The sequence below is a fragment of the Lepidothrix coronata genome, unplaced genomic scaffold (genome assembly GCF_001604755.1).
Source record: "Lepidothrix coronata isolate B3197 unplaced genomic scaffold, Lepidothrix_coronata-1.0 Scaffold322, whole genome shotgun sequence".
Classification (NCBI taxonomy): Eukaryota; Metazoa; Chordata; class Aves; order Passeriformes; family Pipridae; genus Lepidothrix; species Lepidothrix coronata.
Genome location: NW_016690502.1, coordinates 166,765 through 238,853, shown reverse-complemented (window position 1 = coordinate 238,853; position 72,089 = coordinate 166,765). Strand labels below are relative to the sequence as shown.

Sequence of the window (72,089 nt, the reverse complement as noted above, 5' to 3'; positions counted from 1 at the left end):
TGTTTTTGAAATACTAGGACTGTGGCTGTGTTGCCACATGATCAAGATTTGCAGGCATGATGCTAGCATTAGTTAAGTACTGAAAGAAAAAGATGGTTGTAGAGCAAAAATCACTTGAGAAAGCTCATAAACCCTCTGTCAATAAGGTGAACAAGTGCATTAAAAGCTAGTAGTTCCAAGGGACTTAGGATGAAAGGCAAAATTCTTCTAGCAGAAGCCAGAGACTGCTGTGCAACCTACTGCCTCTGTTGGGTGTGCTCTGTGTCCACAGATAGGTATTTTATTCCACCCTTATGGTGCGTCTTGGTTTCAAAATGTCACAAGGTTCTGAGCACAGATTCTGGCTGTTAATGTTACTGATCATTCTAAGATTTCCCTGCAAACACCCACTGTTGCACAGCAGGAAAAACCTTTCCTCTTACATTTGGTAAATTAAATAATTTGAATAGCTTAGTGGAAATACCTAAACTCTCTTTCAGGTTTGGATGCTATAAGTGCTTTCTTTTTTCACTTCACTAAGGGTAAGTCCTACCTGACCAACTTACTGGCATTCTATGATGAAGTGATGTAGCACTGAATGGGCATGAACCCAGCTTGCACAGTTTGTGCGGTGCTGAATTAAGTTTATTACAAAGAACACCAATTTAAATACAATGTTCAAACTGTAAAACGTGGCCTTTCAGCCAATCACACCAAGGCACTCCACTGAATATGTGTGATAGAGTACTTGGGAGACCACAACTCCCAGAGTGCTATTTGGCACCCTTAACATGAACCCCACAGAGTGACTCTATCAGTGATCGAGGGAAGGCCGCAGATGTCATTTATATGGACTTCTGTAAAAGCCTTTGACGTGGTCTCCCATGAGGACTGTTAGATGGATAAGAAAGTGGTTGGACAGTCACATCCAAAGGGTTGTGGTCATTGGTTCGGAGTCCCGATGGACATCAGTGACAATTGGTGCCCTCAGGCGTCTGTGTTGGGATCAGTATTATTTATTATCTTCATCAATATTCTTATTATCTTCATGATGGGATTGAGTACGCCCTCAGCAAAGTTGCAGGTGACACCAAACTGAGTAGTTCTATTGACAGTCCTGGAGGACAGGATGCCATCCTGTCCTGGACAAGCTTGAGAAGCGAGCCCAGGGGAACCTCATGAGGTTTAATAAGACTAAGTGCAAGGTGCTGCACCTGGGTCAGGGAAACCCCCAGTATCAATACAGGCTGGGGGATGAATATATGGAGAACAACCCTGCGAGGAAGGACTTTGGGATGCTGGTGGATTAGAGGCTGGACATGAGCTGGCAATGTGCACTTGCAGCTCAGAAAGCCAGTTGTGTCCTGGGCTGCATCAGGAGGATGGCCAGCAGGTTGAGGGAGATGATTCTACTCCTCTGCTCTGCTCTGGTGGGACCCCTCCTGGAGTGCTATGTCCAGCTCTGGGGTCCTCACAACAGGAAGGATGTGGACTTGTTGGAGCAAGTCCAGAGGAGGGCCACTAAGACGATTAGAGGAATGGAGCACCTCTCCTAAGAGGAAAGGCTAAGAGAATTGGGTTTGTTCAAGCTGGAAAAGAGATGACTTAGGGGTGACCTAATTGTGGCCTTCCAGTACCTTAAGGGAGCTTACAAGAAAGATGGAGAGGGATTATTTACAAAAACACAAGAACAGGACAAGGGGAAATGGCTTCAAACTGAAAGAGGGTAGATTTAGATTAGACATTAGGAAGAAACTCTTTACTATCAAGGTGGTGAGACATTGGAACAGATTGCCCAGAAAAGTTGTGGATGCTCCATCCCTGAAAGTGTTCAAGGCCAGGTTAGATGGAGCTCTGAACAGCCTGCTCTAGTGTAAGGTCTCCCTGAACTGAGCAAGGAGATTGGAACTAGATGATCTTTAAGGTCCCTTCCAACACATGCCATTCTGTGATTCTCTTCACCTTCCCTTCACTGATCTCTTCTTTCTGGTGACCAGTGACAGAACCCAAGGGAATGGCCTGAAGTCATGTCAGGGGAGGTTTTGGTTGGATATCAGGAAAAGGTTTATCATCCAGAGAGTGGTTGAGCACTGGAACTGGGTCTCCAGGGAAGTTGTCACAGCACCAAGCCTGACAGAGTTCAAAAAATGTTTGGACAATGCTCTCAGGTGACATGGTGTCATTCTTGGGGCTGTTCTGTACAGGGCTGGGAGCTGGATTTTTATGATTCTAATGGGTCCCTTCCAACTCAGGATATTCTATGGTTTCAAAAAATCTTGTATTTTTAGCTCTATAATTTTAACAAATCTAAGAAAAATAATGGTTTATGTTTTCTTCTTTCTACCTCAATGAATACAAATGAAACCTTAACATGAAAATATCTAAGTGGATTTTTTCAGTTATATTAGAGTGAACCCTGTGATTTAATTAACTTTGTTGCATACAATTGAATATGGTATTTGGTCCCAAATGCTCTCTCACAGATGATTTTGTGAACTCAGTGTTAACCTTGCAAGGAAGAGAAGAATTGTACTTTTCTACTGGGAGAATCAGGAGACATTTTGAAACCCTTTTCTAATCAAGTTGACTAATATTATTAGAAAACCTATTTTCATCTGCCAGTCATTCCTTACATTTAAATTTTAAGCTCATTGAAACAACTGTTTTGTTTTCTGTTGTGTGAGATACACAACACAGTGGGTCTTGCTCCATGGTGGGAACTTTTTCAGTATTATGTTACTAATATAAGAGAAATAAGTACAGTGCTTATCTATTAGAATTATAAAATATTAATTATTTATTTTATCATATTAATATATGTGAGATGAGGCATATCAATGCCCTATCACGGTTTTCAGTGCCATGTTTACCTACCTACTGCAGGTACACAGTTTGATATATAAAGAGAACTATTGTTTTTCATATTATAATGGTACAGACATGTTTGTACTTTGATAGTAAAAGGCCACAAATTACTTGGCAGAGGGGGGAAAGCTTTCTTAACTTTTGTGGGAAAGCAAGTTGAAAGGAATTATCTTTAGTCCTGATATATGCCCATTTATCCCCCATGCCCATCTATTCCAGTAAAAGCTTTTCTGGTGTGTTTATTGAGGAAAATGCTGAGCTTTAAAAATGTACATTTAATGATTTCTGTAGCTTAGAGACTGACTTCTTTCTTCAGAGTAGACAAGATTAGATTAATGCAGAGGTTTTTTCTATTATTTTCTATCCATTTTCCCACTATTTCTTCCTTTTTTCCCCCTAAGGTATTTGAAATAAAATGAATAATCAGCTGTTTGTGAAAGTGTTATTTAAAAGCATTTATATTAATCATTGAGAGGCACAATGCACTTTGGGAGAAACATAATACAAACACATAACTATAATCATTAGCTACTGTTTGCTGCTTTTGAATGTTTTTTTTTTCTTGTCGAGAACCAAAGTATATTCTGCAATTCTCATCCTTAAGATTATGAACAAACTGAATTATCCCCTTTTAATCTACAAAATTTGGGACAAGCCTTCTAACAAAAGAGAAGGAAGAGCTGGAGGCTAATGTTTCTTAACTTTAATGGCCTACCTGTACCACGCAATTCTTATGGAGGTCAGAATAATTTGGTAGGACCATTTGTAGGCTTCCTTAAAAGTACAGTCTACATGTAATAGTCAACTAGAGGAGCAAGAGAACAGAAGCAGAATTTACATATATGGGCAGAAGCTGATGATGAAACTGATGGTTCTAACATTATTCAATCTACTGAAGAAAGACAGGAAACTCCAGATATTTCAAGAGACTGAATTTCTTATCCTGCATTAGTGTGATTTTGTGGAGCACGCAGCCAAGGTGTGAAAGAAGAGAGCAAAATACAGTTTTGATTAATCATCTCATGGTAAAGTCTGACCCTATGCATCAGTAACTTGTGATAACGAGTTAATTGCATATGCTAATCTAATTTGTGTTCAGTCCTAGGATTTTAAAAGCATCCAGCTGATGTTCAGCTGTTACAAGTGTCAGCTGCTCTCAGGACAGTTATACTGCTTTTTTGGGGATTGGCTGGCGTATAAAAGCTGATCCCCGCATGGACAACAAAATTCTGTGCCTTTCTCTTCAGTCTAAATACCCCCCAGGAAGAGACAGCAGACGAAGTTTCTTCTTAGTTTGGGGAGAAACTCTGTAACATAAAAAAAAAAATGAAAAAAAGGAAAGAGAGAGAGAGGAAAGGCATTGTACAAACTGGGAGAAGGGCTTGAGAACTGGTAGCACTACTGATCTAGAGTAATGTGCTTGCTGCCTCTCTGCCAGGTAGACACAAGTAGCTCCAGGTGACGTTCGTGGTTGCTTGCCTCATGATTTATTGCTCGCAGCACATCAGTGTGCAGGCTCCTTGTTCTGTCTCCTGAGCTATATGTTAGAATTAGTGCCTCTGGTGTTCCCCAACACCGGTGAACATCTGTAGAGAGGCAACACTTTCCAAAATTTCAAATTCACATCTGGGATGCAAAAGACAGCTTCTTATTCCAATCTATTTGTACTATTTTTCTCTATCCTTAGCTTCAAGCAGAAGCTGTGGGTCTTGCAGAGTTAACAGCCCTGATATGTACTCTACCTCCTTAGAAAAGTTAATTTGGTGTTTGACCCTGATTACTAATAGCTCTCGCAATGATTGGAAAGGTAGAATAATATTAACAGTGCTTTGTCAATTAAAACATGAAGACCTGTTCCAGAAACATTGTGGTGCTCTGTGTAAGAGGAATTTAATTTTTTTTTTCTATTTTCAATTACCCCTAAAGCCAAGGGCTCCTGGGTATTTTGGTACCTGAACTCCAAACTCTTGTATCACCTCCTCAGAGACCTCAAAAAAATTAAGGCCCTTCTGCAATTCTTAGTCCCCAAGATAAATTTATTCAGTAGAATAGGAACATGCATTTTGGGTTGAAGATCATATTACATTGATTAGGCAAATACTGACTCAGATCCCTTCAAAGCTGTATATCAAAATTATATGATTAGCACACTTTCCTCTATCACGTCAACCTCTGACACATCCCCATGCGTTTCTGTGGAAATAACTGCCAGTAGAAGAAAGTGAGGAGATTATTAGCATCCAACTATTTAGTTGTCCCAGTGTCTCATTTCTGAACTTCTGTTGGCTGTTTGTTATATCACTTGAAAATTCTTGCAAGGACCTGAGCTCTGTGAATGGGCCCTGGACCCACTGCTGGGAGTCCAGGGAGCACTGGGAAATGGCATAGTTCTTTTCTGTGGATGAAACTCGTAGATTTTGTTCAGGGTCTTTTTCCTTCTCTGGAACTTGTGTAGCTATGCATTATTTGTTCTAGTTCAAAAAATTTCTGTGTAACACCCACCTTGGTATGTCGCTGTGGCAGGCACGGTGGAATTACCTGGCAAAACCAATTTGAATTAGGACATGTTGCTCCTGCCTCTTTCAGGTCTTTAGGTCTACATTGAGAAGAATTGTAGAACTCTGTGTCAGAGCTTGCAGAGGTGCAACCATGCTTGGAAACCTGTCAGATTGCATCACAGATTGCATCCCTCATGGCCTCAGGGTCAGGCTTCTTTTGGGTTGAAACAAAGAGAGGTTGCTCAAAGATCTTGTTATGGCAGCAAGATAGGAGATGGGTAGGGCGTGTGAAGATTTTTACCATTTCCTTTTTTGAGAGCTTGGCAAATGGTTAGAGTGTTTTTTAATTTTGTATACACTAGGAAGATAATTGCTTTGTAATGTGGAAGGAAGTGTATGTGCTATGAGTGTGGTGTGTGTGATTAGGGATACTAGAAACAGTCCAGCCTTGGCAGCAAAGTAGTTTGGTAGTCTGGTAATTTCAAGGTAAATTTTAGCCTTCACAGAGGTTGACGTCTGTGCTATTTTTTGCACCTAAGCTTATCTGCTGCTAGCTCTGAAGTGTCTATACATTTTAGTTTTAGGGTGATTACATGCCTAACAAGCTATAAAAAGTAGTTTTGGGCCTGGGGGCAAGCTTTGTCTCTTTTCTTTGTTGGTACTGGTTCTGCTGCCTCCTACATATTGGCCTGGTTAGGTGGCAGGAAATGTACTTAGTAGCCTTGAGGGATTCAAGGCTTGGGGTGAGAAGTGGAGACCTCAATGGTTCTGTGATTCTGTGATCACTTCCTTTGTGCGCTGTAGAAGTTGCCAGTCTGCAGAAGAGCTACTCCAGGTGGGTCACCTCACCTGGCCTATCATTTCTTGGCAATACACTTGTCTAAGTGTTTCTAAGGTTGCAAACAAACAAAATGAATGAAGGCTGTGAATATACTAAAACATACTTCTGAATAAAAAGCTTCCTTTGTCTAGTGTAAGGCCCTACTGAGTGGAGCTTCAGGCCAAGACAAAGCTCTACCTTTGATCTTGGAGGTGTTGCTGGCTGCCTTAAGTTTTTCAGTTTGCATACAAGAGGTAGGTATCAGTATTGTAGACAGGAAAGAGCTGCTGGCTGGACTGGTCTGTAAAGTCCTTTGATGCTGGAGGCTTTCCCTGTCCTTGGTCAGACTTCATCTGGCAAAACCTCTGGCAACTGGAGATGCTCTCCAGGAAGTTCTCCCTTGCATTCAGGAAGGAGCTTGCCTGAAGTCATGGTGTATAGTATAGTATAGTATCTACAGACTTGATTTATTGTTACTCTCATTTGCATATGAATTTGTGGACAATGTTGTAGAAAAGCTGATGAGTATTTCAAGTGTTAACAGATTTGTAAGATTTAATAGGTGAATGCCTACTGATCAAATGATTGGGGTGTTTTGTTTTTTTTTTTTTTTTTTAAATCTAAAGCAAGAGAATCCAAGCAAGCTGGGCAACAGCAATTTTCAAAATAAGTGTGCTCCAGGAATACAATTTCTGGTGTTGCTTTTTCTGTTTGCATCACAAATATTGCAGTGAAAAATTCACTACTATGAAACTTGGGAATAGTGATTCCAGAGGCTATGTTACAGAGTATTCATAACAGGCAAAATTGATGTTTGTAAGTGTAACCCTTTGTTTTGGGAAATCTGATTCCAGTTGTAATCCAATATTGCATGTTTCAGTTTTATAGATAGGAGAGAGGCAATTCAATTAGCCAGTAACAGTGTTCCATGTGATATGTGAACTCATCTAAAACAATTTGTATTTAAATACCCACAGCAACTGCTCATGGACTGATAAAGAATTATCTTTGACTGCTCTCAACAGATCATTTTGAATTATGAACATAGAACCACTCAAATTTTCTCATGAACAGGAAGACACAAATTGAACTGAGTGCATTATTGAATACAAAGAACTTGCACAACATTTGTAAACAGTGGTGTATCCTAAGCAGTATCTCCTGCATCTGTTGTAGCAATATGTGGAGGTATTCATTAACGAACAGCCCATAGTAACTGGGACTCTAAATTTTAACTCTTCTTGAATTAGAGGAAGCAGTACAGCAGATTTAGATTTCTTCCTGAAATGGGACACTTCAAAAGCCTTGACATAAATGCAACAGGAACAAGTTTTTCTAAGCTCTGTAGTTCCTAGAGAGGACAGCCTGAAAGGTTTTGAAATTTGTATCAGTGAAATAGGTTCTTCTTCACTGATGCAAAAGAAATTCCACTGTATTAAAGGAGAAACACCCACATCCAAAACACCTGAATTTTTTTATTTAGATAATAAACCACCACCTTCTACAAATCATTTTGCTCTCCTTTTCTGTATTAGTTCTTTTAGTAAGTTATTTTTGAAAATATATATTAATATTGATCAGTGACCTTCCTCAATGAGCACATTTAGTTACCAGATGTAAACATGCAGCTAATAGCTCATGCTGTGCAGGTCTGCCAGTGCCTCCCAACCTTGACAATAAGCCTTAAGTGGACTGGAGGGAAGACTGTCAAGGGTTTTCTGCTGAAAGATACAGGCTGCAATCTACTGAGTGCATCGTGTCTGAGTACCCTGAGCTTGCTTGGATTTATTTTTTCCTCTTAAGATCATGCTTTTATATAGACTGTTGCGAATCCTGATTTAGTATTTTGCTGACTACACCAATTTGTCATGAATGAGTGGTTTGGGCAGCTTAAAGAATCACTGTCAAAGATACTGACAAAAGCAAGTTTTAATATAAATTTGTGCAAGTGTGACAAAGTTCAATGGCAAGGTTTGCTTTAATGCTTACTATATAGATGAAACATAAAAAGGAAAATTGGTTTAAAATCACTTTAAAATGATTTGCATGGAGACCAAGGATGCAAGTGATAAGGGTGCAAAAGGGTAAGGAAGACTCTCCCGTGAGTCACAAAGCTCAGAAAGGACCCCCTTGCTAAACTTAGCCTCAGACATGATCAACATTTATATTTAAAGGGTTTAAGTAGCACTTCTTCAATTGACTAATTCAACATTTATAAAGTGATTCAATAGAATTGACTACAGCTGCAATAGTACCTTAATTATAGCTCCAAGACAACAGTATTTATGCTATACTTGCTATAGAGTACTTAAATCAATTCACACACACACACACACACACACACACACACACACACACGAAGAAGTATATACAAAGATATCTGTGAAATACCCATATTGAGTGCTTTGGCTTTTCTCAATGGATGAGGGTTGAGCCCTGAGGAGTGGGAGAACTTTATCAACCTAGCCCCTGTCATCAGCTTTAGGCAATTGTCCTCTAGCTGTCACAAATGTGAGAGTTTGCAAGCTCCAAGAGGTGTCCCACTCTGACAGAGATGCTGGCACATCCCACTGCAGTCCAGCTCAAAGGGCCTCACTTGGGTTGCCTATTTATAGGGTTGCAAGATGGTTTACTTTAGTCATCTGTAAAAGTTTTCATCCTCAGGTCAGTCATTACTCGAGTTTTCAAAACAATTACAAATTGTTTCCAATACAATTTCAAATTGTTTCCAAAACTCCAGCCACAAAGGCTGGGGACAGAGTGTCTGGAGAGCAGCCAGGCAGAAAGGGACCTGGGAGTTTGGATTGACAGGAAGCTGAACATGAGCCAGCAGTGTGCCCAGGTGGCCAAGAAGGCCAATGGCATCCTGGCCTGTATCAGGACCAGTGTGGCCAACAGATCCAGGGAAGTGATCCTTCCCCTGTACTCAGCGCTGGTGAGGCCACACCTGGAGTACTGTGTCCAGTTCTGGGCCCCTCAGTTCAGGAAGGATATTGAGGTGCTGGAGCAGGTCCAGAGAAGAGCAACAAAGCTGGTGAAGGGACTCGAGCACAAGTCCTATGAGGAGAGGCTGAGGGAGCTGGAGTTATTCAGCCTGGAGAAGAGGAGGCTCACGGGAGACCTCATCACTCTCTACAACTCCCTGACAGGAGGTTGTAGCCAGGTGGGGGTTGGTCTCTTCTCCCAGGCAACCAGCAGTAGGACAAGAGGGCACAGACTTGAGCTGTGCTAGGGGACGTTTAGGTTGGATATTAGGAGGAAATTTTTTACAGAGAGAGTAATCAGACATTGGAATGGGCTGCCCAGGGAGGTGGTGGATTCACTATCTCTGGAGGTTTTTAAGATGAGACCAGATGTGGCACTTAGTGCCATGGTCTAGTAACCATGGNGTGTGGCCAACAGATCCAGGGAAGTGATTCTTCCCCTGTACTCAGCGCTGGTGAGGCCACACCTGGAGTGTTGTGTCCAGTTCTGGGCCCCTCAGTTCAGGAAGGATATTGAGGTGCTGGAGCAGGTCCAGAGAAGAGAAACAAAGCTGGTGAAGGGACTTGAGCACAAGTCCTATGAGGAGAGGCTGAGGGAGCTGGAGTTGTTCAGCCTGGAGAAGAGGAGGCTCAGGGGAGACCTCATCACTCTCTACAACTCCCTGACAGGAGGTTGTAACCAGGTGGGGGTTGGTCTCTTCTCCCAGGCAACCAGCAGTAGGACAAGAGGGCAGAGACTTGAGCTGTGCTAGGGGACGTTTAGGTTGGATATTAGGAGGAAAATTTTTACAGAGAGAGTAATCAGACATTGGAATGGGCTGCCCAGGGAGGTGGTGGATTCACTATCTTTGGAGGTTTTTAAGATGAGACCAGATGTGGCACTTAGTGCCATGGTCTAGTAACCATGGTGGTGTTGGATCAAGGGTTGGACTTGATGATCTCAGAGGTCTTTTCCAACCTGGTTGATTCTAGGATTCTATGGTTCCCCTGGGGCTACAGTTCAGGAAGGAAAAGTCCCAAGATTGTTATGGAGTGACGGATTGTGCTCTTGTCTTTCACCTCAGTGATGTTCCCAGCTTAACCATGCAAATGTTCCTGGTGTGTCAAGGGATGCTTGGCCACCCAACTTGTCACACAAAGGCCAATGCCCAGCAGGGATTCCTGAGGTTGTAGAGTATTCTGAGGAGGGGGTGGGGAGGAGAATGGACCACCATAAAGACTTGTCAAAAGATATTGTAAAACTTCAAGAAATTAGTTTGAAGGTCTGTGTTTAAATATAGACATGTTTAACTCTTTTGGTTCTTTTGTTGTTTAGTGGGGTTTTTTTGTGTTTTGTTTTGATTTTGGTTTTTTTTTTAGATTTGGTTGTTGGTTTGTTTGTGTTTTTTTACTGCTTATTGTTGTTTTGTTTTGTTTTTTACAAGTTTAGCCAATGTCAAGAAAATGGCAGGGAAAAAAGATGCTGAATATTCTGTCTCTGGCAATGTGAAAGTTAAACCTGTCCTCTACTGAGGGAACCTCCCTACAAAGTGGCAGTTTAGGGAGCCATGAAATCTTTTCATCATATAAACATTTTAGAGACAGACACCAACTGGAGCCTGGGCCAAAGTACTAGAAACTCTTATACCTGAGAAGGACTAATATTTCAGAAGATTTTCAAGATCAGAAGACCTTTCCTGATGATGTTGAATTGTAGCTGTTTTGGAGTATTATTATGCCCCTTCAGTAGGAAGCTATCTCTGTATCTGTCTGTTCTCTTTAACTCACGTCTCAGCAAAAGTTAAGAATGTGAAATGAATGTTGCAGTACAGACATGAGACTGCTACAGTGCTGCACAGCAATCCCCCAGAAGCATGTACTCTGTGTGCAGACTACTACTTTGAGCAGTCTTACTGGCACAAAGTGAGGATGTCCTGATGTACTCTATACTCAGTGAGGGGTGTCAGGAGGCCTATAAGGAATTTTATAGTGAGCAGGACTCTTACTGAAAACATTTGTTCAGAAATAGTAATTCAAATGGAATTTGCTGTCAGTCACAGCTTTTGCTGTGCTACTTGTTGAACTCTTGTGTAACCCTGCACATTTTTCTGGGCTGAAAAAGAGAGATGGATTTACACCATGTATCACTGTAATGTTCCGTTAAAGCAATGCTGTGATTACAAGCACGGATTTCTTCATTTGTTGTACAGGAGTATCCTATAACTTCAGAGTAGAATTACAGGAATGATGAGAGTGTTTTTGACACCCCTAACCCACCAAAATATAGTGAGATGATTATAAGTGGATTATTTGTCCAAGAGGTCATATCATAAAACACTTAGGAAAGTGAAATTGTGTGACTGAAGATACAAGTGTCAGGAAGTCATTGCTTTCTTGATATTTGTCAACCAGGGATCACAAAAGTTATATGAAGCTGATTTAGGATGCTGTAGTGTTATATACAGGTTTTTCAAACTTATACTCTACATTTAAAACCAATAAATTCATCTCACTACAAACTTATATTGTTCAAACTTATATTGTGTATTGATGTTTGTCAACACTGAATTTATAATAGCCATAGTTAGAAAAGACAGATTATTTAACAAGTATACATTTTCTCTATGTATGTTCCTCAAAAGTTGTGCATGAGCAGACAGAGGATTTCACAGCATACATTTATAATACATCACCACCAGGTTAATATGCTTAGGGTCATTTTTTTCTGTGTGTGTGCCTATCCTGGATCTTCTCAACAGAGTTGTTAAACACCTTGTGAAGGTTTTTAAGTACTTAAAACAGATTAATTAAGGGGAAAAAAATTAAAAATATTTTATAGGCATTGCATGACACTCACTGGATTACTACACACTTTTAAAAAAATAAGAAAGGAAAAGTGAGAGTACAAAAATGGCATGATGAAAACCAGCTGTTTCTTTTGGGAACACAGACTGTTGAAAAGCATGGACGGACATTTAAAAGGAAAGTCATAAGTGAGCAAAGCTCTTTGCTTCAGTGGATTTAAGATCAGGCCTTGGATAGGAAAAGTGTGAGTCTGGAATTGTGATACATTTTTATCAGAGTACAATACTCTGTGACCAGGTTCTTCAGTTATTCCATGCAGGGAGGGTTTAATGTACCAAGTTGACATATTTGAGGATATTTTACCTTTTGCAGGATTTTGATTTAGTAAATGATACCACAGTGCACTGAAATCACAATACAAATACAAATTACACTTAGCAGAATATAGCAATTGACTATACAGATGAATCACAATACAAACATGATTCTTGTTACTGGTCTCTTATGATATGCTCACTGTCACAATGCTGATCATCCCCAGTCACTGAGAAGGAGTGTGGACTAAAGCCAGCTCCAACCTTTCTCTCTTCAAACTTCTCTTTGTTAGTTGCTGAGCTTTGGTGCTGTGTTGGGTTCAGCCAGATCTTACTGCCCTGTGCTGGTTTGGCTAACGCAGGAAGACATTCACACTCATCTGCTTATGTTTTGATTAACTGCTTGAGAACAAACAATCACGCAACCAGCTGATCCAGGCAACTGACACAGTCATTTAGCTAAAACAGTCTGCTCTCTGGTCCCTTTTTTATTTCATTCAGCTTTCTTTGCACTTTGCAAAATCCACTGATGGTCAGAGGATTTTGGCTGAATTCGATGGGAAAGTGTCTAGGTAATAATGCCTAGCATGTTTTCAGATGCAGGCAGAGGAGTATTTTTACATACATCAACCTATGGAAAATTTGTGAAAATAGCCCAAATATTTTTTTTTCCTGGTGAAGGTTTCTCATACTGAAACATGTTACTTTATCTTCTGCAGAGTCCATTGCCACAGTGGTATTTTTCTTATATATGAATTTCCAGTTTAAAACCTTTTGACCTTTCTCAAGTCAATCAGGAAGGTTCTGTTAAGGTGGCTGGAGGCAGACCTTACACTTAACACTGAGATACAAAGCTAGAGGACATTTATCAAAGCAGTACATCCTACTGGAAGTACACATTCCATTGGAGTATAACGTTCAAAAAATATGGAAACTTTGGTAGAATTTAACTTAGTCTTTTGGTCATGGTCTCATGTTTAATAGGAGCGTTTTTCTTATATATTTGAAAAATTGTACTGTTGCAGACAGAGCTGAACGTCATTTGCTTGCATTTTGTCTATTTGCCTGGGAATGGGGCTAAACTGTAAATCTAATAGACTTGGAGCTCATTAGATCTTCATTATAAAGACATTTTTTATCAAATCTCATATAATTTTGTTACTGTAGAATTAATACACTCATAATAGAAAACATTGTACATTTCAGCTTCAATAAGTAAAGAGGCCAGTTACATTTCAGTGAGACATAAATGCCACAGGTCAGATGCAACTGAAACAATGATTTTATGCTGTTGGCTTATTTTGGATAAGCCCTACAGACGTTGTGTATAAGGTGCAATTGTGCTTTTGGACTGAGGCATATGCATGTCTTCGAGTTCCTCTTTCTCTCCAAAGCAAAAAAGTGAGTGATACATAAAAGTCTCACAACATTTATAGCTGGAATTTGTCAGTGGAATCTGTTTTGCTTTCCCGTGGTATGAATATCTAGTCCCAAAGTAGGAGACGATTGTCCAGTGCTGTCCTTCTAGCAGCTGTCACCATGAAATGTTTAGGAATAAACATCTGCTGAAGTGTGCAGTGAACTGATGAGACTTGAGGCTGTGGAGACGGTCTTGGAATTCCTCTGTGAATAACCATTAAAATTCAAGTCCCTCGGAGGTGCTCTTTTCTTGTGGCTGGCGTGCATGCTGTCTCCATCATTAGTGTCAAACACCACTGTCATGCTGGACTCCATTCTGGACACAGCATATAGGCTGCTTTGCCGGGTGGGATGGAACCGGGCTGCCTTGAGCTCTAGCTCCTCATAGCTGGACACTTCAATGAAGGGGCACCAGCGGAAAGCTCGCTTGAAGCCAGCTCGGAACCTAGGAGGAAAGATGCTTGATGAAAGCCTGTGCTTATGAGACCCAACCACATGCCTCCATCTGAAAACATAACTGTGCTGGCAGGACACTGATTCTGCTAGTTACCCTGTCCCTAGTCCTGGATGTGGTGAAGTCAGTGGGAGTTTCCTAGACTAAAGTCTGAGTAAGGTAAAAAAAGATACTGGTAACAGCTTTCAGTTTCTGATTTTTTATATGCTTTACCTGCATTTCAACATTGGTATTTCCTTGATAATGAATGTCCTGTCTTTTGCCCATGCCTAATTAAACAAACACCAACTTTCATAGAACTGTCTTCATAGAAATTGTTTTGGTTTGACCTCTGATGAAATCTGCACCTACATTTTCATCTTTTTTCATCGAGAAACTTCATAATATTCTTTTCTCTAAAATACCATCCCAGTTTCCAGATTCCAACATCCCTTCTCTGTTTCCCTCTTAGCAGAGATGCTTACACGGGAGTGATGTAATGACTAATAATTGTTCATTTAAAATATTTAGAAAATAATTTTTAATAATTAAAGAGGATCCTAGAAAGTTGAAATTTGACTGTGAACAATGTACAAATGGGAATTTTGAGGCTTTAGTGCATTAGTGCTTGCAATACTCGTACAGTGTTATTTTATTTCAATGCAGAGGCAGAGGTTTACTTAAAGACTATCATTACTTTTTGTTTGTAGAAGTTTAATATATTAGAAAACCAATTTCCTGTATATTTATGTGTAAATGGAAAAAGAACATCTTTTCACCTAGACCTAAAGCTTATCAGACTTTCTCCCTTGTCTTGCTTCTCTTCTCAATAATCAGCTGTGTTGTTTATCCTGTCTGTAAGCTTTCTGGAGCAATGGTTCAAATACCACAGTGATGACTGCAAATAAAAATTCAGATTAAATTTTCAGTGAATACTGACTGATCTTACAGGAGTAACTTTCTTTCCTCCTCGATTTTTTCAGTTTGCCATGGGGTTCTTGCATGATGACAGACAAGCATGTAGCTTGCTCTTCAGCATTGCTCTGTTTACATGCAGTTCACATTATGGAAAGATATTGAAAGAACCTCTGATGGCAATAGATTTAGTGAAGGGAATTGTAAAACCTAAACATGTTCAAACTGTATTACTTTTCTTGGCTACTTCCATCCTCTTTCTAATTCAGGGCATGTTTTTTCCTCATCTTGAAAAAATGTCTCTTTATCTAGATATGTAAGTAATATCCTAATTAGCCCAGAAGATGAGGCTGGTGATAGGTGTTATAACTCTATCTGATACTAGATCCAGCAGAAGTAACAATACTGCATGAATTGATCTGACTCCCAGCAACAAGCTCTATTTTCCTACTAAATGAAAAGGAGGCAGATGTTCCGGCTTCTTGATTTCAATATGGAACTTAATTATAAGAAAACTGTCAACAGTATTTCATTCTTGCATTAAATTCTGAACAGGGCGACCTTTAGTGTTTCTCAAAATTATTAGTTTTTCTTTGGTTGTATTCTTTAATCCAGATATTTAATTTTGCAGTGTATGACTGTCAGTGTAAGCCACATCAGAGATACTAATTTTTTATTAATAGCTTATTTTGTAACAGTGTCATAAAAACTTTTTGAAGAAAATAGAATTGTTTTAGAAGTTTTATGGTAGTAATTGGGAAAATATGAGGTCTCATCCTACTTTGCCTTTGATTTTGCACACACTGGAGACTGAAATTTGCTTTCTGTTGAAATTACTGGGAAATATGCCATTTGAGTAAGGGTTTTTTCTGGCATGCTAAAACTTCACCTCTTCTTTAAACAGTTATAAATTATCAAAAGGGACAGAAGGCTGTATGAAGTCAGGCATTACCTTGCCTTTTTAAAAGATCATGACCGTTAATTATCATAGGTTATCTGGGAGGAAGACTGCAGTGTTTTTACACCAATAACATCTTGTCAGGATTTGTTCGCTTCATTTTAAATTACACTCCTTTTGTGAAGTATTGCATGATCCTTAGGGGTTTTTAGAAATAGTTTGCAAAATTGGTATGAAGCTTGTCAGTAATTAAACTTGACACTGGCTGCTAATTCAAAAGAGATTTAAAATAATATTTAAGATGACTTATTACTTATTAATATGAATAATGATTCATATTAACTGAACTTGTGAAATGACTTGTTGTTCTTGGTGATGTTTGTCAAGTAATACTGAAAGAAATACTGACGAACAGGACAGCCAGGATGATATTTGTTTAGATCCTGGTCCAACAAGCTGAAATGAAAAACATGAGTTCATTCTGCAATGCAGTAGTTTCATACTAGCAAATATCTGTGAAATCTCATCAAACTCAACAGGTGCAGTGCCTTTGAAATTCAGAGCATAATGCATTGCTGTCAAACAGTACTGTAATTTAGGTGTTGAGTAATGAGAATGTAAATATTTGTTTTATTAGCCTGTTGCGCATCTCAGAGCATGGTCGAAATCTAATGGTGAGGTGTACATCACATTCTATATTATATCCTTCCAGCATTGCAAAACAAAATTAGAGCTACAATTAGTTAGTGAACATACAGATTGCACTTTATATCACTACTGACTGTCTTTACCTTGTTATTTTAATGTTTTGCAAGCCAAAATATATTAAAATGCTATAGATTTTTTAATTTTGCATATGGAAATAGGAAGGGGTGGGTTCAGAAAACTGATTTTTGCTCTGAAATTTAAATAGGCCAAAGTATTTACTGGAAGCACACCTTTGGGTTTTTTTGGTATTCATTTCAAGTAGAAACCTAAAGAAAGTTTTTTTGCATTTTGTTTTCTTTCCAACTAACTGAAAACTATTCAAGGGAATATTCTTCGTCTTTTATCCCATTTAAACCATTTATATTCTCATTGAAGTGATGCACATCATTTCATAATTAGCTCTTACCTCTTATTAAGACAGCAGTAGATAATGGGATTGTACATTGTAGAGCTCATGGCAAGCCAAAAGCTGGCTAAATAGATTTGCTGAATGTATTTCCACCGGTTTAATTGTTGATAGATACCAGTGACTATGAAGTAAATGTGGTAGGGCAGCCAGCAGATGGCAAATGTCAGCACAACCACAATCATCATTTTTACTACCTGAAAGAAAGAAGTAATAGTGATATTTAGCCTTTTTTATTTGGATTAGCATTTCAACATCCATTAAAAATGTTCTTGCAATTGATTATTAGAGTTAGTCAAAGAAAAGACGAATATGTTTTTATGTGATTTCCCTTTTAATCTGACTCTCTTAATTATTTTTTTCTTGGCTGGAGATCCTCTTTTTCCTAAGAAAAATAACGTGAACATCTTCTCTAATTTTCTTTGTATTGATTCTTACAAGTAATATATTTGCTACCTATATTTGGCTATCTAAAATATCACTTTCTTTCTGTACATCTCATCATGGAATAAGTTTACAGGGTGTTTTATTTGGACACATTGTTTTGGCCTTTATTGACCCTGATGTCTTTTGCTGTTGTGGTCAGCAAGTATATTTCTTGTCCCCAGTTATTAGATATGATTTGAGTAACACTAGGTTGTAGGAAATGAGCAACTGCAGTATCCTGTCTAATTTCAGAAGCTAACAATTCCCTTGGCTGGTGATCCTAATCTGTTGTTTTCTGCAGTCATCATAACATCTGTTAGCTACCATAGTTTCCATTAAGCACAAATGAAGACAAGCTCTGCTTTGTGCAGGGAATACATGAAGAAAACTTGCAAGTCATGTAAAATTTTCACTCCTGTCTTTCCCTCTTCAGCTGTGTCAAGTACTAGCCCAGCTACCATTTTCAGCACAGTATGTCACACATTTACACCACGGGTTTTCTTTTTGTGGCTAAAATGAAACCAGACATGCTGGATCTGTGCTGGGAGGTCTCTTGTTCATTTTTATTGTGAATACTGAGGAATAACAGGGATCTCTATGAACAGTTCCTTTATTTTCTCTGTAAAAAATGCTGTTTCCTACCGTTTCTAGTTTTACCAGAGGGAAAAAACCAAAGAGCTAAAATTTCCCATACTTTCATATCTTTGGTTAATATTTTTATAACATTTCAACTGACATAATTACATCATTTTACATATAAATGTTATGGTGCCCTCCTTAACTCATATTACACCTTCCTATAAGAAAAATAAAGCAATTTTTCATTTAATATCTGGTCCCAGTTAACATCTTTCCTGCTGGCTGGGACTGTACTGTACAAGATTTTGCTTATAGGTATACTTATTATTGCTAATATATCTATTGATCATTGCTACCATGTACAAAAGGGACATCTGACCCCACATACAACATTGTTAATATTCGGTTCTTCTAAAGCACTTTTCATCAGTTAACTGGAAATCATTGCAGAAGAAAGATTGGTATTATTATAAAAGAAGACAACACACTAAAACATAGTGTCACTTTCACCTTTGGTAAGTGTACATCTGTGTGTCTATATGTAGGCATAAATAGAAGTTTATGGGACTGTATAAGCAATTTTTTGGGGTCAGGGAAGAGGTTGTGACTGTATATGAACAGACATTTCTGGACTAAACCATGTATTAAAATGAAACCATAAAAATATGTTGTCAAATCACAGTCTATCATTAAACGGCATATCTTTTTCACTGGTTTGGACATAACTTCCACTGTTCTTCTGCTGCGGATTTACACTTGTGCCTTGCACACATTTTACAGGTAGAAGACTTAACTCTATAGTTTTAGTACAATACTTAACTTCTGCGTCCATCGATTTATAAATGCACTTTGCTGGTTGCTGTTTTTACAGATATGCCAGGAATGATAAGTATTGCCTCAACGTTGTCCAAGACTTCAATAATTCCAGAACACTTGAGAGCCTAATGACTTACCTTATTATTTAATTAGCAAATCTAGCAGTACCAGCTGTCCATGTAAAATTATTCGTAGAATTATTCATAATTGGAATATCATAGGTACTAAATGAAAGGATTTTTGTCTCCAAATTTTCAAAGTATAGACAGGGAAATCTGTCTGTGCAGTGCTTGAGAACCAAAACAGTAGAGCTTCCCAGCAAATAATGTAGCTTAATCCTGTTGAACACTGTGTCACTCATGCCCCAGAGAGGTTAGAAATCACAGTAAGCGTGTAGGTTGCCAGTTTGGCATACTCAGTTGTGTTAACAACATTTTCCAAAAGAAGGTTGGTTGTCTTTTTTCTAAAATCCAAATTCTTATTGGCTAGTTTTCCATGTTATATTGAAGGGCAAGGCAAGCAGTACTTCAAGAGCAACTTAAAGGTCTCCTAAAGCTATTAACCTTCACAACCTGCACAAAAAATTGCATTTTGATTTCAACTGCTGCAAAAATTAACCCCAAATGAATGAAGTTTTGTGTTAAATTACTACTAAATGTAGTATTTCGGGTTTTCTTCAAGGAACCAGAAATCCCAAAATAACTTTTTACGCTACAAGGAAAATCCATATTTTTTGCTCACAATTTTAGGTAATTTGATTTTAGTTTTAAATATTTTAACTTTTTTTTAAGTTTTGAAATGCAAAATACCAAATCACCCACAGAAGATCACATCTTTTCCTGCAAGATTACAGTATTGTTTAAAACAAAACACTCGTCTTTAAAAACAGTGAGATTAGTGTAAGATTTTCGTGTTGCTATTTCTGTCTGGAAATCCATGATTAAATATTGTCATCATCATCCTGAAAGCAGAAATTTCTGAAGCAAATAGTTACACTAGATGACAAGCAAAAGATGATTTTAGATGGCCATTAGTGTTTGATTTAATTTGTGAAGTAACAAGTCACTTGAATGACAGATGGTGAAGCACATTATTTCTTAATCATTCAGATTTGCAGCTGTTTTTCATAAATATCGAAAAATATCTAAAATTTACTGTATCATTTTTCTCTCAGGTAAGGATGTATAAGTCTGCATTCCACAGTTGTGAATGGTAATGTACTGATAAATGTATGTTTAAGGGAAGATGTAAGATGGGATTTAATGTGAAAAATGCTTTTTCCTGGAACAAAAAAGTGTGATTTTTTCCAGTAAAAAGGGACATTTAAAAAAAGTCAAAGTTAAGTTGTCATTCTTTTGAATATTCATGTAGCACAATGCACTCTGACGTATTTCCTTAGGAGAAGATAAGTGAGATGTTGCAAGTCTGTGTAGCTTAACATTGTTTGAAACACAGGGCAATTAGAGTTAAATTTGAAGTTAAATGCACAAGTTATGAGAGGAATCAAAAAGCCCCAATCTGTTCTCATTTCATCCTGTAAGAATGACTATGTATTGGTGGAAATGAAGGAAAAAAATAATAAGAGAAAGCTGAAAAGGAGGGAGTTTATTCCCAATGTCCTTTTCTCTTTCAGAGATGGGCACAACAGTGTTCAAGGCCATACCTTGCAGTTTATGGCTGCAGTTCTTGTCCATAACCTTGGTCTTTCTAGTATTGTTTCATTTCTTGATTATATCAATAACTATGAACAGAAAGTGATGTCAAGGTCTATAAAGCCAGGGCACCTTGAATTTCTTTGGTATAAATCCTGAATAACAAGTGCCAGTAAACCATTAAACTCAGGGCATAGGGAAAGGAAATGAAACAGGCTAAGTATGAATTTGCCGCAAAAGCCTGCTTGTCTTTTCCCAGTACATTGTGATGTTTCACTAAAAAGCCTTCAGTGACACTTCTCAGGTTCGACTGCAGAGTATAAATGACAGCTTCGATGTTGGGGTTGCTTTTTGACTATTTAAACCTGTGGCTCTGAAAAAAAAAAAAAAAGAAGTCCTTTTTAATAGGCCTGTTCTGCTTTACTTTTTTGAGATATTACTGTTTTTCAATTACTTTCCCTCTGTTCTGTGTCCCATAGAATTCGTTAATAAGGGTTTGCTTCTTGTGCATTAGGAAACATTTGTAAAGCAAACAAAGAAGAAAACTACTGAATTCACTTGATTAGCTTCAAGTATAGCTGTTACTGCCACCATTTCACTACACAGCTTTCCAAAATGTGAATTGCAGTGAAAATCATCAACCTGTGTCCCAGTGGCACCATTTTCTCCCGATGTTCTGTTCAATCTCCCTTTGTGGGCAGCATAGCTGGAGGAAAGAGGGTTTTTTTCTGTTCCAGGCAGTACTTCTGTTAAAATGAATTGTACTGAGTCTCTCAGTTGTGCAATCTTTATGCAAGTCTTGAGGCTAGATTTGTAATAAGATAGAAAATCAGATTATTTATTTTATATATTGTTTTTCATCAATGTGTTCTGCTGCCTATGTCTAAGAAAAACTATTTCTAGGAAAAAACCGTTAATTTATGTGCTTTGTAGTCTTGTCCATTCCTTTAAATCTTTCCTGTCCAAGTAAAGAAGCATTCTTTCGTTAATGAATGGTATGTAATGAAAAAAAACATATTTAAAAGAGCAAAACAGATGTAAGTACATTGGAATTGGAGTTTAGAGGTTTGCCTTTGCTGTGAAACATTAGAAGCAGTAAAAGTGAAAAGGAACTAACAGATTCTGCTACACTCTGAAAAAGCAGCAAATACATTTTTTTTCCGTCCTGTTTTTATTTTGAATGAAGAATAGCTAGAAGAAGAGTCTGATTTAGATTTGGCATTGAGAGCAGCTCTTGAAAGATCAGGAATAAAATATATTTTTCTGAGAGACTCAGTTACTTCTTGAGGAACATAGCAATTCACATTCCGAGGCAGTGATTTATCATCAATAGCTAAGACTTGGGCTACACAATCGTTTCCTTTTCAGTCTTCTCTGCAGCTCCTTATTGCCCTTCTGAGTCATCTTTGGTAGTGCTGCTTCTACAAGGTCAGTAATTTATCTTCTGATTTCACTTGCACCGATATCACACAGTACAGCTTCATTAGTTTCAGAACTTTTACTCCTAGGTGTTATGCATATGTAAATGAGAACTAAATCATTTAAGAACTCATTCACTGTAATAATGTCTTTGTTAACCCACTCATGGATATTATTTGTTCATGAATACGACTTAAACACAGTTCACAGATAACCTCTGGGACTCATAACATGTTCCTCTTTCTGCTCTGTGCTCTTTTGGAAGAAGTAAAATACCAAACTAAAATTACAAAAGGTGTTTCTCCTGACATGTAAATTCACTTCCTAGTCCTGGGCACATACATGGCACTTGTGCACTGAACACCAGAGAGAAGGGAACACTAATATGTCTTTGCTTCTCCACAGTGCTTATTTGGAGTAAATTGTCTATCTTTTGCAAGCAGATTGGGATGCAAATATGACTCTACTGGCATTTTTACAGAGATAGGACTGATTTCTGAGATACTTTGACAAGCTCAGGGATTTTCTGTTCTCTTTTAGCCTATAGAAAGGACATATTCTTAATAGCTGAAGGAGATGCACATTAGGGAGGAGAAAGAATGGGAGAACTTGAAAGTCTTTCAGTCAGGTAAGTTCCTTGTCAATTCCAATTCTCAAAATAGTTTTATTCTTCTGACTTATGCTTTCCATCTGTTTTTCTCAGTTGCTGAAATAAAGAAACTGCTTTTCATTTCAGTTTGCATAATCCCTTGTTGCAGACAGAATTCACAATCACTTGTTATTTAAGCTCTAAAGTTCAAAAAAGATACTACCTTCTAGTATGAAGTAGCTTTGAATCAGATTGCTGTCTTACAAATGCTAAAATGTGGGGTCCCCCCCAAATCAAAGCAATTCTGACATTTTTTATCAATAGCCTTAGCCACTACAGTTTTTAAATTATGTTTTCCCAAAGTTGCATAGAACACAGGTTTGGCAGTGACTTTGAGATTCTCTCAAGATGTCAAGAAATATCTGTCCCATTGCAGAAAATGGGTAATTTTTTTCTCAGAGTTTTATTTTCCTTGAGAATACAAGATTTTTACAAGCATCTGAAAGGGGGTGAGGAGGAAAACTTTCAACAAGTCTTATGTTACTTTTTCTGAAAATAGATGTCTCAGTTCCTCACAAGAGATTGTTGGATATTAGGCAATATGTTGATGTCTGCTGCTCAGACTAAGAGCTTTTTTCTCTAAGTCAGAGAACAAGTAAAGGTAGATGGCCTTGTATCATTGGCTTGGTCTTCAGAATTAAGTAGCATAAACTTCTAATGTTCTTTAGAAAGCAACTCTGAGTGGCTGTTGTAGGATTGGCATTACTGAACATGGTTTTCCACCTGAGATCTGGTTCTGAAAAAAAAATGAAAAAGTTGATCTAGTGCTTTTATATTTAAAATTCACACCATCACTTATTTTACAGTACTTTCCTTCCTGACCTGGAAAGAGTGATGGAGCACACTTCACTTCCATGCTCCAACCAAATATGAGATTTGGCGTGTAGGAAACAAACCAATCATATCTTCTTTTGTTTACCAATAGGGATAGTTGATTCTGAAGTCCACTTTCTGACACAGTTCTGAAAATGCCGTGGGACCTTTAATCCTCATTGAAGGCTCTCCCAGAATCTGGCCAATGTTTTAAGACTCCATCTGAGGGAATGGCACTAGTGAATGCTTTCTTTCGGAACCTAGATCTTATGTATTTGACAGTGCAATAAACAATTAAGGCTATGATGAATTATGCCACTGAATTATGCAAAAGTTCCATACCATCCTACACGTGGTTTACTTTATATGGGCTCCTAATAATGGGAACTGTCCTCCTGAACCTAAAATGAGATAAGTACCTTTGGTTATCTTCCAAATAGATCACAGGCTCTTATTTCTATATAGTCTATATGGAAAGAGTACAGTATTTTTGGATTGTTTTATTTTCAATTTATTCACCTAGGGGAATTAAATCAAGGATTTATATAATTAGAAATCATTTGAATGTTTACTATATCTCTTTATAATTTTGGCACAAGGACATCATAGGAAGGAATGAAGATTATTTAATACAATGATTGAAAAACCTCTTTTTTCTCTTTTCTGTTGATAGGAATAAAACTATGAATTATTCCTAGAATGTACTTGTTTAAAATGCATGGCAAAATTCTGTTGAAAAAAGCACGGTTAAGCTATTTTTTATTGCCTTTGTAATTATGCATTTGCAATGATAGTAGCATCTTCCTTTTCAAAGGTTGAAGAAAAAGTATTTTTTACCACCTAAAAAGGCAAAAAAAAAATTAATATTGTCGCCCAGTCTATTTTCATTTTAATTGAGTTCAAAGAAAACTGTTGACGTCAGTGATGTTGAGGTTTATATTGTGCATTTGATATGCCTAGTTTATTTTTGTTATTCCACAACTGACTGTAAAAGGTTATGAATTTATTAGGAGAAGTAGACTTGTAACTCACAGAACATCTTGGAAATATTTAGTCAATAAAAGGTATATGCGCTGGTCAATTTTAGCTAAAAAGTATCAGGAGTGTCATTATCCTGCGGCTTCTGCTGTTTCTGCTTTTGTGCAGACACTTTAGCATTGGTTCAAGTATTAAAGTATCCACATGACTCTGGTGTAATGGTCAACACACTGGTTGTTACTGCAGTGGTTTGATACTCCTGTGGAATAAGACAGAAGCTGCCCCATGCCAGGGTGGCTGAAACTGTTTCCTAGCAAACCCGCTCTAAAACCTGGAGAAATCAGGAACTCTTTCTATTCAACCCAGAAAATGAGTAATGAAGTAAAGGTGCTTTGAATAGGTTATTTACAGTGTTGCAGTACAGAAACTTCTAAAGTGTTAAGCACTTGAGTTAAAGGAATGAATTTGTTAGGTGAGGGTATTAATAGACATAATACAGACAATCCTCTGTGTGTTGATGGTAATTTTCATCTGCTTCTAAGAAAAGCACGTTTGGAATATTGCAGATTCTCTGTGGTTCAGCTCCTGTCACCATTCGTGATGTCTCTGGGTTGTTTCCCCTGGCTTCTTCTTTGTAAGTTTATGCAGTAGCAGGAGGTAAATGAGGTCTCTCACACTAAATCTGAAGGCAGTAGTCACATGGACTTCTGCTTTAACTCAGGAAAAAAAACTGCGCTGAAGTTATGTTTTGTCTTTACCTGTAATGAATGTAAAAATCTGTAAGTGCAATACTGGAACTGCAGTTCTGTTCTGCTGAATATACAGGTCTTGGCTCTGCAGTCCTCCAAAATGACAGATCTGCATCAGCTTTCCTGGGGTTTTCACCACACAGATGCTGGGCACTATTCCAGAAAGCTCAACAGACTCAAAACTCGTGCTGAAATTAATTTTTTCTTGACTTCCCTACAGGGACTCAATGAGGAAGGGGCTTCTTATGTGCTCTCTCTTATCTGTGTATGTGAGTATATTTATTTATTTATTTATTTATTTATTTATTTATGTACCCATACACATGCAGGACTATTAATTTGGTCACAATTTAGGATACATAACAGGATAACTTTGCCAATAGATGGATGAGACAACATAAGACCTCTTGAAGTTTCCAAAGTTTATTTGTATGCCGATGAAAAAGTTTGCATACAACTTAAAGAACACACTTTGTCCTGAATGTGGGATTTTAAGGTTATCTGTATGGAGGATCAGGTCCCAAACTTGTTCTACACAGAGAAAGTGAAGTCTGTCTTAAAAAACCCCAACTCCATAGTTTTAAACATGGATATCATAATCTCCATGCTGAACATGTACATTTTGAGAAAGAAACGTTTGGTTTCATTTGTCTTTCTGGTAGGTATCTTGGTTTTATTATTTTAACATTTATAGTTCAATTCAGCAATGCATTTGAAAACACACTGAGTTCACTAATATTGGAGTGAAACATTGTTACTTCCATTCTTAAAAATATGAGGCATACTAAGCAGAAATTTTTGCCCTATGACTGTGCCTAGACTTAATATTTCACATCAATTTTCTGCCGCAAGTGGTCAGAAATATAGAATTACCAAGGGGAAACATCACAGAAATTCTAAGTGCACAATTCTGAGCCTAATCACTGACCATGCAGAACCAATTTCTTAAATCTGCCCCTGACCTGGAGTTGCTGCCAGCTGTTCAATAAAAAAAATGTAACCAGAAAACTTGCATCAGTCTGACAGCAAATACTTAAACTGCCAAGTTTTATGCACAGTATAAAGCCATGTTTAGAATTTACTGTATTTTACTCCCCTGTGGTTGCTGCTTGAAGCACGGACGATAAATGTGGAGTGATGTGTTCACAGTTCATAGCTGAGTTTTAGGAAAACTTGGGACAGTGAATGGAAGATGCCACTGTTGCTGAGTATGCTGTAGCTATTTGGTAGATAGAGACAGAGCAGGGCAGCTTCCAGTAATTTTGTTAGATTTCACTGTGTTAATCCTGTTCAAAAATGATCAGGAGGTCTGACACTATTTTTACTTCAATAGGACAACTTGTTCAAAATGTGGGAAATTATTATAAAGAGAAAAAATTCATGAGGGAAGAAATCCTAAAGAGGAGAACAGATGAACCCCCGGTTTTGTGAGTTTTTTCCCCTGAAATTCCAAGCTGACAAAATAGATCTTTAAAAAGTATTTTGGATTTAACATGCAATGATAATAATCCCCCAGTATCTCATGTCCCAGACTTTTGAGGCAACCTCTATGCATGGGAAAAGTAAGACTATGAAATGAAAATTATGATACACAACATTAAAAATTACTTTGATTATTCTCTACCTTGTCAGTAGGTTTTTGATCCATATACTCAGTAATGGAAAGGGTTTAATAGAACTTTTTAAAACTTAAAACAAACTTTTCTTGTTTTTTTTTTTTCTTATGCTTTCTTGTCCATCTGGAAAAAAGCCTCTGTGTGTGTATTTAGGAAGGGGGTCATACATTGTAATTAATGTGTTGTTTGTGCAAGAATTTAATTATTGGTAAATAAAAATGTCGAAATCAGACTTTCCTGTCAATACTTTATATTCTTCCTGAGATTTTTAATAATCGTGGGAATGTATTACTGATCAAAAGGGAAAAGATCTCTTCTTCTGCTAGTATTTTCAGCAGACAGATATTCATATGATATTCTGACCTGCATTACCCTTTTGAAGCTTTAGTTAAGCTTATGAGAAAATAAGGTAAAAAAACCCCAACCTATTCTGCAAACTTTTAGCTGTAATAGCAATTACTCGCAAGTAGTGACTTTGACTGTTGTGTTAATACCAATCTGGTGAGTCTGGCAGGGTATGGGACAAATGCTCAAAATGTTAGTGGAACACTGACATTTGTAGTCTGGTCCAATAACCTATTTCATGACCAGTGCTCACGCACACAGAGCCATAGAGAAGAACAGCAGACAGGATAACCATCAGCGCCTCGTAGAAAGCATGCTAAAAAGTGTGCCACGTCCCCTTGTGTAACTGCATCTACAGTGTTACAAAACCAGCTTTAGGCTTGTGTAACAGTTTGTGAAGTCAGGCTCTAGCTTTACTAGGGTTGGTTTGCATTTGCCACAAAGCTATTTCATACTTCCCATAAATTGTCAGAGTTAAGGCTATCATAGTGAGATGTGCCCTGAAGCAGAATCAGAGGAAACCTATCTTTAGTTATTTATTTTTGTAAGTAATTTTACCTGTGGCATTTCACTGCTGAGCATGATTTGGGAACCACTTTGCACTGGAAAGGTAGTGGAGAGAAAAATTTTTTTTGTTAGAAAGTATTAAATACTAATAATATTAATATTAATATTTAATTAGTATATTATTAGTATACTAATTATATAAATATTAAATCCCTCCAAACCGGGATACATTCTCTAAATGTCAGCCTTGAGATCAGCCTCAATTAATGTGTTTACTAAGGAGTTTAGTACAGCAAAATAAGAGCATGCCAAATAAGTTTGGTGAAGAGACACTTCTGAGCAGCTTTGCTGCTACAGAAGTGAGGCAGAGGAAGAACTTGGATGTTGATGAACTGCAGAAGCAGAAATGTCACTTCACAGTGCTGATCATATACTTCATATGGTACCAGCAGTGGTTGTGTCTCTAAGGGGGTCGTGGCACTGACAGATATCACAGAGCAGATAGAAACTGCTGGATTGGTACTGTGCTGTTTTAAGGATCGTTTTACACTGTTCTTCCATAGGTAGGATCGTATTCGGAAAATTTCTGAGATTTGCTGAATTAAGGACTAATAAAATTTTCTGCTGTGAGTAGTGGAATGAAGTGTTATAAACAAATAAGGGGGAGATATATGTTACTGATTCATTATAGCACAACCATGTCATCAGTTTAATGAAGTGAAAAATGAGATTTTAGGATGTTCCAGATGAGGCATTCTCTGGAGAACAGGGAAGTGTTATTACCCCTGTCCAGGACAACAGTGACAGTACATTGCTGGCATTCCTTGTCTGGTTTTGATCACTTGTTGAATACAGATGTTGGTATATAAAAGAAGACCACAGACACTTGTTTCATTTATATAACAAATGTAAATAAAGGCTGAGAGAGGAAATAGATATAATAACATCTGTAGAGGTGGCACCATTGAGGGATACTAAGTAATTAATTAGGCTTACTGAAAATAATGGCATAAATAGAGCTATCTGTAAAGAAATTTAGCCTGGAAACTGGAACTCTAGGATTGGTGAGATTTTTTAGAACACTTCCCATTAAATATAGCAATCCAGAAGGCAAAATGGTTTAAATATAGAGGTTTAAGATGATATCAGAGGAATTCTGCTAGGGCTGCCTGTAGTGACAGAACCCGAGGCTGGTTCCTGTCCTGTTTTCATTTAACATTTTAATATTGAAAGAGATAAAATGACACTCGAGGACTAAGCAGAGAAAGTACTGGACACAGTTCAACATCTTACAGCGTCTGGCAAACAAGGGATGAGTTTGCTTTCAGAAGAGCCTTTAAAAGCGTCTGAGAATTCCTTCTCCTGGGTTGTTTTTAATTTACTTTAAGCAAGATATATGACACATGTCAAATGCAACCACAGATAAATCTGATATTTAAAACTTGCCATGTCTCATTGCTTTGAAAATCTTCAAAAGGATTCAATTTCTAGGATAGTTTCCTGAAGTCTAAGATACTATGCAAGTATAACCTCAGAGGAGACTGACTAATGAGTATAAAATCATAAAGTCAGACTAATCACTTCAGAAACATTTAGTTCAATTCTTTGTACTTCATGTAGAGGAAAGACATTGTATGAGCATAAAAAGCTGCCACTTTGCATGGTATTTTTGTCACACAGCTGCCTGAGGAATTATCAATGGACATTTCCGTGTAAAGACTGGAATCATTAAAAAGTGTCTCTGTTTCTTTTGGTTGTTGATTTACAACAAAGCAGTGGAGTGTTCAGAACTGGTGCTAGCTGAGGTAAGCTGTCCTTCAATCTGATATTGCTTAGACTTTTCACTTTTTGAATGTGCTGAACAATGCTTGCTACATTTATGAGTGGCTGCACTGAAGTACACCTGTGGTTTTCAATCACAATAAAGCTTTGGCCTACAAGGTGTTCACAATGCATCGTCGTTTTGGATAAATGATAATTAAACTGTATCTGTGTGAAATTTCAGATAGTCAAGAGATACAGCCACCCACACAATATAATATAAGCAATAGGGCTATGTCTGTTAGGACACCAACTGTTCTTAACAGAATGTTTAATTCTCTAGCCTAATCTTCTCTGTTGTTTCTCTCCTAGTATTTATGTATTCTATTCTGCATGTTATTTTCATTGTCAATTGCTGCAAAGTCAAAGAGTAGACCCATTTACAGATGATGATTACTGATGGACCAAAAAATTACCCAGGCAGCTATTTTTGGCAGGAGTTTATAATATTCATAGCAAATTGAGTTTCTTCCCCTCATTACCCCATGATAGAATGAGTAGGTTGTTTCACTTATCAGTCCCAGAAATTTAAAATCAGCCAAAGGGAAGAGGTACCTTCCCTGGGGAAGTGCAGGTGCCTCTTTGTGTATGTTTGCACTGCTCTGGAGTGGGAACCTTCTCAGTAAGTAAGCAAAGTCCTTCTACACCACCATGGCAGTCATTTCTGTCCATGATGCACGAGCACAAATGAATCTACAAGGTGGAAACACTCATGGCCTGTGAGTAAATAAATGGTGGGAAAGGCACAATGGCAATATAATTCTCTTCCACAGTCTGCTGTTGTGTGGCCAGTTTGGATGAGATGTAACCAGATGCCTTCCCCCTGCATATTTTGTGTTCTAGGATTTGGTTCTCTTTGCATACCTAACATGGAGAAGTGAATTTTTTGACATATGGGCAGGCTTGGTAGATCATTACTTGAATAAAGGCAAAAAATTTGTGTGTTTGTTACTGTCTGACTTTTAAAACCCATTGACAGGTGATGATTCAGTATAGACGAGGGCATGAGCTCTGAAGATTTGGCTATCCCTTGAAGTCTGTAGCAGAAATCTGTGTAGAGTAGTTGATTGCAGCTGGTGTTTTTAATGGAATTGAGGATAATCAAGTTCTATTGACTTTCTGCTATACTAAACTTTGACTCCCTTATGCCATTTTGAAAATGGAATATAACATATCAGTTATGGGAGATTGGAATGCTGGTCCTCATGCTAGGAAAAACTAGGATAAGATGGATTGCTGAAATAACCAGAAGGATATTAAACTTTCCATGTCTTTATGCAGTCCCCTGAGATAGCAATTATTTTCCAACCTTGAAGAAGTCTGAACAAATGTCTAGGATAAAATTGCAGTTTTAAGAGGTGTGAGAAGTCATGTGCAAAACAAACACTTGGACTCAGAGTGTCAAAACATTTTGTTTCATAAGGCTGGATGCAAACTTTTGCATAAGGTTTTATGAATGGGGCAATATCAAAGTAGCCTGTTTGTCTAGACTTAGTGGTTCCTTGTTAACAATAAGGATCTTTGATTTCAGAAGTACTTATTGCTTATCATGTGATGTAAGTTCATAGTGTAATATTCTCACCACCAACTTATGATGAGTAAGCTTTATAATTTGAGTATGGTCTCATTTTTCCAGATCTATGTCAGTTCATAATTCAGTATTCCAAGAGTTTTGATGCTGCACTGTAATGTTTTGGGCTTTGTCTCTCTTCATTTTTTTTCTTTTCCCTTTTTTAATTTTTTCTTTTTTTTCTTTATATTTTTCTTTTTTTCATCCTGACCTTGTCAACTAACTTTTAGTGCCAGCAAAAGTATCATTATTTCTAACAAGTGCTTTTCTTAGTTGGTACAATGTAGTACTAAAATACATATTAATATGTTTTCATGTCATTTATTCATATGTGGTAAAAAAATAAAAAAGGAAACAGCAGGAAAAACAGATGATTTCTGAAAAAGGCAAAGCACTAGTTCTGTTATTGGAGAAGAATAAGTTATGTCTTTATTTGGATTCCAGTCTGTTAGTTCCTCTCCATGAATGACCAATTATGATTCATCTTTCCAAATACCAGTTACTTCATAAATCCTGCTGGAGAGCACAGCAGTGTAGCTAAAGTGCCATCATGGAGCTCTACCAATAAAGTCACTGATGCAGTTATTATATACCTGCACATATTTTAAATCCCTTGTTGCATGTGTTGAAGGTATGCATTCCTGTACTCTCACATTTAAAATCCTTTAATTAAGGATGCTACACCTTGTCTCCTGCATATATTTAGAATTCTAAAGAGATGCTGTTTTTAAAGTATTCCAGGGATTTAATTGGACCCTTTATATCATATATTAAGCACTAGATTTCCCTTCAGAGACCTCTAGTTTTTATGTCATGATTATTTTACTTCGTCATTATGGTAACAAGTGCTGAATTCTGGGATGTCCTGTTTCTCCAAGCTAGCTTTTAATAATTTTCTTTTCACACTTGCTTTTGCAAATTGTGTCTTATTACAGAAAGTGATTCCTTGGTTTGTCTTTACAATTAGAACCTGGTCACCACACACTGAGTATTTGCTTCCTTTTTTTTTTCAATGTCTGAAAGGGCAACATTGGTGATAGCACGGTTAATTGACCAGTGAAATATTTTTCTCCTTATGTTCTGTTGTGAAGGTAACTTCATAACTTTGAAAATACATTTTTGGGTAAGTGACAACATGCATGGCAAAGATTGTAATGATAGTATTGAACTTCTTGGGTAATGTCAAAGAGTGAAATGCTGATATTTTGATATTCTTTCAGCATTTGTGGAAATTAGTCCAATAATTTTGCCTTGGGCCAAATATGCAAAGCATACTTCTTAGTTTTTCATGATTATTTTTCATGATTTTCTCTCTGTTTGGATTCCAATAATCTTTGAGCTGTTACAAGTCAATAGTAGTGATAACACTGGTCAAACTGCATTCTGGTTCCTCAAGAGAGGTTAGCATTTTTCCCTCTTAAAAAAGCTATGTTAAAACAAAAATAAATAACACTTCTGGTTCCACAGGAGGCATTGTACATCATGCCATAAAGCTGTCTAGGCATGTCTACTATTCTGGCAACTGAAACTTCTGACAACTTTACACTTTCGTGGGTCTGAAGACGTATGATGGAGAAAATTATCCTAACCTTTCTTTTCATGTATTGTCTGCCATAACAACTTTTACTGTGTTGTATGTTAGGGGAAAAAACCACTTTCATATTCCTGGCAGTGTCCTAAAAGAAATGGAAACATCAGTGTTCTCCACAATTTGCAGAAGATCTCCTGTTGTCTCAGGACTCAATATGCCCCACTCTGCTATTGCTACAGCACAGGAGCATTTACCACAGTTCAGACATACTCACAGCATCAGGAAGCAAACTGAAACAACTGAGCAACCAAAAATGTGCTCATCATTGTGAGTTAGAAGCCCATGTTTGGGTATCCTTTTTTCAAATTCGAAAGGTTAAATACACTTTAGTATAAAAAAAAGAGGTCAGAAATAAAAAGCAGAAGGCTGCCTTATTAAATAAGAAAAGTTAGGTTAAGAAAAAGAATATTATAAGAAAGAAACCTTAATGGCACTGCAACATGATGAAAACTGGAGATAGTCAAATACTCAATTCATAAGCAATCCACAGTCTAGTTAGATTAGGCAATACTTACAGTGAAAGGGGTTAAAGAAAATAACTGGGAAAATTAGCTTGTATTTCCCACAAAAAGTTACTGACTAAAAATTTAATTTATTCGTTATAAACAGGCTGATCAGTGCCTGTCTCAAATATGTATGGGCCTTAATCTACTGATTAACATCAAGATTCACTTTTGTTTCAGCAGGATAAGAATCTGACCTAAGAGGACCTAATGGTTTGCTAGCCCATTGTTCAAAACTCAGAGTATTTTAACTCTGTGAAAGGCTAAGCATTTTGTCCTAGTTTCCACATAGCAGACACAGCATATGCTGCTACATGGAGATTAAGAAGTTAAAACCCAAATGCTACCTTTGTTTAGTGACAAACAGCAAAGTTACAAAAAGAACAGCTAGTGAAGATAGAAGATAACTTGTCAAATTTAATCAGATTTTGTATTGCAGCAGATCCCTCATTAATGCTGTTTCAAGTATTTGGTATTTCTGAAGGAATAAACTGTGATTCTCAGCAACACAATTGCAGATGATTTTATCAGGATTCACTTAGTGGGATTTATCAGAACAGTACCTTTCTTTTAGCTTTGAGCTGCTCATGATATTTGTTGGATGTGTCACCTGGTATTTCTCCTCCCCAGAGGGTAATTCCCACCATGGAATAAGTGACGCCCATGACAAGCAGTGGAAAGCAGTAGACCAGCACAATCACAATGATATGATACCTGCAATGAAAAAGTATTAAGGTGATAAGTGCTTTCGAAGGAGCTATACCAATGGAATGGGCTGCTAGAGGTCAAGAATGCTACTTTTAGCACAAAGCATCTTTTATATTGACTGGCTAGTCCTTGGTGTTTTCACTGTCATTTTGGAAGACTTGAACTGCACTGCAAATTTATTTACATTTGATGCAAGTGCTTTATGGGGTGTCTAATGCTGAACCTGCACTAGCACACATTAAGAATGACTCTATCAGGACTAGTGACTGCTGAGTAAGGTATAGTTGTCCATAACTAGCTGAGTTGATTTAATTGCTGCACAGCCAAGCATCATGAGGGCAAGCTAGGCATTTGGAGCTCTAATCTGGACCATAAATGAAAGAGGAAAATAAGGATTTTAATGGTATATTGATACAAAGGCCCTGATATGTGTCCTGTTTCCTGCCATTCTTCATATGGCACGTCTATTGCACATCGGCAGCGCAGGTCTGTAGCCTACGTGCAATATAGTCATCACTGCTGATGTAAGCACTGGGAAAACAAACATAATTTCTTTTGCCTCCTGTTAGTTCCTGGTTAAATGCCAACTTCAGATAAAATCCCTGTGAATGATCAGTGAAGAATCCCCAGCTGTCACTGAGAGTGACCTTACTACCCTAAAGAGAAATGTCTGTGTATGGCTCCTAAAGTGATGAAAATTACATATGACTGGGGCCTCTTTCACCTGCCTCAAAGAGAGCAAAAGGTCAAATTTGATTCTAGATAGTTACACAGGCTTTCAGCCTTGAACACAATGTTCATTTTAAATGTCAATGAAAACATTAAAGGAGAGATGGCTAGGTAGCCACTTATTCCTAATTCTGCCAGAGGGACAAACAGGATATTTTGAATTTAATTGACTGGTATTCTCACTTTCAGAAGCTGGAACCAATTATAAGTTATCCAGTTTTCTCTTTTGGACTGATATCTGACATAGGTAATAATGTGGAAGGTAAGTGAGAAAATCCAGCCCTCTCATGAAGAGATCTAGAAAAAAAACCTGACTGGGGACCTCTCATTCTTTACTATCATCTGAAAGGAAATTGTAGTGAGATGGGTGTTGGTCTCTTTTCCCTAGTAACAAAAAAGGAAATGGCCTCAAGTTGTGCCAGGGGAGATTTAGATTGGATATTAGGAAAAATTTCTTCATGAAAAGGGTTATCAAGCATTAGAATGGGCTGCCTAGAGAAGCGATTGATTCACTATCCTTAGATGTATTTAAAAAATATGTAGATGTGGCACTTAGGGACATGGTCTAGTGGTAGACTTGGTAGTCTAAGGTTAATGGTTGGACTTGATGGTCTTAGAGGTTTTTTCCAACCTAAATGATTCTAAGGAGATAATAGAAATATTTTTTTTCCGGTTAGGATAAAAAGGAAGCTTGCTTGGAATTATGTTCCCATTTCTGACCATCTCTATCTGTATAGAAGTAGCCATCTTAAGTGGAACAATGATGCTAAATATGCAGCGTGAGGTGGAGCGCACTCATAAAAGTGGATGAGAAAAAATGTGTTCCACTTATCACTCATAACGCTCTATTTTCCTTGCTTAGAAAACTGGCTTTACACTTCTCAGTGACCAACACTTAGTTATTCTGCATGTAGAGTGTCTGAATGATACTACACAGATTATGCCAAGCCAATTGCAAGTCTAGACACCACCATGCACAAGTTTAAAAGAACAAAAGCTTACGTAAAATGCTGTTTTGGACCACCTGGCCATGCTACATAGCAAAGAGTTCTCCCAGGCATCACCTTGGTTATGGAGTATAGGCACTGGGGAAAGGCCAACAGGAAAGCCAAAATCCATATGCTCCCAATGACCACCTTGGTAGCAGTTGCAGAGAGCCTAGGTTTCAAGGGATCAATAATGGCCATGTATCTGTAAAAAAAGCAAAAACCTCTGTGTAAGAAATCTTCAGAGATTCATATATATCTAGAATGAGCCAAAGCTTAGGATTAAAGTGAAGGATAAAAGCAGAGATATTTGTCTTCCCGGAGTTCTGATTGCACTGTGGTCTTTGGGTGGTTCAGCTCCAGTGAAGGCAGTGCTGGAAGGAGAAGAAGGTTCATTGAATATTATTTTGCAGCAATGGGACACCCTTTTAATCATATATATATCAGTAGAGCAACTATTTTGCAAAGACACATATCCTAATTGTTACAGTACACATGTAGGTTCTTGGCACACTTGCCCAAGATTTTTAGGTACAGACATTAGCCACAAGACAATAACGATAATATTCGTAGGATAATGATCCTGATAAGAATTGGTGCAAGAATCTTTTGCATCCATGTTTACCTGCTATGGCACACAGATTTCATTCAAGATATTTCTACTTTTTGGAATTTTATACTTGAGAGATGGGTAATTATGGAACAGATGTTTGTTTTAGTGAAGGTAACTGTTTATAGTTAACTATAAAATATGTGATAAATCCAGCATCCATACCTAGAATTTCAAGCTTATATATTTCTTATGTTTTTTACTGCACTTAGATATTTTTTCCTCACAGGGTAATTAGTTACCCTCTCCTTTACCTGCCTTCTTTTTTTTTCCATCTAAACTGGTGCTTTTGGTATTACATACTAGTTATTAAATAGTTTTATTTGAGTGCTGGGTGTCTTGTCCTGAGAGACCAGAAATTCTCATGAAAATATACATCAATTGGATTGTAGCCCACTGCCACCTAGCTCCCTTCCCCTCCAAAGAGTAAGTACAACGTGGTAATGAACTGAAGTTTGTAGTCATGAGCCCTGTCTTTGAAATTGAGCTGGCTTTTGTGTGGACTGCCAGGTACATCCAAATGCTTGATGATCTTTACCTGTAGTAGGTGATAAACATAAACAAATCATCATTTTCACATGCTTGTGGGACTCTTGAGGCATCTCCTTCTAGCCTGGAATTATTCCTTCAGTTACTAGTTTTCTTCAGATTGTATATTGCCATTATTTCATGCACTATTGTCAGATTTCTATTACAATCACATTATTCTTATTCCCAGTTATATTATTCTTAATCCCAATAGATACCAGCAGTAATTTGTGCTGCCTAAGATAAAATTCAGGGAGATAAAATGTTTTATCTCCCTGTCTGCTGTCTGCCCTTTAAAGACATGGATTGTTTGTGTGAAATGACTCACATCTCTGTAGTGATGGAAATTTTAACAATTGGCTGAGTACCGTAAGTCAGAGGACAAGGATCAGATGAAAAGCAGGCTATTTATCTTTCTAGTTCGAATTTGAGTGATAAGCGAACAACCTGGCTTTTGCACAAGATTGATTACAAAAATGTAGCAGATAGTCATTCTAACAAACCAGATGGGAAGGAAGTGGAGGAACCTTGACCATTGCCTCAATAATACCTTTGTGCAGGCTAGGTTTAGCTGAACAGAATATTGACAGCCCTCTATTACAGAGCCTTTGATAACAAATCTAAGTTATTCTACCTTGCCAGTACACTAGCAATTACAATGAAGTATCTAACTTGTTCTCTAGGTGGCTTTTCTTAGAAGCAAAATTGCTTAATTAACATAGTGAGATATTGCTTTATAACTGCAATTGTTACACTCACTCAGATTTGTCATATCAATTTGGTAGCATTTTCTTAGAGAAGCCATCATTGCCACAACTAAGGGTAGTAGAAAACGTGCAATGACTCTGAGATGCAGGTTAAAAACCACCTCTGTACTTGAACTGTCTCTGGATGTAGATTTCTGTAGCCAAGAGAAGCCCCAAAAAGAACTAAGTCCTTTCTGTGCTGTTAGCTGTCATTTGAAAGGAGACACAGCTACTTCTACCTATAATTTTGTTTGCTGGAAATGCCATTACAAGTACCTAAGGGCGGTAAGTTGTCTATCTCTTTAGCCTCAACCTGAAGTAGCAGTAGCTAATTTTTCAGTTGACCCTTGCCTTTGATCTCTGTCCATTCAGCTAGAGTGTTTCTGTCAGCAATGAGAATTTCTGCTAACACAGGCTAGAGGTTCCATTCTTAGGTGTTGCTCAAAAAATCAATAAGGTGAGGAGTCTAGATATGGGATAATGTATGATGCAGAATATTGCCCTTATGTATTACAATTACCCATGGTGTAGCTCTGTCATTAGGGCTCACTTTTTTACTCTGTTTGGTATCATTACATGTGTTATGGATGGCAAAGTGACAGTTACAAGGAGTAGATATGCTGTCTGCATTGTGCACTGAATGGTGCTGAACGTGGTGTAGAAAAAAGATGAGCATCTGAGGAGGCCAGGAATGAAAGGGAGAACAATGAGATATGGGATCTAGAGCAAAAGCAAAAGAACTGAGACTGGGGAACAGTTTGCTGAATGCAAAAATAGAAGTGAAATGAGAAAAATGAGAAAAGAGAATTGTAGAATAACAGCATATAGAAATTATGTTGAGAGAGGAGAGAATAAGAAAGGGAACTGGAGTGATGAAATGGCAAAAGACCTATGACAAAAATCAACCCTATTGTACCAGAGATTCCAAGGTAGGTAGAACTGGTATAAAAACAAAATGGTATGACAGTGGAACTCTGTGGTGGTGAGCCCTTCTGTCTCTGCAGCTTTATGGGAGAGAACTCCCAAAGAGTTATTCTCTCTGTGATCAGCCAACCATAAACTGTATGTAGGGGGAACAGCAGGACTTCTCTATGCTCTGATGTCATCTGTCTTAATGACTGTCTGCTTCTCCGCTGTTCTTTGAAATGGTCTGAACTTCATCATGGAGTCATAGAATATCCCAAGCTGGAAGGGGCCAATCAGGATCATCGAGTACAACTTTTAGTCCTGTCCAGGACATCCCCAAGAGTCGCACCGTGTACCTGAGAGCATTCTCCAAATAATTCTTGAACTCACAGCCTTGGTGCTGTGACCACTTCCCTGGGGAGCCTGTTCCAGTGCCCAACTGCCCTCTGGGTGAAAAATCTTTCCCTGATATCCAAACTAAACCTCCCCTGACTCCACTTCATGCCATTTCCTTGAGTCCTGCCACTGATCATGAGAGAGAAAAGCGCCTGCCCCTCTGCTTCCCCTTGTGAGGATGTGGAAGACGGTGATGAGGTCTCCCCTCAGTCTCCTCTTGTCCAGGCTGAACAGACCAAGTGACTACAGCTGCCCCTCATAACGCTTTCCCTCCAGACCTTTAATCATCCTTGTGGCCATCCTATGAATGCTCTCTAATAGCTTGATGTCTTTTTTATATTGTGGTGCCCAAAATTAGGCAGTCCTTCTGAAGACAGTGACAAGTGCAGAGACCTACCGAGGTCTGCCATGTTCTGTGATATTTATACACATACCTTGGACCTCTCCACACCTCATCTCTAAAGACAGCAAAAGATGGTAGGCATTTGAGCTGAAGAAGGATTTCTAGTGGCTAAAAGCAACTGAAGGGTTGTAATACCACTGAAAAATGATTGTAGCCGCACAAACATTTCTTCAGTGGGGTGCTGTGCCAATTTGCTTTGCAGCCTTTGGACATCTACTGTTCAGCCCTTCCACCAGGCTGGAGCAGTGGGACACCCTGCTGAATAAAGGGCTCTGAACTTGCACTTGATTTAAAGACCAGACTTCTAATGCTTTCTTACTCCGGTGGGAGCTGCTGGTAATGACATAGATAGCTTGTTCCACTCCATAAAGCAGGGATACTGAATGTAAAATACACATTGCTGAAAGGAATTAACTCATTACGCTAATTTATCACAAGCAGAAATCATTATTACCCTACCCAACATAAACATTCATACTTGGAAGATAATTATAAGATGCAATATGCACATTTAGAGATGTAGGGATGGGAATATGTGCAGGTAGAGACAAGCCAACACTTTGAAGAATGTGGGTTGTTCAATACCACATTCTTCTTTGTATGACTCTAAAACGTTTTTAGGTAGCACTTTAGTTTCATCATTAGAATTTTTAGCATGTGATTTTGTTTGTTGTGACCATAAAATATCCCACTGTCATTACTTTTCTTCCAGCTTTGGCTTGTGTTAGTCTTTGTCCCTAACAAATTACTATTGAAGTCAGCAGGAGTCTTTCCACTGAACTTAATGAGAAATCAGTCAGGCTGCATGATATAATGACCAGTGCATCATGGTGTGCTTGCTGCACCGCTCTTCTTATCTGCTGGAGTGAGAACTAGTTCCCTTCTGAACTGCTCTGTTTCTTTAGAGTCTACAATTTACTGTTTGGTACTTGTTTCTTGGGTTCATCAAATCAAGAAAATCTGTTTTCTCTAAAATGATAAAAGAGACTTTGGAATAACATTGATAAAGTCTTTAAGTCAGTGGTTATAATGACAACATAATCATGTAGCTCTGTTACAGTTTGCAAGTAACAAGAGACAAATAGCTAGTACATACTATAAAAGTTTCTGAAGTTTGTGAATGATGGTCCTAACAGTAGAAAAGATAACCCCCCCCCCAATTTATCTTTTTGTAGAACAACAGATACTGACTAATACAGTTAGAAAAATCTTTCTTCTTTAACACATAATTTAGAAAATTGTGGCAAAAATACATAAGATGTTATTAGAACAAAATGATGTTCAAAATTGGATCCTACAAATGCCCCTTTGGAGATAGAGTTGGAAGCCTTTAATCATCCTAAGTGATTTGTTTCACCTGTTTACAGCATGTTTATAAACTCAAATGGGGGAAAATGTAATCAATTCAGTCCCAGATTGTAACAGGAAATTGGGACTTGATGAAGGAAGAGACAGAGAAAAATCACAATGCTTGCATGTAAGTGGCTTGTCAACAGCAGACATCAGAGTACGTTTCCTTTGTGAATGCACAGATGCTGTTATTTCCTCCAGACAGAAGCTGATTTTGAGACTTTATATTTAGAATCAACTGGTAATTAAGAAACTTAGGGAAATTGCTATGATTCCCTGCCCTTATTTAAAACACTGCTGTGGAAAATCCTATGGAAGATCTTGGAAAGGTAGACACAGTAGTCAAAAAAGGATGGAATGAACTGTGAGATTTTAGTGGCATTTTTTGTATAATGTAAACCAAATCTTGAACTTTTGTACTCTTTCATCTCTATCTGGTATCTTCTAGTGCAAGACTCCTTTTCTTGTGTGAGTGGTTTGTATTCATTCACTTAGGCTGACTTTCTCTGCAGGACGAGTGGCTACTTTACATAGTACACCACAGATACATATTTTAATAGTTTTCATTAAATGATAAATAAGAGCACTAAGAAAATATATTTAAGGCTAAGATTCTGTCTAAAATGAACCACTCATTTGAACTTAGGATGAGATGTTTCCTTCTTGGAACAAGAAGACTGAGGGCTAAGCAGTGTTGTAAATGTTGATTATGCTTCTCAAGATGTTGGTGTATCAACCTCATTTTTTCACAGCACCATTTGAAAGCAGCTTTTTCCCAGAGTATCTCAGTATATCAGTTATCAATAATGTAACTCTGACATGAATTTGGACGAAAACCCCAGAAAAGATCCTGTATTTTTTCCTGATCATTATGAATGGAATGAAAAGGATTATTTTTCCTAGGTCTCTGACAGGCTGAATCCTGTAGCCATTGCATCAGAATGTTCTGCAGAAACTATTTCACCTTTTCTAAGAAAGAAAGAAAGAGATTTGTCAAATTCAAAAAATAGTTTTAGGCCTCCAAATTTGTATTTCAGCTCTCCTTTGTATTTCAGCTCTTGATATTTGAACACTTAATGCCCTCCTATTCAACTTTTTCTTTCCAGTTTTGAAGACTAGTATTTTTCAGAGGGCAACCCAGATACTGGAATCTAGAAATAAGATGTGCTTCATCTTTAAATACTATTTGGGAAAGACAGAGAAATGGGGAAGGGATTTACTCTTTGAATTGTGTAGTTTGACTAGCAAAGTAAGAATAGAAATAATAGTGATAATTTCTAAAGCATATCTTACATTTTTCCCTTTATGATATGCAGTAAAACAGGATAATTCCTGAAGTCATGATTATGAAGTCATCCATTAGTTTGAAAAAAAAGTCGAATTGGACTTTAGTTTGGTAGTAGGGGTAGGGCAGGTAGTGTTTTCTGTAGTTACATGACACTATAGGCAGGAACAATAGCTAACAATAAAATGCCATCTTATGGAAAACTAGACCAGTGAGTTTACAGAAACTCCATCTATTTCTTCTTACAAAAATATTCTCAGATATGAGGGGAAGATCTCTATGGGGAAAACAACCTGTGAAGCATGAGAAATCTGAAAAGAACTCCGTCTGCCTTTTTTTTCTTGTTCTGATGTTCATCTCTCTCTCCCCAGTCCTCAGAGCAAATTCTCACTTCTTTTACATGGAAACCATTTACTTTGAGACATCCAAATCTGAGGGAAAGGGAATGAGAGAGGGGCCAAAGGCTGCAGTTCTGTTTGGGCTGAGCTCTGTGCTGGGGATGACAGCTGGCTGGGCGATGCAGGTTTCCTGCCTTCCATTGCTTCAGCTTCCTCTATTCATTGGTGAGCCAAGCGCAAACAACTTGATGCCAGGCATGTGTACACCTTCTTGGTTTGCATCTTCTGCTCATACCACTACCATATGACCTCAATACAGAGTTATGCCCTGTGCATTCCATATCCTAACCTGTTAGAAACATTTGAGATCTTTTTACATATAAACTTCACCCTATACTTAAGTGTTTCTGAGCACACAGGGCAGGTAACAGATACTTAACATTCAGATACTAGATAGTTTGGCAGAAATATCTGTTTAAAAGGTTTATGACGCATGAAGGCCTTGGGTAGAGACTGATATCAAAATGTGTTCTACTGGAAAGATAAGACATTTTTCAATGTGCCAACTGCCTACTTAGAATTTCAGTAACATTAATTTGTAGGGCTTGTGATACTACTTTGTGACAATAATAACTGCTCTTACAGAATACCCTTGAAGAGATTGAAGAGCCTAAATGATATTTTGAGGATCTGAGTGTGTACATATTATGAATTTAGGTTTTATATGATAAGTTGGATCAAGTGTTTATGCCTTGTATCTGTCTTCTGCTACAAGCTCATATCATATTACTTACTCTGGAGTCTAATGAGTGTATAAAGAGGTTATGAACAGCCATCAGTAACTGAACAATGTCACAGAAAAAAAGAAAACTGACCCAGTATACGTGTGCTTCTGCAGACATATTAGCAGTCTAGAAAATAATGTGGGAAACTAGAATGACAAGTGCTGAATAAGAGAGGATTGTGCAAGAGAAATAAAACTGAATATTAAATATAATTTAAAGTAATGTAAAGTAGAATAAATGTTTTTTGGCTTCAAATGCCAAAAGCTTGCTTCCATACTAGGAAGAAAAGGAATGGTAGGATATGAATAGGATCAGCAACTACTCACCATCATTATTAGAATACTTTCTTTAATTCCAGAGAGGTTGCTTTTATAAAGAGTTAAACTCATTTAAATGAGAATAGCATTATGGAATTGCTGAGAGAACAGTAACTGAGAAAGTAATACTGAAGATGTGCTAAAGCCAGGAAAAAATTCATGATACTAAGAGATGTGCTGAAGGCATGTTATTTTGTGCTATATTGCTATATCCCCAAACTTCCACTTTAACCATCTGCAGAGAATTTTTAGGCCTACGCACAGTATAATGAGGCAATCTTGGGATTCAAAATTAATTGCTGGCCTACCTGAACCACCTCCTTTGCATGCTAAGAACTTACAGAAAGGGACAGTGGGTCTTCAATGGCCAGAGTCAGAAGGCTTACATTCTGCCTAAGTTACTGTCTTTAATATGTCCAAGAACTGTACAGCAGTCAGTGATCACAGGTGGAGTTTAGGATGATGGATGGACCCTTCGGGATCATGCACTGGTCAGTGGCAGGGGCGTATTGGCTCCAGAACTATCCCCTATTCAGTTTACCTGTAACTGTGGAACTATGCAGCATGAACTAAAGAAAAATGAAAGAATGACTGCCTATGAAGGAGTCCAGTGTAAAATCTGTGCTGCTTCTGATGCCTAAGCTGACTCTGTTAAAGCTACCTGTGGCATCTCTCCAGTAGACTGCAAACAGGCTGTTGGAAAAGAAGCAGAAAGCAGGGGGGGAAATACTGGGAAGGAGTGGTCAGAAGTGTGAATAAACTCACATAAATTTGAGACTGTGTTCAGACAGGGTGGTCATACAGCAGCCTTGCATACTTGCTGTAAGTCTTGCATACTTTCATCCTCAGCTCCAGATGCAGCACACCCCACTGCAGGAACTGCCTGCTCCACATAACTCCCTGTCAGTCCAGTAATCTCACAGTGCACACAATTTAGAATGGCCTACAAAATCAGACATGAAAGGAAACACATACTACCTGTGACCTCTGCTCAGTGGTGTCTAGATTCACAGCAACTCATTCATAATCTGTGAACATTTAGATGTTTGAAAATGATCAGTGGAGCATACCACAACATACTTTTTAGTGAGCTGCAACCCATGACCTTTCAGTGTTTGGGATGGTTACAATTTCTAATGGAAAATCATCTGATATGATCCCATCAATTCAGTTCCCTTGGTAGCTTTATCCTACTTTGTAGCTTTGTTGTTTTTGTTTTAAATTTTTGAATTAAAAGAACATGTAAGGATGAGTTTACTGGGTTAAAACTAATGCAGAGTGTCCAGTGAAGCACTGGCTGAACTTTTACAGAACGCAAGTGGGAACCAAAGTTTTAAAAAATATCCATCCAGCATATCTGTGTCCTGGAATACGACAGTCTGTACATCCAAGGACATTCCTTGGGATTCTCTTTGACCCTTAGTTTTCCTCTTGACTATGCAGAATTGTTCTGCAGAGGTAGCCAGGAAATTATTAAAGGTACTGAATGCATCAGGTGTTATTTGGTATAAAAGGAAAAGGAATCACAGTGTGAACAGGGAAGGAAGGATAGACTGCTCTTGTGTTTGTTTTACGTGACACGCTTGACACAATTCTGAGCATCAGCATCTCACATTGCTAAACCAAGGAAAACATTTCTAATATCTTTGTATCTGACCATTGCATTTCAGTCAGTGTGCAGCAGAGCTAATTTCACTCACTCTGGAAATGCGCTATTTGGATTCCTGAGGAACTATATTCACCTTCTTTTCCCGGATCTTAGCATAAATTTAGAAACTTTCAAAGTAGTAAGTACTATATATCTGTGGATAATTTTGTCAGAAAATATGAAAAAAAACCTATATGAAAAAAAACTCAGATGCTCTGAGTAACTGCTCAACTAATGACTTGATCAGCTACAACAATAGCTGCTAAATACCCAGCACCAACTAAAGCCCTTTTATCTTTCTGAAAACCACAAGCTAGATGAGAATCTTAAGCTAAACCCAAACAGACAATGAAAGAAATCTTTGCCTGGTCGAAGGTAGTGTCACTGGCATTACACTACCTGCTCCATTATTAATAAGAATTAACATGGGAAGAAGATACACCACTGTCGGGAGGAAAGTGTACTGATTTCCATGTGTCTTCACCCATCCTCAGAGCAAAGAGGTAGAAGAGTTGCCAAGAATCTCATTTTCTCTTTCGTTTCTAGCTTTATGGAACAGTAATGCATCTGGCTGAGAATGCCACAAAAAATTTGCAGTTACTAGGGCAAATGAAAAAGCCCTATTAATTTATAAACTTGTTCACAAACACAGACAAAAGATACAACAACGTTTCCCAATCTTTGCACCTGGAAATGAGAAATAATATTTCAGAAGACGGATTTAACCTTATGAAATCTTAACTACCATCACTTGGAAGTGCTGCAGTTCTGCCAAGTCAATTCAGAAAAGATATATAATGGGATTTGAATATGTAGAAATGAGTTTTATAAGTAAATTCAGTGCATTGCTAAAAGGAATAAGAGATCTGAAGTACAAATTGATCTGTTTTTCTAAAGGAAAATTCAGTAAGTTACCTCTCCAGCGCAGCAAATGTGAAAACAATAATAAAGAAAGAAACATTTCCCAGGGGAGACTCACAGCACCTTTTGTGAAAGACAGTCCATCAATGCATCTGTGTTGAAAATCAGGCAACTACATTTCCCCTTTACTCTATGGACACTACAGTTGTCTTACTCCATTATTGTCAAGAGTATAAAGGTAAAGTTTTTCCCTGTCCTGTTTTCTTTGACAGTCACAAAGCCTTGTTTATCAGGAAAAAATTGAGCACTTTGAAATCATGTTCTTATCAGTCCTCTACATATGCACAGATGGCAATGTAAATAGTCTCATTAATTAAAACTGGGAGAAACGAAGCAGCTCAGAGCTGTCTGTGAGAAAAGCTATTAAAAACAGAGTCTGAAGTGATTTTTGAAGAGGAGGCAAATGCCTCTGCCAGCCATAGAAATACAGAGAGGAGGGAAATTTGAAATCCTCTCCCTTAACACACAATCTCTACAACTCCTAATCAGTATGAGTTAGATGACACTGACTGAGGGACAGATACTGTTTTTACAGGTGGAGAAGCAAAACCCCGAGCAATGAGTGCTGTTACAGAATTAGTATTGAAAGACAGAGCACAGAGAGCAGCTGAAGTCAAACAGAGAGCTGAAATGTTTGTTATAAAAGACAGCAGGAAAGTAAAAACAATAAAAGGCTGAAGGACAGAGACCAAAGACAGGAATTAAAACAGTGAGGGAGAGATCTTAAAGAACTACAGAGAAGCACAATAGATGACCTATTCAGGTCTCTGCCTCTCATCATAATGATTATTATCTCCGTATTTTTATTTTGGCAGATAACCTGATCTTAATCTCTCACCCCTAAACTTTTCTTCTCTTTTCTCACCTGTCCACAGCTATTGCTGTCATGGAGTAGATGCTGGCGAAGACAGCTGTGATTGGGAAGAAGTTGTGGAAGCGGCAGTAAGCCTCTCCAAAGTACCACTCACTGTGCAGTGCATAGATGAAGTTGATGAGGGTATTGAAAGCAGCCATGGAGGCATCAGAGAAGGCCAGATTCACCAGGAAGTAGTTTGTCACTGTCCTCATGCGCTTGTGAGCCAGGATAATCCAGATGACAATGAGATTTCCGAAAACAGCCACTGCCACCACACCACCATAAGCCAGAGACCACAGGGCAATGCGCCAAGAGGGTTGTACAAACTGATTGGAGAAGTTGCTTGGTGAGGATGCTATGGGGGGAGAAGCATTTCCAGCTGGTGCTCCCAGTGCCTGTCCCCAGGCATCACTTGCTGCAGCAAGGCTCACGTTCCCCCTGCTGCTCATGCTCATGTTCCAGTTGGCTGTGGGGACAGAAGTCATCTTGGATGTTCCTCTCCTCTCTTCCAGGAATGATGTGACTCTCCTACCTCCCTTTCCCAACCCTCCAAAATCCCCACCAACAGATAAGAAGAGGGAAGGAAGAAAAGGGGAAGGAAGGCAGCACAGCAGGTACAGGGCAGATCTGTCAGAAAAAAGCTTTGACTATGCTGCTCAAACTGTTACAAGTGCTGTACCAGCCAAGTCAGGAGAGCTACCTCAGGGTAGAACAGCATCCTACTTCTCCTGTGTACAGCCACCTCTTGCTTTTGATTTTGCCGAAGCAGCCAAGGCACATTTTATAGGCTTGTGAGTTTCCAGCGTCACGAAGGGAGTGGAGTGATAAGCTCCACCGGCTGGTAAGCTAACACCTCTTTCCCTCTGCTCTCCCTCCTCCTTTTATTTCATTCATTGCCAGCAGCAGGCACTTTCAGGAGCTGTGGAGAGCATCACAGGGAAAATGAATTCTCATCTCATTTATGTTGAGAGATTTATTTTATATTGCCTTTCTTTAGGTTTCATTATTGTGCTTCCTTTTTTAAATAGGTTTTTTTTGCCCTGTCTTTGCAGAGCTAATCAGCTGGCTTAGTTAAAAAATCCCAGGACTGAAACTGCTTTTTTATTACAGCTCTTTCCAGATGATTTTATTCCAGATGAATTCAGACCTGCCTTTTTTCTGCTGTCTTTTCATTTAGTACAGGCTTTCCTTTAAAGTATTCTGGTACCCGCAGATTTGAAATAGTGACCTCTTTTAGATAAATAAATACATCCTGCTGCTCTCTAATTTCACTTTTCAGTTTGTAATATGTAATTGATATCAAGAAACATTTATAAAGCCATTTTTATGTTCAGCAGACACTGATTTTTACTGAAACACTATGTAGCCCTAAACATAATGTCCTTAATTGTGCACAAAATATTAGGGGTTTGTTTTCTTTGTGTCTTTAAAAAAAGAATTTAGTTCTTTTTATTGATTTGCATTTATTCCACACTTAGTACTGTAGTTATTTTGAGTAAACAGTATTTTTACATGCAGTTATTTCTATACTGGTAAAAAAGGGTAAATGAGGAAATTTAACTCCTGATGTTTTCACATCCAAAATCAGTTTCTTGTTAATATGTTAACAACAGCTGGCATTGGGAATGCATGCTTTGTGCAAGGGTTGATTGCAAGGGACTTCAGCTAACAAACCTTTGTTATTCAATAGGGAGAAAATGTGGTTTAGTGCCGATCTGTTCCAGGTTTTAACAATTTAGAGCTACTACTTGTCATCAGCAGAGATTTCAATTGTATCACAGCAGTGGGAACTATTCAATACCCCTGTCAGCAGTGACACATTCAACACTTTTTTTAAACAAAAGCTTCAAACAAAAATCAAATACTCCTGTGTACCATTTCCTCCCTGCTGTATTTACCCGGTGGAAGTAATGTCTGCACTTTAATAGTTAAGTCTTCACTGCAGTTTTAATTTGAATGAGTGTAACTCTGGCTGTTCCTATGTGCTTCTCAGCTCTTACCAGCTGACTTGATCCCAAGCAGTAGCCAATCTCAGGCTTAGAAGCTCTGCTGTAAACCACTCATTGCTACAGCATGTCTAGAACCCACCATGCACTGCAGGTCCTTGTCACAGAAAAGCCACTGGAGTTTATCCCACAGTTCCATTTTGAGTCCCAAATCTTCCGCCTGCCTCATCTTTCTTCTGTTCCCTGGAGGTGAGCCTGAAGAAGGGAACAGCAGAAAATCTCTATGAGTTTGAGTGTTGAAAAAATTCTAGTGGTGGTTCCAATGAGTGAGGAACACCAGACCGACTAGTTATAGCAGAGGCTTGGACGCTCTAGTAGCTTCACTCTCAACTCCAGCAGTTTCACTCAAGATTTTCATATGGCTATAAGCCAGAAAGCACAAACCCAGCCCTGTGCCCTGTACCTTTCCGCCTTTATGCTCAAACTAGGAATTCCAGACTGTATCCTTTTACTAAGCTGATGTGTTTTTCACATTGCCACATCAGCTACCCAAGTCCTTGCGTCCCACATGTTTCTGTTGCTTCCATCCAGCTCTCCTAGCCTCAGTTCTATTACTTCTTTTCCTCAATTTCAGCAGACACAGGGACCCTGTTTCTTGAATGCAGTACTGCCAAACGTGCAGCAGACTGCAAACTTATAGGATCAGTGTACTGTACAGCACTGCAGTAATTTTCTCTGTATAGGAACGTAAAGGATCTATGTTTGAACTACTTGCTCTGTATAGTTCATGGAGTCCTTGTTCTGCTTTCCTCACAGGACCGAAGCTTCTTCTAGCTCTGTCTTGGAAAGTTACTTGCCATTGCCTACCAGATGTTCTGGAGAGACCATTACCATATATCTTTCCCTAATTCTTTACAATACCCCCAAGGGAATTTGTTCTCAATGCATTCCTAGTGAGAGAAATCAGTACAAGGCAACATCTCCTTATACCAGCAGCGCTATCGGTAAACTGAGTCCTTGAGACTTACTTGAAACAAAAATCAAGAAGCTTTTTGTAGTGTATGTTTGTAAAATGTGAGCCAGACCACCAACATAGTATGCTAATGGAAGTGTCAGTTTTGCAGTGTAGAAATCAAAGTATCATTGATTCTGTCTTCTTCTTCAGGAGTACCCTGAGGAAATATTCCACCCCTGTAGGGACATTTTTATATGCTGTGCTCTTCCCCATCCCCTTTCCCCCACACATGAGAAAAAAACTGTGGGGTACCATTAGCATAAAGGAAAGCCTAGGTTTTTCATTAGTCTCTTGCTCAGTAAGCTGGATGTTATCAGCTGTGTTGCAGCAGGTATCTGAATCCGGCAGAAGAAGCAGCTGAGTATCTGGAGTTGTTTTATTTCGAGAAGTGGAACACTGAACAGCACAGGACAAATGTTGGGTGGCTGGATCAGCCTCCCATGGGTATTTATTACTCCTTTTGGAAATGCCTGTAAAAATTTGCTAGAATAAATTCTCTGTACTCTGGCTTTCATTCTAACTGAAACCATAGAGAAGTTGTCTGGTACGATCAGTTAGAGCCAAACCAGATCTTCCTACATCCAAAATGCTACAGCAAGGTTGACCTGCCCTTTAGCACCTTGCTCGCATTTTATTTCAGGAAAGAGGTTAGGCAGCCAGTAGTTGGCTCATGTCTATAGAGGGAACTCACGTGGACAGTGAAGTCAGCTGTGCTTCTCCATTAAAATTTGTAATGATTACACATGTGCTGATTGAAGTGTGGTCAGCTGGTGGCCATCAGCATTTGGTTTCTCAAGTAAGTTCCACAGCAACTTTGGTGAAAGCATTTGTATTAATAACTTCTGAGTAGCAAAATCTGCCTAACTGGGGTGATACTTATGCAAAAGAGCAGTACAAAAGACAAGGATATGTATTTTTTCTCAGTCTGTCTTGAAAAAAAAGGTAGTTGTAGAGAATATCCATGCTGACATTATTTCTAGAACTGTTACAGGTACGTGATTTCCTATCTTAACTTTTGGCCATTCCAGCTTATGCATATTTGCAGTTTATGCATATTTGCAGTGGAAATGCTTAATTTTCCTCTCTGTAAGACTACTCAGTTTTAGAGGGACTTCTTTCTGGCCATCTGTTATTTGCTGTTCTCTTTTGCTTTTCCACTGGTCACTACTTTATGCTTGTAGTCAACTGTGGTTAAACTTGCCATTATTACCAGCTCCCCATTCCCAGCTTCACAGAAACACTTAGAAATGTGAAAGAAATAATCTGAAGTGTTATCAGAAAAGTAGCTGTGATTGTCTGTACTTCTTCCTTTGTGTTATATAGTTTGAAGCTATTTTTTCACAGTTCCAGCAAAACTTCTCCTACTGAGCCCAAAGTGAAAGCTAAGCTCTTGACTTCTTGTCCAGAAGGTAGATTTAGAAATTATTCTGTTCTTTGCTCTTTATGAGATTCTAGAGGTCTTCTGGTGTACTTGAAGTTTTTGTCTGAAATCACTCTACTAATTTTTTCTGTGTGCTATGGGAGAGACAGAGAATATCAGCAGAATTGCACAAGTAGGGATTTGAAGTAAAATAGCAGCCTGCATAGCATATCTATTTAGCACAAGTGCTAACTGCATCATTAAGGTGTTTCACAAGACTTGCCCTCTTTCTTTTATATATAGCAGTGAGGGCATTCATTGCAAAGTTTACTTTTTGGTTTTGGGTTTGCTTTCTTGATTAGGCTTAGCCTAATAACCTCATTCCCTGCCTCCTTCCTCCAGTGCCCAGCAGGATGAAATGATCCTGCAGCAGCAGCTTTTTTTATTCTTCAGCTTTGATAGCTCCCTTTCATCAGTCAGTCATGAAAAGGTTTAGCTATGGCAGGAGAATTTTTGCAATTTAAGAATGCTAAACGCTGTCCTATTTATCATGGCTCTGTGTTCACATTGCGCTGCTGTCATGACCATGTCAGCCTACCTGGATTTGGGACAGTTTGCTTTAATTGGTGTAGTTTAAAACACACCCGGAAAACTCAGTTTAAACTTGGTTTCTGATTATTTTTTATAAATGCAAAAGTCTTTTTTCTGGCACCAATTGAAAATGACTCAGTAGGATATTTAGCAACTTCACAAGTGTGCGAGTAGGGATGTTGCAGCAAAGGGCTAGACCAAAACTGGAAGTATTGTATGTTGCTCTTCATCATGGCTAGAGGGGGGCCAGAAATGTGGGGGCAATAGAGCCAAAGAACTGAGTAGACACAAGTTTTTTCTGGATTGTGATGCTGAGGTGCAAATTCACTGAAACTATTTTTAGAATAAAGTAAAACTCAGCACGTCTAGAGATGAGTGATGAGAAATTAACACTAAATAAAAATGAAGACTATTCTGAATTATAGATAATATTCACACAAATTACTTTGTATGAGAAAACATTTATTCTTCTTTGATGAAGAAAGAACCCACAAGATTTCTTCAGCCATTGTGAGTTTGATCTTCTGATACTCCTAAAAGGCTAAATATATGTGTTTTCCTTTGTCATCAGCATAGCTTAGCCCTCTGTTTTTTAGCTGTTGCTCATAGAACTTGACTGAAGCTGCTGAATAGCAGTAACAGTGAGATGCCTGTGCCAAAATATAATTTGCAGGGCACAGTTGTTCTGTGAAAAGTAATTCTTATTAATTTATATTCCTGATCAGATAGGGCTTTGAGAGGAAAAGATATTATACTGAATGACGTACTAGCAATTTTTTGGAAAAAATTAAGTGGATTGATTCAAGTGGTTCTTCTACCTGCCAGCAGTGTATCTGGAGAGAAGGTAAAGGCAGAGTGAAATGGGCCATGATATAACAAAAATTCTCTTGGGCTATCGTGATTAGTCTTCTTTCTTGCTATTGTTGTTTACCTTTTTACATTCTTTGTGGCAGTCCTTGACACAAATTAGTGTGAAACCTTCATTGATTTTTTTTTCCTAACTGCTGCACATTATTTATTTTCTCCAGTGGGAGACAATTTATTTGCAACTGTAAATCCAGGCACCTCTGCCTTTTCATCTTTCTGCAACTGCTCAAATACCTGTCTAATGTCATAGGTGAGATGAGCTAGCAACTGACTTCTATGTGTACATTCATACATGTTTCCCCATATTCTTCTGTTCTTTTGAATTGCTTTATCATCTTTTTTAGGAGTTACATTTAAAAAGAGAATTACAAGGTTGCATAACTCAGAGATGAAAAGAATGTATTCTATTGGATCTTACAGGTTCTGATAAGAATGTGTTCTGTTGGATCTTACAGGTTCTGAACCTACAGTTTTGAAACTAATAGGTAGCTGCTGTTGCCACCCGAAATTCCTGTGAGCCTGTTTGCAAGACCACTAAAGTCAATCGAAAAGACACCTATTGGCAAAACAATTTCCTCTGTCTCCTACAGCTGCTCCTGCTGCTCTTTCCAGCAGTTTGTTTCCTTACAAGGATCCAAATTAAGGGGGATTTTATCGATGACTTCTCTGACTCTTGGAGCTACTTATTCAGTTATATACATGTATTACTTATAATAAAATGTACATACGTATTCATACATAATAAAATGCATATTTTAAGGTACTGAGCAAGTTGAAGAGGCATGAATGGATTCACAGTAACCCAGTGATGAATAAAATCAGGAAATAAAATTTTCTGGTAGCTTTACCTGTGTTATTTATAGAGCTCCAGTGACACATCTGTGTTTCACCATTACCTGAAAAGTAAAACAAGTAGGTTTCTTGACTTGTTTTTTTAACAACAGGAGATATTATCTTACTATCACTGTGCTACAAGAGAATATTTTATATTATTTGCTTCCTTAACTAAAAAGAAATGTTATGATTTTTTTTCATGTAAAGCATTACAGGCAATTCACAGATTTAGAATACTATCTACAGAGTAGTTCTGAAAAAAGAATATAATCTCATCCATTTTAGAAGACTAATTGGAATGATCATATGAGACTGTATTCTGTCAGCATAGAAATAGTTTGTTGCTCTTGTTTTTTGTTGTACAAAAAAAAAGTAAAAAGCAAAAAAAAGGTAAACCCCAGAAAAACAGTTAAAAATTTACACATAATATTGCTATGTTCTTATAACATTTGACCAAAAATTATTTTAAATTCTAAGTGCTAGAGCAGGATCAGAGTCAAGTGAATTTTGTAATTGCTTATGTGGAAGGCATATGATAATTTAGAAAAGCTATATCTGTAAATGTAAATATAGGAGGGAACATTTTGGCAACATAGCAAATTTTGTGTCTTGTAATATACCTCTTTTACATGGGAAATACAGGATAAAATTAAAATCTTCTCAGCTACTCTCTCAAATTTGCAAAAACATTTGTGTTCTGTTCTGCATTTTGGAATCCAAGATTTGTATCCTGCATTCTTCAGAATCCAGTTTTTTATCCAAGATGTAGGTGGAGAGGGGATCTGAACTTGGCTTTTTCACATCCTAATGCACTGTTGTGGCCAACATGCCGACAACATCTCCTCATGTGTTGTGTATGTGTGTTTGCATTTGCTTGTGTGACTAGCAGTGGANACAGCTGTGAGAACTGATGCATAAAGATTATGGCTTTCTTATGACATTTTATCAAAACATTCTATTTCTGCACTATAGAGGTTCTTAAGCCGAGAAGTCTGCTAGTTAGTTGGTTTTCAGCAGAAATAATTATTTTTTTTGTCCAAAATACCATATGATTCACCTATGTAGACTTTTATGGAGCCCATTATTCAAATGAGCGTGCCTTAAGAACTATTATTTTTCGCTGAAAGTTAATCACTATTGCCAATTTTTTTTTTCTTTTCCTGTCTCTTTTCCCTAATCTTCAGGTTCTGTTTCTCTGTTGTGTGATCTTTCTTCTTTCTTTGGAATTGGAATGAAAGCAAAAGCAACTATTGCCACATCAATGAAATTCAATCTGTGGCTTCAAGAAGTCAGTCAATCTCTTGCACCTTTTCTGCAAACCACTGGACTACCTTATTTCTTCTATGACAAAAATTTACAAAGGAATTCCTATTAATTTGATTTTCTGTATTCATGCTGAAAGAGGTTATTTATGTAAGAACAGGAGTTCAAATGAACTGACCTTTCTCTATTATTCAGTAAGTTCCAGAGGTATTGTAAAGACAACAGAAAGGAAGGCAATTAATTTTCTGAGGTGTAATGATTTAGACTAGTTTATTTTTTTTTGTGGATACGACATATATCACCAGATGAGTTTTGAACAATCAGTAGCAAAGAGAGTGGAAGAGCCATGAAAGCCAATTGTAGTAACTAATATAATTTGTAAAGAATGCATCTTATTAATTTGGCTCCAAGCATTAGCATTCACATTTGATGACTAATAATTTTTGAATGTTGTAGAAGGTACTTAGGTCATCATGTTCTTTTTTAATTATTTTTATTAATTCTGAAGTAACAAGCCACTTCTTATCCTTGTTGCTGGATTTGGAACAAGAAAACAACTTTTTGTAGAAATGATAAAAAGGTTGGTAGATAGACTTACTACTGCTTTCTTGATCACAAAGTCAAGGTAGGTGGATGGACACTGTATCTACACCTGTAACGTGTTATTGTGTCAACAATGATGGTGGTAAATCCTCTCTCAATTTCTCTAACCATATTATTCTGCCAACAGCATCATTCTCTTTAAAGGATACCATTCATTTAGGGTTGGTACCAGGCAGCAATATCTTCCTAAAAATGCCTTCTAGCTTTACTGGACATTTTTTAAAATAAAGCTGAAAAGCCTTTCGTGTCTGTGTAAACAACAAAGAAAGTGGCTCACAGCTTGATTTTTTTTCACACACAGGTGCACACCCCTGTTCAAAGACACAGACAAGTACAGAAGTGGATGTTCTAATGTCAATAGTTGTGTCTCAGAGTTGATTTATTACTCCAAAAAGTGGCAAATGAAAGTGAGTTCTATGGAATTATGAACTTACAAACTAAGCCTTACTATAGAAAACCAGATGCAACTACTTTTGCCCAATACGATGACTCTTGTAAGAGAGTATGTGCTAAAAAGACTATAAAGGGAGCTCAGAGATCTGGGATTGTAAAAATTAAAAGGTGAGTTTTCCTTACCTTACCTGAGGCAGGCAAAATCAATCTCTCACATTCCCTTCAGGCTATTGTCTGAAAATAATTTGTTCTCATGCAGCAAGCACTGGGGATTGAAGCTGTTTTATAAATCTTTTGCTCTTTTAAAACCAATACAGATGGTGGGTGTTGATAAAATATTTGTTGTCTCACTAAATTGTTCAGATAATTTAATTTTATTGAGTAGAATTTGTAGTGGTAGGAATTATGTGTAGATGTAGCAGTTGCAGGCTGAAGAAACTAATTTCTTGTGTCTGACTTCATGTGTTCAGTGTTATCTAATGGATTTATTTCCAGATTTATCTGTTGGAAAAAGGGCCCTCCATCCCTCTTGCTGTGGAACACACATTTTATTTTATGGATGATAAAGATAGGGAAATCCTGGGCTGGTCTACAAATTCCAGCATTGCCATAATGAAGCACTGTTATCTTACAAAGATAAACTAGTGTTCCCTGCTGCTAAGCAGTGCTTTTTCTTCATGTTCCTGTTCGTTACTGAGGTAGTGTCTGGGATGCCCAAGAAGGCAAAGCAAGGGGTAATTGGTGTCTGGAGCTGGGGCAGTAGACAATGACAGCTATTAAAACCAGTTTACATTCCGTACAAAAAGAGAGAAAACTGGAGGAAAGGAATCCAAAGAAAGGACAGGGTAAAAGACAAATCACTAAATAGAAGGGAAACGAGTGATTGGAAAGAGAGCACTGAAGATAATTGGAAGCTGAACAGAATTGTTTGGGGAGATGGTGTGGGAGAAGGAGGAAGGACAGAAAAACACACTGGGTTTGTTTGTGGTTATATTAATGTTTGTATAATGATACATTTTGACAGGAATTCCTAGTGATGGATGCAGTTTTATCTGTCAACACAGAGAAGCTTTCTTTAGACCCCTGTCTTTCAGCAGCAGGATTTTATTCAGCCTCTATTACCACACGGTCCAGATGCTTCTTCTGTCTTCAGACCTCAAATGAAAGCATTTGACTTACCAACTGTGGAAATTATTTCTTTTGTGAAATAAAGCAAAGTGTTTTGTGTGGGGGCACATTTTTATGTTTTGTGTTGTTTTGGTTTTTTTTTATCTAACCTTTTAAGAATTTTCAGTTGGGAAAAAAAAAAAGTTAATCCCAAGCTTTTTGTTAATTTTGTGTTGATTTAGGACCAAAGTATATATTGAAATTTCTTGTGGCTGTACACTACAGGCTGGATTTTTTTGTATACTATCCAGCTCCTGCCATCTCTTAACAGACAGCCTAAAGCCTTTATGTCAGGACATTGCGTTTTGCAATGGACAGAAAATAGTATGTTTCGCTTAAGGGTTTTCTTTATCCAGTTGCAACTCCCTTACCACAACTGCTATCAATCTGCAGCAATCATCTGGGTTTTTCACTACTGTCACTTCTTATTTGAGAAGAGCAAACTGTTCTTTTTGTAAAGCAGAGTGCAACCTGGCATTCCAGGTTTATATGACTGACAAATTCATATTGATATGCTAATCAATGTATGTTGTCGCCTTCGTGCTGAGCTCTTTCCTGGCAGAACTGCATCCCACAGACTTTGTTTTTTCACAAGATGCTTTGCTAATGCAATTAATCATCTAATCCAGGAATCATCTCCCAGCATATAAAACTGACATCATCTTTTCTGCTGTATATACTCTGCATTTTTTGTCTATGGTGGAACTATAGACTCTTAGATCTAGAATGTATTTTATCATTATAAATGGTTACCAGCACTAGCTCCAAATCCATTGTAAAGGTGCCACTAAATACATATGTATATGTACACCTTAAAGCTTTTCAGCTTTTCTGTCTTTCACCACTGACTTCACTGAGCAGTTGGTCTAGTGGAAATCTCTTCTTCAGTCTCTAGAATATTTTTATTTGTAAAGTTCGAGAAATAGCCATTCTTTATTTTCTCCAGATCCACTAAGATGTATTAGATGTGTTTGTCTTGCAAGCAGAGGATTTTTAAACCCTCCCAAGTGTAAACTACACCATAGTTCTCATTTCTGTTAAATATTGTCACCCTTCTCTGCAGATCTTCTAGTTACCTGTATCTTTTTTTTCTGAATGGTTATAGTTGCATTACATATTAATACTGTGATATGATTGTGTTTTGTTCTTTATACCCTTTCTAGTAGTTAATAACATCCTATGTGATTTTTTGCTGCCATGAGCCAATGCTTTCTAAGAGTCAAACAGCCAGTTACAGCCTAACATGGAGGACCCATAGTCACAGGGGTATGTAGAAAAATTTCTTTATTCCATGGAAGTTGTTACTAACTCTTTTGGCAGTAAAGGATCTTTCTATGCATGTTGTCTTGTTATTACAGGATTTTAAATTTCTTTCATTTAAAAAAATATATATAAAAAAATCTTGCAGAAGGCAATTTGAAAAATTGCAAACATACCCTAAGAACCAGAAGGCAAATGAGAAGGCTCTGCAATTTTTAGCATTCTTCCCTCCAGCTGAAGTTTTTCAGTGGACCACTTTTGCCTTCCAAGCTCAGAATTATAACTTCTGGATCCTTGATATGATTGTTCTTGTGTTAGGGAATTGGAAAGGATGGGTGGCCAGAGAGAGAGAGGACAGGAGTCTGGCTGTAGAAATCTCTAAAGAAGCCATCCCTTGGGAGAAGGTATAGATTAGGATAAATGAGACACAAGAATTGCTCTGGTGGAAGAAATCTGGGGCTTCTGTCAATTAATTTCTTTTAGAATTATCTTTGTCTCAGATAATGTCATATGAAGGGGCAGGTTTTTGTTGTATGATGAGTTGGTCATTTGTATCTGACGCAGTAACATGATTTTACCTGTTTGTATTTTCCTGGATTATTAAGAGAAAATATAGGCAATTCTGTAGGATTTTTTGTAAAAAAAATTGAAACACCAATAGAATGTAAAAACCTGAAGAAAAATACCATTCCCTATTACATGTTACCTGTTTTTTTATAGCATATAAAAATGACTTGATTTTTTTCTAAATCCTGTAAGATTTTTCTGGTTGGGATGGTATTATGAATTTATAAATTTAATCCTCAATAGGTTTTAGCTAGTTTTTAGCAATGCCTTTCAGAATTATAGAAAGCAAAAAAAATAAAAAATAGAAGAAAACTGTTAAATAATGGGTTGGGTTGGAAGGCACCTTAAAGACCATCTAACTCCAATCCCCCACCATGGGCAGGGACACCTTCCACTAGACAAGGTCATTCAAAGTCCCATCCAACCTGGCCTTGAACACTTCCAGGGATGGGGCATCTGCAGCTTCTCTGGACAACTTGCTCCAGTGCCTTACACCCTCACAGTAAAGAATTTCTTCCTAATACCCCATCTAAATCTACCCTTTGCCAGTTTGAAGCCATTTCCCCTTCTTTCATCACTGCATACCCTTGTTAAAATTCACTCTCCAACTTTCTTGTAGGCCCCTTTAGGTACTGTAGATGTGGCATTTGGGGACATGGTTTTGTGGTGGACTTTGTGGTGCTGGGTTAATGGTAGGACTTGATGATATTAGAAGTATTTTCCAACCTAAATGATTCTATGATTCTGTGATAATCAGGCCTGTTGATTAACTTGATCTTCAAATCTGCCTTTTATCTGAAAATGAAGTCTGTGCCAGAAGCACCTTGACTACATCCCTGAGTGTTATTCTTTTGGGATAAATCATCTAAGAATTACACTGATTAAGAGAAAACTGAAGACAGCCTAAATGACAAGGGGGAAAACTAGAATTTGCTTCAGAAAAGCAGGAGGCTGTTTACAATTTATGTCTGTCATACCTAATTCTTAAAGGTCAATACAGTTTCTCTTTTAGAAAACAATAAATTAAGTAGTATAACAATAAGACACCAAACACTGAAAAAAAAATACACTGTCATTGAAGAAGAATGCTGACATTTTGCAAGAGATGTTGTGGGAGTCAATGGAAAATGTTGAAGAGTGGAAATTATGTGTTTGCAAACATTAATAAGAGTTAGTGATATTTTCAGGAGAATGATAATATTTGCAGCTCAATAATGGCATTCATTTCAGGCATTTGGGTCAGAATTTTGATTTAGAGCAGCTGATGTGGAACTATGAGCACTTTATCAGCCCAACTACTCCAGTGGAATCTAACAAAACTGTGAAAGGGACTGCTCAGGAGCTGTTATTTTTATATGAGCCCGGAGTTAAAAAAATCATTAGCAGTTACTTGATGACAGTTATTCAGATAATCTCAAAAACATCTAAACTGAGGTACAGAACTGTACTGCTTGGAAGACAGTGCTGTATTTTCAGTGATTAAATGTTTTGGTTTTGTTGGTCTGTTTTTACGTCTTGGGGAAAATTAACCAATCTGAAAGGGTTCACCATTACTTCTACAGTGACTTGTATTCGGTGCTTCTTTGCTGAAGGTGGCCTTTCCAGCTCCTTCCCGAAACCTGGAAGATTGGTGCTAATTAGAAAGACGGAGGAGAGCTGAGAAAATGTAAAGGAACTTGGCTTGAGGAAGAAGCAGCTGGTGGGTATGTAGAAGCACAAAGGACAGAGTTCACTGTATAGCTACTGCGCACTAAAGTAAACCTCTGTAAAAGAAGCAGAATCAATTTCAAAGACCCTCCACCACCAAATTCTTATTAATAACAGCCAAATTAAACTTTTATTAAATGTTAGTCAAGCTACTTATTTCCTTTTGTAAAAGCTGGCAATTTTTTTTTTCTCTAAATATAAATATTTTGAAAATAATTAGCTGGCTGAGAGCAGTGAGAAACAAAGAGCAGAAACATCTTGCTTTGTTAATATAGTCTAGCATGGTGTCTAATTGGCTGTGCTTGGAGATGTCCAGACTACCTAGGACAGCAACAGCATTCAGAATGAAGAATAGCCACCTTTCACTAATGCTTGCCCTTTGATGCTGTTTGAATGCAAAAACCCTAGTTTATAGGGAGATTTTTTTAAAATAGGATAAGACAGACTGTCTTTTAAATGGTTCACTTCTGCAGCTGCAGTGGAAAAATAAACTTGCAAACATAATTCACAGTAATTATCTGAATGATTTTCCAGCAGACTTATGCTAGAAGTATGTGAAAGTCAAAGCATGAGAAAAGGTTAAAGAAAATACCTCTAGGTTGTGTTCTTCAGGCATTTTTCTAATAATCACTTCCTTTGAATGGTTGTTTTGTAAATTAAATAACTAATGTTTATAAAACTTTTTGGAAAATGTAAGTATAAACAGTGTGCACATGCACACTGTTACTATTACACATGAATCATTGTATTAACAACAGCAATCCAGGTATGGACCCAATCCATCTCCCACTGGTTTTGATAGGATACATTTCCTCCAGGCTAATGAGGATGCCCATGTCATTTAGGGAGGAGAAAAATTTTTTTTCCCAAGATTTTCATTATATACAAAGACTGTAATAGAAGTCCCATGATTTTTTTCTTTGTATGTAGTAGGTGTTCCTGTTAGTATTACTTGTTCGAATGTTACAACATCTCCTCCCTGAGCTCAAAGGTAAATTCTTCAGCTAGTTCACATTGTTGTTTCAGAGTACTGCAATAATATCTTTGACTGCCATCACTTCTTGGCAGAAACTGTGGATAGAAATCCCTGCAATTTTGGAATTCTGGTTACAATTTCTTACCTTTCTATATTTTCATTTCTGCTTCAAGGGTAGCACGTGGAGGCTGTATTACCCACCTTTCTCAGCTCTTCCTATTGTGAGAAATACTCACTACTATGGAAACTTACTGTAACAGAGCTTTGTTTCTTGTCTCTTCTGCCAGTTGTTGTACAGAACCGACCATAACACAGAACATCTCAAGCATCATGGCTTAAGAAACTTTTAATACATGCTGGATTACATGCACTCCAAAATTTTTCTCAGTGTGGGAAGTGAATGTCTGAAAATGAACCATTGGAGAAATATTTGAGGAAACAGACATTAACAAAGAGGAAAATACCAAGTTCTTACATCATCCATTTTATTCGCATGGCCTTGAGCAGCTATTGAAAGTGTAAGCATGACTGGACATTACTTGTGTAAGTATTTTTCTGTATCCCTCCATATCCACAGTGTTTGATAACAGAAGTCTGTTTCAAATAAGACTTTTTAAGGTGTTGTTTTCTGGTGGGTATCACCAGCAAGTGCAAAACCCATGTTCTACTTGTTCTACTAAACCTAGTTAGCAGAGTGCTTCTCTAATTTTACCCGTATGCTATGTACAGGAATTTTGTATCAAAGTTTGCTATTTATCACTGTTCTGCTTTCTCTTTTCTTAGCAGATTTTCCTTTACACACATGCCAGCCATCAGATATCTTAGTTCCAGCATTTTTAACATTCATAAACAGGAAAGTTTAGTAGCATGCAAAATGGTTATGATTTAGACTTGTGTTTCAAGAGCACTATCTGTCTTTTCCCTTGATGATGTTACCATACAAGAATATTAAGAATACTCAGCTGCCTGTTTCTCTCAAGTACAGCAACATCATTGAGCACCCAGAGCCTTTCTGCAAAGTTTGCAGGACTGAACAGGAGATACAGGTGTGTGGTACAGGGAGCTGTAGGCAGAGGGAAGTCTTTGTGTGCCCGTGCAAACATCTGCCTTGCTTGTCTGAAGTTACTCATCTGACATGTTTTGTCACGTAGAGAGTTGAAATCTGTGAGTCAGAGGTTGATTTCATACTTGACTTTCTGTGGTAAGTCCAAGCCTGAGCCTAAATATCATTGTCACTCCATTTTCTAAATATGTCTTGACAGCACTTTTGAAGCCATTTTCTGTCTTATTTGTTCTCAGCTCAACCAGCACCACAGACTTTTTTTTTTTTTTTTTAACAGTTTGAAAGAGCTTGCTCACCTTTCCTGTGCCATTGTTGCCTAGAACAGCCTCATGTTAGAGTACAACTGGACAGAAAGATCTGTGTTTTCCAGCTTGATATAAGTCGGTGGCAATGCAAGAATTCTTACAATTTTTTAGAACACAGAATCTTTCAATATTTCTGAAAAAAAGTGTCTTTTCTGGTTTAACACCTACCCGTATATATGCCCAGTCAAGATAATAGGGTTTTAGACTTTTAGCAGTCCTGGGTTACTTGGGCAGTGGGTTTGCTCCCTTTCATGTTTAAGATACAAAATTACAGGAGATATGTTTGTATTTAAAGAAAAGGTTTTGTGTCTTGCATTTGAGGCCACACATTACAGACTAAATACAGAATAACACCAGATCCAGTGGGAGCTGCCTTTCTGGTATCTGTTGCCTCAGATACATAATTAGGGAGGAATAGAGGGCAGTGAAAAAGAGCAATGAGTCAAACTACTGAACAGGAAAAATAATATTTGGTAACCAATGCAAATGAAGTCATACTGAACTGCTGACTGTGGCAACAGTACACAGTTGTATAAATTAATAATGAAATTTCCTGATTTGAAGATACAAGATAGAAGAATGCTTTTAAAAAGCTCTTTCCCTTCAAGGTCATGATAGCTGTTCATCCTGGTTTTGCCATGTTATTATTATACTTGATTACAAGTTATCAAATTCGTTGTTAGAATTGGCCCTTATTTTAGCAGCAAAGATGATCACTTGTGTTTAGTTTGTGGTGTAGGGAGCTGTGCAAACACAACTACTTGCAGAAATTCGTTGTGTAAGGCTTGTTTAGAGAAAAACAACTAACAAATGCTGAAGCAGGATGTGGAAACTTCAAATGAAAGTGAAAGCAACAATAAAATGCCTTTTTATAGTTTAAGAAATAAACCAAATTTAAATTAATTTCCATCCCTGTAATTTTTGGCCAATGGAAACAAATAACACAGCATGTTGCATGTTTCTCACAGCTTTCATTCCTGATTGACTGAAAAGGTCTCTGTAAATAAGGACTTGAAAATGAAAGAGGAGAACTTGAAGCAGAGCACAAAGGCAGCTATCAGTGCTGCTAAGGAGTTAAAGAATCACAGCCTGGAGAGGATTCAGAGGTGCTCCCTTATGTGTCCTGCTTAACCCTAGGCACCAATCTGCACTCAACACTGCAGGCTTGTGAACAGCTATAAGGATAGATAGAAGATCATTGTGAGGGAAAAGTGAAAAGAAAAATATCTGCAATCAGTTGTCTTCTGATTCCCGAGTGCCTTACTATGCTCTTGAGAGTACAGTGTCATTGTAAGACCTAGTTTCTTTTCTATTCAGTACCATTTTTCAAGTAGTTCCTTTGGGATGAACTACAGCAGAATAACTGTCTGCTAATTTGCATCCAGCTCTTATTTTGGCAAAGATTAGGATGGGTTTTGCTGGTTTTTTTCAGCTGAAGCTGTGTTAGGCCCTTAGCTCTGCTCTGGAGGCAGGGAGTGATGAATGACTTCAATGGAAAAGTGTGAGCAACATAGGAGCTGCCTGGAAAGTAAATGGGCATCTGCTGAGCAGCTTGGTGTTCAGGAAGAGGGACAAGAGGATGATCAATGCACATGAAGCATACATGTAAGAAGAGTAGAGGGACCCCACTACTAGGTGGAGCCCAATGTTGTACTGGAAACTTTGCCATTTGATTGCCCACTGACCTTGGGCAGTTACTTTGACACTTTTCTTTGTCTATGCTCAGTATCAAAGCTGGACTACCAAAAAAACCCCAAATATTAGCACTATTCCTGGTGTATTCTGCTAAGCGTTGCATGGGCACCATCTCTTTATGTGTCACTTTCATTTCAGAGAGGATCATGGAGGCTATATTGTAATACTTCCTAGAACAGGAGTGTGAGGTGCACTCTACCACCATACCTGCTGCAAACCAAAGTCTCATTCTCTACATGAACTAGATGCTCATGTGCACTAGCTGTTTTTGTCCTATGGCTACACAGTGCTTGCATTTTTGTCTCTTCCTGAAGGGAAAAACTAAACAAAATATAACCATAATTTATTAACTGAATCCTTTCCTACACTAGGGATTTTTCTGTAAATATTGCATCAGAAGTGTCTCCTCTCTGATGCTGAGACCTTTCTCTTCAATTTATTTTATAATATCTTGTTATTCTATTGATGATGATGCTTAGTTACAGTTTTTAGTCTTAAAAAATACTGAATGTAGATATCCACTGAATGGGAACATTTTTTCTTTCCATTCAGAGGGTATCTGAGTTCAATTTATCTCTTTTCACCTTTTCAATGCTGTAAAAGTTTAGTGTCACTGGTCTCTTGAATTTATGCCTGCATCTGTGGCTAAATTTTATTTACTCATTTTTGAAGGGTCGAATGCAATAGACTGTGAGCTTTTTAAAATGAGTGTGTGCTTCCCGTCTGTCAAGTCCTAAAATGCCTTAAATTATATTAACTTTGATATTGAATTTGCTAGATTTAGAAGTAGTTTCAGTAACAAAGGTAGTGCAATTGTAATGCTCTTTATACTAGTTAAGATAAGGTGGTCATTTAATCTACTTCTACAGTTGGGAAGACTGTGAGACTCTTCTGTAACTCATCCAAAATTACTGCCAGTGGGATTTTGAAGCTTTCTTATGCATTTCTGTGACACTATTGTGAGGGTCAACAAAAGCAGCTACCTGATAAAAATGTGATTTGCATCAGATGCAAATGTGGTTTGTTGTTAAAAATAGAAATAGGTCTAGAAAATTTCTAATAAGAGCAGGGATTGGTTAAAGGTAATTCTAAGAGCTGTAAGTAGGGAGTGCTTGGAAACATGTCTTTGTAGGAGCTATACAATTCCCTTGGGATATCAGAGAAATAACCTTTTTTATTTGGATCTAGAATCCAAAATGTTATCCTCAGGATTGGTGGATAATAAATAATGTTTCTAATTTTCTTGTAACAGAATTTATGCTTTTCAGCCAGTCACATTCCTATTACTGCTGGCCATCTACTAGCCAGCTGGCTAAGAGTCCTCATCTACAAAGTGTGCAATTGCTGTGAAATTCTGTATCTTGCTGGGTGCTGTAGTGAATTGAGCCTGTCTCCAGCTTCCTGAAAGTCTGGACCATAAGGCTGTTTTGGACTTGCACTCTTCTGTTGAAAGTGGGTCAGTGTCCACTAAATGTCTGAAGAAAAAGCAAAACAGGAACAGGGTGGGCTTGTGGCCCAGAGGTGAGAGCACTTGTTTGAATGATCTGTGCTAGATACTTACCTCAGTGCTCATTTTTGTATTTGATTTGATGTTCAACTAAATATATATCACAGAAGCAAGTGTTGCCTGGGATGGAAGAGGTTGCAAAAACAGGCTAGTGACTTAACATGTGTTGGGGGTCATGAAAGAGCCTTAGACATAAAGAGTATATATTTTGGTAATTGGAGAATACACCTTTAGAAGTGTTTATTCCCTAGGACTGGAGCATGATTGACTAAGCAGGAAGAAAAACATGTGCTAAGATTTAATGAAACACCTTATTACATGCATATTTCTGTGCAATACTGAAGACAGTGGTGTCCTAGGAAGTGATGTGGGGGCAGAGAAAGCTATGTGAAGTTCATAAAAGACGTACCTTGTTTCTTCAGGTATTGCACCTTAAGCGTGTTCTCAACCCATTAGTGTGCATCATCACTAGCTTGAAGACAAAAAGGATTTTAAAGAATGGATTTGGGGATCCTGTTAATAAAATGATGCTGCTCACCTTGTGTCTGCCATGCTGCGTGTGTGTGACAACTAGTTTGTTAGAACTGACTTTCTTATAAACCAAGAAAGTTACTTGTGTCTTGTTTTGTTCTGTGAAATCCAACCTCGGACAATAATTCTTGGTTATGTGACCATTGAGAGGGATAAGTCTATTAAAATTAATTTTTTAGTAAATAACTAGGTTATAGGTTATATATGTTTTGCAGTCCTGAAAAGTCTTAGTGTAGTTTTATTTCTGTTCTTAAAATCAAAAAGAACCCTAAACTTAAAAAAAAATATAACTCAAACTCAGGGAACTGTAAATTGTTTTGAGTTAGATTTTAGCTCCTTAGTCTGTTACTCAATTTGAAATTCATCCCTTCAGCCCTCAGACCTTATGTTTTGCTGGACTCTCTTCCCAAGAGCCAATGAAATGTTGACTTGAGGATCTTAAAGGTCTTTCCCAGCTTAAATGGTTCTATGATTCTATCTAGGTGCTTTCAGGGATTATTTGGCAAGTAAAACTGCAGCTTTCATATCTGATGTCAAATATATCCACAAGGCAGATCTTTTGTTTTGAGAAAACAAAACGTTGGTTTGTTGTATCATGGTAAGTTGTACTTGGTGAAAGAGTCAGTTGCTCTGACAACCCCTGAAAGACTAGCAGCAATTTCTGACATTCCATGCATTTCCTGCTGTTCATGTTTGTCTACAGATTTTAAACCAAAAAAATAAAAAAATGTTTTTTGTAGGGATGACTTTATGTTAGAAGGGGAAGGAAAAAATGAGTGCTATTACTCAGTAACCCTTTGGGGTTTTGTTTGTTTGTTTGCTTGTGGGGGTTTTTGTTTGGTTGGTTGGTTTTGGTTTTTTTCCCTACTTCTGAACTGGTCTCCAGCAGCACTAGGGATTGGTTTTTTCTTTTAAGTAAGCATACAAGTGAACCCTTGCAAGTGTCAGGACTGAAACATTTAATATACAGAATAATTCCTCTAATGGTGTCACTTGCTGAAGAGTTCAAAATATATTTACATGGTTGTTCCTGGAGTAAACTAAAACCACCAACACCAGCAGAGTGAGAAAAAGGTTTTTTGCAAAAGAAATTTGGCCTCACCTGGACTTCAGATAAATCCATTTCAATTCAATCAGATTTATCGGTCCACAAAACTAACACTAACTACATCTTTATGCCTTTAAGAGTTCAAGAAACAAAGCTATCTTAGGATCTAAAACTGACCTGATGTAAGGGGGAAAAATGACAGAGCAGCTGACATGTGGCCCATAGAGACTGTGAAAGAACAAAATTTCAATGTTAATAGTTTCTTTGAATATTTCCTCACACTTTCTATCTTTAGCACTCTATAGCTTTACATGTTGTGTTCTGAGATTTAACAACAAATGCAGTAATGATGATATGGCATTAATTCGTGAAAAGAAACAACAATTTAAAATTGGACAAAGAGAAGGATAAATTAAGATGCTGACAATTACTAGCATCTGAAGCAAAAGAAATTAAGTGAAAGATGCTTTGATGTTTTAGCTGGGAGGAAGTAGTGCTAATAGTCTTTACTTGAGTAATTATGGCAATAGAAAATTCCTGCTGTGATCAGTATTTATTAGATGTTAATATTTTGGTAATACTGCATATTGCTGTTAAAATCTAATTGGTGGTACTTTCATAAATACAGCTAAAACGTGTTCAAAGGGTGATATTAACCAATGTTTCCTAATGAGCCATTTACAGCATTTTTTTGTATTCTACATGTGCTTCAGCCTTTTGCTGCTCCTTGTAATGCCCTGAAAAAAACCTTTAAATTCTTACTGGCACTGTTCACTTTTTATTTTTATATTTTAAAAATAGGAGGCCAAATGGAAGAGTTATGATTGAATTGTCTGTCCTTCTAAGTATCTCAAGCCACTGAGTTCTACCCAGGAATTCATTCAGGAAAGGAGATGAGATCCTTCCAAGCAGACAGGACCACCTTTTTTTTGAAAAATGTTCATTTTCAGTCCAATAATGCCAAGTCCAACTACATCCCCTGGTAACCTACTACAAATATTTGTTCCCTTGACCCCTTCTATTGGTTGTCCTATTATCTGGGCATACCCTTTGAAAAATGTCTGTTCCTGTCTCACAGTCAGGATTGGAATTATAGGAAATTGTATCCTCTACCAACAGTCATCTGTGAGATTGTTAAATCCACAAGATCCCTCCTAATGTCCCTTCTTCTGTCCTTGCTTTTGTTCCCTGCCTGATCAAACTGTTCCCTTTTTTGTTGCTATTCTCAAAGCCTATGCACAGTTTGACAGATATTTTAGTGACTTCTAGCCCTTTCAAACTAGTTTAAGCTGAAATCCTTGATTCTTCTCTGACTTGGAGCCTGATTTCCATCTCTCCAATTACCTCTTCTACTTACTTGTATGGCTCATTTACATTAGGTTGTTTCCTCTATGAGAAATGAGAGCTTTCTTGTCAGATCTTGTGCCATCAGTCTTGGTAACTTTATGCAGCCAGGAGTAACACCTGAACAGTCCAGGAAAAATCTTTGGATACATTTGTTATCAAATTCTGTCAAGTGTCTAAGGAGCATGTGGAACCTGTGAACCTAAGGAGCTATAGCAAGCCACAAATGCTGCCAAATTTCAAGGCCTTGTTCTGCATAATGACATGCCAGAGATTTTTAGTAAAAAGCTTAGGCAAAATGACATATTTTCCAAAGCAATCTTCTGTTAAATATTTGAAAATTTCCCGTCTAACACCCTCAACTCTCAAAAGATTCAAAGCTGAGAGTAAACAATATGAAAGTTACTACAAAAATAACCTAATTTTGCTAGTGAGGAAACAGAATTGTTTAGGTTGGAAAAAACCTCTAAGATGATCGAGTCTAGTGTTTTACCAAGAATTTCCAAATCCACCACTAAACTACATCATTAAGCACCACATCTGTATATCTTCTATATGTCCCTTCAGATTTTTCTTGTCTTTTAAACTTTTAGCCGCTGAAAGAATATATACTTAGAGTTACAAGAGCAGTATTACAAATTCTGCTCAGATTAATGGTCCAGTGGATTTTTTAAAGATAAAGTGAAGAAAAGTTTGCATATTACTTTAAATAACAAGAATATCAATTTTCTATGAGGACTCTTGACCTGCTGTCTTAGCAGATCTCCCATGACTGGGCTACTTCTCCACTTACGTAGCTCACCATGTTAAGACCATTGTCCATCGTCTTGGTTTATATTTTGAAATTTTGCTTTGAACTGTAAGTCCTTTTCAAGGGAAAAGGAATATTTTTGGCATTGAAGTAGATGCATGGGTTTGGAAAGAACCACTAGTGCTTTATAATCATTTCACATCACAAGTCAGACCATATATAGCCTAAATACAGATTAAAAAAGGAAAAACTGTATAAATTTAATGTATAAAATTACTGTATAGATCACTTCATCCATATCCATATGTTTTAATCGCTGACTGCAAGCTATATATTTTATGGTGGGATCAGCAGCTATTTCCCATAGATATTGCTTTTTCTGTAACACTGAACTCAGTCATGCCCTTTCCATCAACATTGAATAAATAGAGACAATATAGTTCCATGTGACAAGTGGAAAGCTAAGGGATCTGGAAACATTCAGTTCATTTTGAGAAATTAAGTGCTGGGATCCCACTTTCACTGCAATGTCTTTGCCTGACATTGGGAAGATGTAGCTCACACATCCAAAGAGAACAAAGCCATTTTGCATAAAAATGGTATGCCTCATTGATAACAATTAATTAGGGCAGCAGGGATTTCCTCTTTGCTCCATGACCTCAAAATCCCTTCACTTTTGCCTCCCCATAGCCAAACAGGTTAGGACTAGAGCTACAAAACTGAGTCAGAGCTAGGAGGTTAGTCCACGGGAGCAGGGTTTAGGAGTTTCAAGGTGTAGGGGACTTGCTTCAGGGACTAGTGAAAAGAATTGGATTAAGGGACTAGTGTAACGTATAGAGTTAGAGATAAGGGCTGAAGCCTCACTGAAGTGTCTGCAATCACTGTCTCACCCCATCACCTTGATGACTCAAATCTCCATGATTTTTTTCTTAGACACTGAATCACCAGCTTGATGCTCTGAAGAGACGTAAGGACTTCTGAGCTATCAACCGTGAATGGCAATGTTTTCACTAAGTCCCCTGTAGATAATTCTCCTCCGTGGGAATATTCACACTTAAGGTAGCAAGAGGTTTCATATGACCATGTACAAATGAAGAAATCAGGTATTAGAAGACAAAGGAAACTGGTATATGGGATCAAAACTGAAATGGAAAAATATTGTTTTATCAATTGGCAGTGGGTTCCCTTCTACTAAACCGTCTGACTGAATCAATCTGCCAGGAAAGATGAGAACTCAGATGGATGGACATCAGACAACTTGCGCGTGTCTGATCCAGAAGTGCAAGAATAAGTTGGTTGATCCTAAGAGAGGAAGGGAAGGCCTGGATATCTATGTACCATGAGCATAAGAAAGGGGAAAGAGTAGCTGATAACATTATTACAATTACAACAGAATTTTAAAGTATTGTCATGAAATGTGTTCAAAGCCATATGAGGCACCTAATTAAGGTTCAGTTCTCTTCTGTATCAGTTTACTTGTTAGGAGATAGAAATGAATTGCAATTCATTTGCATTTAATGCTTAAGGCTGTTAGTTAATATTTATTGATTCAACTAAATCACCTTTAAGACTGATTGAGGTTAAGTTTGTCTAACATTTAGGGTCAGGCAAGATAGTTAAAATCTAGACAGGAATGATTCATTACCCTGCAAAAGACTTTTCTGAGGTAATATTTTTCAGTCTGTTTCAGCATGTGAAAAATATTATTGGATATGCCTGATAGTTCCTCTGTAAACTAGAAATGTCATCATCTTTCTATAAATGGGATTGTACCTTGCCAATAAAAATTCCATTACTTTTTGATAAAAATATAAAAGGTGGAGAGAAGGTAAGGACAAAAAAATTCACTACTTAGAATTTTGTTGAATTTCCTATAAAATCTTAGCTGAAACTGAATATGATCTAGCTTGAAAAGGGGTACACTAATATATCTTAAGCTAACCACAACAGTTAACATATTAGGCAATAAGTAACAGCAATCTGTCTGGCAATTTGTATTAGGAAGTTTTATTAAATGTCTCCTTGTTTAAGCACTCAGAGAGGGTATTGATAATATTTTAATGAAATCTGAAGGTAGTACTGAAATGATGAAAGAGATGCTCCCACTAGTTGAAGCAGATAATAAGATGTTAATTTTGGGAAAATATTAAGCTATAAGAAAATAAGAAGGTGAACGTTGACAAACCCTCCCCCCCTCAACAAACAAATGAAGAGGTAATTTATACAGCTGAGGAGGCTCTCAGGAATGCCTTACAAAAACTCATGTAGGCTAGTGGGAAGAGACTTGCATGAAAAGTGGTTATAAGAGGAGATCTAGGGTGACAGAAATGTGGTGGAAAACAATGTACTTGTGATGTTGCCTCAGAGATAACCCATCCAAAGTTGACTTGCCATACAACAGCATCTAAGGTAAGGAACTCCTCTTTGTAGGGTACTGAGGTAACAACTCAGCAATTTATTATCAGAGAAGTAACAAAATGTAGGCATTTCAAAGACTCTGGGATCAGAGATGGATAGAGATTTTAAAACTTAAATGTATCATTATTACAGAGACAAATGCTACTTTATCCCCCTTCTAGGTCTCCTTTCATGTACCAGCTCTGTGGCATAAATAAACCACACGCTGCCTGGGATGTGGAGGAAATTCTCACCCTGTTCTGTTGCAGTGCCTTTTCCTGCTCCTGGCCCTTTCCTAGGAGCAGCCAGATGCCAGAATTATGGGAACAA

General features: G+C 37.7%; 1 protein-coding gene across 1 annotated transcript; it reads right to left on the bottom strand.

Annotated features, from left to right (window-relative positions):
* Nucleotides 1–13,572: 13,572 nt before the first annotated feature.
* On the bottom strand, nucleotides 13,573–47,054 carry TACR3 (tachykinin receptor 3). Its single transcript, XM_017838044.1, has 5 exons — nucleotides 46,579–47,054; nucleotides 35,497–35,685; nucleotides 33,621–33,771; nucleotides 17,024–17,220; nucleotides 13,573–14,108 (listed from the first exon to the last, which is right to left on the bottom strand). Exons 1-5 carry the CDS (start codon nucleotides 47,052–47,054, stop codon nucleotides 13,793–13,795), a joined length of 1,329 nt encoding a protein of 442 aa, XP_017693533.1. The 3' UTR covers nucleotides 13,573–13,792.
* Between the last annotated feature and the right edge of the window lie 25,035 nt (nucleotides 47,055–72,089).

What these genes read in the sequence shown, in the direction of transcription:
- TACR3 (XM_017838044.1), bottom strand. Translation starts at nt 47,054, where the DNA reads ATGACTTCTGTCCCCACAGCCAACTGGAACATGAGCATGAGCAGCAGG. An exon ending in GGTCCAAAACAGCATTTTAC is followed by an intron (nt 33,772 to 35,496) that starts GTAAGCTTTTGT and finishes TTTTCATTGCAG; the next exon opens with GTATCATATCATTGTGATTG. An exon ending in AGCTCAAAGCTAAAAGAAAG is followed by an intron (nt 17,221 to 33,620) that starts GTACTGTTCTGA and finishes TCTTTCTTTCAG; the next exon opens with GTAGTAAAAATGATGATTGT.